At 32.8% G+C, this 63,854-nt stretch overlaps 8 protein-coding genes across 8 annotated transcripts; 4 read left to right on the top strand and 4 right to left on the bottom strand.

Moving 5' to 3' along the window:
• Positions 1 to 15,389: 15,389 nt before the first annotated feature.
• LOC122596225 (pyrophosphate-energized vacuolar membrane proton pump-like) lies at positions 15,390 to 21,787 on the top strand. Its single transcript, XM_043768767.1, has 8 exons — positions 15,390 to 15,755; positions 17,575 to 18,149; positions 18,524 to 18,903; positions 18,982 to 19,068; positions 19,298 to 19,628; positions 20,335 to 20,745; positions 20,822 to 20,881; positions 21,314 to 21,787. The coding sequence occupies exons 1-8, from the start codon at positions 15,509 to 15,511 to the stop codon at positions 21,518 to 21,520; spliced, it is 2,298 nt and encodes a 765-aa protein (XP_043624702.1). The 5' UTR covers positions 15,390 to 15,508; the 3' UTR covers positions 21,521 to 21,787.
• A 533-nt stretch (positions 21,788 to 22,320) lies between these two features.
• Positions 22,321 to 23,006, bottom strand: LOC122597584 (jasmonate-induced oxygenase 4-like). Its single transcript, XM_043770161.1, has 2 exons — positions 22,632 to 23,006; positions 22,321 to 22,521 (listed from the first exon to the last, which is right to left on the bottom strand). Exons 1-2 carry the CDS (start codon positions 23,004 to 23,006, stop codon positions 22,321 to 22,323), a joined length of 576 nt encoding a protein of 191 aa, XP_043626096.1.
• Positions 23,007 to 23,748: 742 nt separating this feature from the next.
• On the top strand, positions 23,749 to 29,160 carry LOC122597585 (UPF0481 protein At3g47200-like). Its single transcript, XM_043770162.1, has 2 exons — positions 23,749 to 24,651; positions 28,774 to 29,160. The coding sequence occupies exons 1-2, from the start codon at positions 23,749 to 23,751 to the stop codon at positions 29,158 to 29,160; spliced, it is 1,290 nt and encodes a 429-aa protein (XP_043626097.1).
• Positions 29,161 to 33,439: 4,279 nt separating this feature from the next.
• On the top strand, positions 33,440 to 38,878 carry LOC122595831 (probable anion transporter 6, chloroplastic). Its single transcript, XM_043768282.1, has 15 exons — positions 33,440 to 33,885; positions 34,122 to 34,267; positions 34,484 to 34,583; positions 35,155 to 35,207; positions 35,463 to 35,537; positions 35,646 to 35,726; positions 35,853 to 35,914; positions 36,275 to 36,342; positions 36,430 to 36,542; positions 36,626 to 36,662; positions 36,836 to 36,931; positions 37,378 to 37,519; positions 37,602 to 37,654; positions 38,391 to 38,477; positions 38,555 to 38,878. Exons 1-15 carry the CDS (start codon positions 33,523 to 33,525, stop codon positions 38,654 to 38,656), a joined length of 1,578 nt encoding a protein of 525 aa, XP_043624217.1. The 5' UTR covers positions 33,440 to 33,522; the 3' UTR covers positions 38,657 to 38,878.
• A 475-nt stretch (positions 38,879 to 39,353) lies between these two features.
• On the bottom strand, positions 39,354 to 43,031 carry LOC122596194 (heparanase-like protein 3). The gene is made up of 9 exons (XM_043768727.1): positions 42,727 to 43,031; positions 42,185 to 42,221; positions 41,570 to 41,753; positions 41,327 to 41,475; positions 40,852 to 41,082; positions 40,574 to 40,763; positions 40,367 to 40,492; positions 40,176 to 40,275; positions 39,354 to 39,829 (listed from the first exon to the last, which is right to left on the bottom strand). The coding sequence occupies exons 1-9, from the start codon at positions 42,970 to 42,972 to the stop codon at positions 39,458 to 39,460; spliced, it is 1,635 nt and encodes a 544-aa protein (XP_043624662.1). The 5' UTR covers positions 42,973 to 43,031; the 3' UTR covers positions 39,354 to 39,457.
• Positions 43,032 to 50,017: 6,986 nt separating this feature from the next.
• Positions 50,018 to 51,470, top strand: LOC122597586 (F-box/kelch-repeat protein At3g23880-like). Its single transcript, XM_043770163.1, has 3 exons — positions 50,018 to 50,057; positions 50,245 to 50,376; positions 50,473 to 51,470. The coding sequence occupies exons 1-3, from the start codon at positions 50,018 to 50,020 to the stop codon at positions 51,468 to 51,470; spliced, it is 1,170 nt and encodes a 389-aa protein (XP_043626098.1).
• Positions 51,471 to 55,440: 3,970 nt separating this feature from the next.
• Positions 55,441 to 57,292, bottom strand: LOC122596130 (glutamic acid-rich protein-like). Its single transcript, XM_043768651.1, has 3 exons — positions 56,968 to 57,292; positions 56,050 to 56,108; positions 55,441 to 55,965 (listed from the first exon to the last, which is right to left on the bottom strand). Exons 1-3 carry the CDS (start codon positions 57,094 to 57,096, stop codon positions 55,608 to 55,610), a joined length of 546 nt encoding a protein of 181 aa, XP_043624586.1. The 5' UTR covers positions 57,097 to 57,292; the 3' UTR covers positions 55,441 to 55,607.
• A 714-nt stretch (positions 57,293 to 58,006) lies between these two features.
• LOC122598209 (NEDD8 ultimate buster 1) lies at positions 58,007 to 62,678 on the bottom strand. The gene is made up of 11 exons (XM_043770810.1): positions 62,335 to 62,678; positions 60,871 to 60,993; positions 60,676 to 60,772; positions 60,541 to 60,576; positions 59,979 to 60,166; positions 59,772 to 59,874; positions 59,480 to 59,661; positions 59,323 to 59,400; positions 59,082 to 59,184; positions 58,904 to 58,997; positions 58,007 to 58,600 (listed from the first exon to the last, which is right to left on the bottom strand). The coding sequence occupies exons 1-11, from the start codon at positions 62,622 to 62,624 to the stop codon at positions 58,254 to 58,256; spliced, it is 1,641 nt and encodes a 546-aa protein (XP_043626745.1). The 5' UTR covers positions 62,625 to 62,678; the 3' UTR covers positions 58,007 to 58,253.
• Positions 62,679 to 63,854: the final 1,176 nt, after the last annotated feature.

Here is a 63,854-nt window from a genome sequence, read left to right on the forward strand (position 1 = left end):
GACAAAAGATATATTTCTCAATGACTCTGATATGTGTCCAAAGTTGATTGAGGCAGACAAATTGAGTTGATTCATGGGAACATAAAGGTCACGTCTATTTGTCTGATCTTTTTGACTTGTTGTGTACAAATGATTAATACTATTTCAAAAAGTACACTTGTTTCTTTGCTATTATTAATCATATCATCTCAGATTAAATACCTACACTTTGTGTTGGTCAATTTCATGTTGTTGCTTGGAACCAACCTTTTCTTTTAATAATAATTATAATAATCATATATATAGTATCCATCAACTCTTTAATGTTCATGATGAATCTATGTACTGTATATTTATGGTTCATTCATGCACCATATAATCATTATATGATTTTATAAATTATTTTTAAGCCAGTTTAAAAATAAATTAGAAATTTATCTTTTTCATTGTCTATATATGGATGATTGATCAGTATATATGCAATTGTCATTAGTTTTAGAGTTATCTATAATAAACTTGCCTTATATGGCCTAGAGAAAGACAAAAATGGCCCTGTATGAGTCATGTTTGTAAGCTCAAATTATGTATTCCCAATTATTGTAAAGGAGAAATGAGTTTATAATCAAACAAGGTGCATGTTAGTTAGGGGGCTGCCACGTTCTGGCCCCGTTTTGGCCCGACGTAGAGAAGGTTGTTGGCACGACCCTCGCACTGGCCATGTTTTGGAGTGCTCGACGTACAGAGAACGAAGAGAATGGGGCGAGTGTGGGACCGGAGGAGCCTGTCAATGGCTATTAACTTAAACACAACTTGTAAGGCTAGACACTTAAATTATGTATTTCCTTATTAATTTCGGTTGGTTACGACATATGAGGGGTTGTTTGAGGTAGCTTATTAGTTTATTTCAGGGATAAGTGCTTGAAAATGTAACTAAGTATGGTCAAATGTCTATTGTAGGAACCAACTATCAATTTTGGATATTGTATGGAAGTAATTTGGTAAAAGAGTCTAAAACATTAAAAAGTGACATGTTCCATCATTAGCCGGTAAATAGTTAAGTGCATGGAAATGTAACTAAGTATGGCCAAATGTCTATTGTAAAACCAACTATCAGTTTTGGATATTGTATGGAAGTAACTTGGTAAAAGAGTCTAAAACATTAAAAAGTGACTTGTTCCATCATTAGCCGGTAAATACTCTATTTTCTTTTTAATTATTTCCGACGAGGAATATGTAAGCTGGTGGCGACTGAACCTGTAATCTCGTACTCCTGTATCTGATAACTGTAAGAATCGGGTCTACTTGCTTTCCTTTACACAACTCAACAACTTTGAATTGCCTTCTATTCCGCCTCTCTCATAACAAATATACACAAGCAGCAATACAACAATACTTATCCTATGTATAATACCCCTTTATTCATCTTGCATTCCTGTACAATGAACCAAGCTATCACATTTTATTAACTGTTAGGAGTATTCAAGAGATGACACTTACTTTTAACAGTCTTCCCAAAGATACTTAGTATTTGCGGTCAAAGAATATATGAGGAATTGAATCTTGTATATTCTGATATAGAAAGTAATTGCAATAAAATTAAAATAATTGAAAAAATGAAAAATTAGGGTTTTTGGTTTTCCCCCTTTCTATATCTGCTACAAAACATGAATTACTTGTAGATAAATGAAGGACATACCTTGATATAGCAGTGGAAGAGTTAAATAGACAATTAGACATCGATCGAGGACGAATTTTGGATTTTGTATATATGTTGTATGTGTGGATTTGGTTTGGAATTGTCGTGTGTGTGTAAAAGTGTGTGTGTGTGTGTGTGTGTGTGTGTGTGTAAAAGTGTGTGAAATGAGAAACTGATCCAACGTTTGTTTTTATATGTAAGTTAGTTTTTGTTGTTATTTGTCAGCTCACATATTCCACGTCAGAAATAATTAAAAGAAAATAGAGTATTTACCGGCTAATGATGGAACAAGTCACTTTTTAATGTTTTAAACTCTTTTACCAAGTTACTTTTATACAATATCCAAAAATGATAGTTGGTTCCTACAATAAATATTTGATCATACTTAATTACATTTTGGGCACTTATCCCTTTATTTCATTATCAAAACAAACTAAACCCAAGCAAACACTTTTACAAAAAGTGCCTATTAGCTTTTTGAATAGTACAAATTAGCTTTTTTGCAAAAGCATCTTGCAAATAGCCGTTTTGCAAAACGCAATTTAAGCTACTTTTTAATAAGCCGTCCCAAACACCCCTAGTAATCTTGCTGCTCGTAATTAAACTATTAAGAATTGTCCACTGCATTTATAGCACGTATCACATAAGATGTTCAAATCGACGAAATTGAGTTTAAAATAAAAAGGATAAAATAAAATAAGATTTGTAGTGGCATTGATAATTTGATATAAATAAAAGATTTTAGGGTTTTCATCCTAAAGGCTTTTGTTAAGGTGTATTAAATAGTTGTACATTTATCATAAAATTCAGGGGCTGATATCTAATATAAAAATGTACAACCTTTTTATGAACGTTAAGTAAAGCCCTAAAGGCTTCCTTTTAACATTTTCCAAATTTTTAAACCAAAGGTATATACTTACTGAACTTGGGCCTATGGCCCATAATCAGTTTTATTTTTCCATTTTTTTTTTTAACAACAAAATGGGATTTCATTTCAAACTCTAGCAAGATGCTAGTATAATCGAGTACAAATTTAGAATACAATTACAATATTTTACATCAAAAATGAAAAATTACACCATTTATGTCAATCTGTCACCACCCTTGTCGCCCTTTTGGATATCCATAAAAATGAAATATATCTAACTTCTTTAAAAATGGCAACAGCAGAAAAAGTCTTGTGCTCATGCACTACCTAATTTCGTTTCCTCCATATGCACCAAATAGTGATTTGGAAGATGGCATTAATAATTTTCTTTCACGATTTATTACCGGTTAAATAAGTATGAAAGCAATGTAAGTCACTAACCTGAAACGCAAAAATTGGGCTTAACTTACACCACGCACCCACTATTTCTATTTTGAATGCTGTTGTCTATAGTCTATTCACTATTATATCAACTATTTATTTTTGTACTTGATGTCTTGATCTAAACTAACATGCTGAATTTTGCAGATCATAATTCCATACTTTTAATAAGTTAGTTAAGAAGTAGGATATGGTAGTTACTCGTATTTGTTAAAATGAAATGTTTTCACAGTCTGGAAACTGGAAGCCACATCTAACCTTTTATTTTTAATTTCTTGTATCAGTATGTAGCGATATTCATGATCGATAAAGTAATTAACAATTTTTGTTACATTATAATTTTAAAAATTTATCATGCATAAACATGCTAAATGATATAATAGACAATAAATTATCATGAAATAAACATGGCGTAATTTAACTATATATGATAAAGTGATTTGAAATTTAAACAATGTGACATACAAAATACTTTTCCAATATTTGCTATTTGTCCATCATATGACTCAAACCTAGAATTGATGAATCACGTCACTACATCATACAAGCATATCATTAAGCCTAGACGCTTTTTTAGTTTTACCCATATGGTATATGTACTGTCGCCCAGTAGGTTAGACATGATAAAGCGTTTTGGACTTTCGGTATATTATGCAACTATGTATTTATATCCCCTACTAGCTAATAAACTCAGGCTTTTAACACCAACATTTTAATTAAAAATTTAAAAGCAAAAAAAAATAAAATATAAAGATAAATATATGTATTTTTTGTTATTGATCTATACTTATCTATATTAACAAACTACCCCCTAAAATTTAACACTCTACCTTTAAAATCTCTAATTTACCCTTTTAATTAATCTATACTAGCATCAAACACTTTATTCCATAAATTCCAAAAATACCCTTAAAAAAACCTTACGCGTGTCCCTTCCCTTTACTGAAGTTGCTCACATAGTATACAAAAAAAAACCACATGCGTTACCGAATTTAATAATCAATCAACATAAAAAATGCTCACTCTAAAACAAAAACGGCGGCTTGCACTTTCAGCCGGACTTACAAACACTATACATTCATGTAATAACACGGTACAACTTCTTAACCAGCATTTTTTTTCTATGTCCCGCCACATCGCGCGGGTACAAGGCTAGTATATTGTAATTTGGTTTGAAGATACTAAATTAACTAACATAAATTTTATATATATAAGTACCTATTGCATTAATAAAATATATAAAGATACTTTCAATTTAAAATAGAAATTTGAAATAAGCATTTAATGAACTATTTATCTTTAAAAATATTTAATAGCAAATATGGCATTATAAATAAATTAAAATCTTTCTTAAAAAAATTATAGGCGACATATTATTCTTTTCTAAAAATAATTTTAAAAGACAATTCTTCTACATTATATATATATATAGATTAATATATTTAGCTAGAAGCCTACAAAGATGGATAACTTGACATTGGTATGCTTTGGAAACTCGTAACGTTGTTTTTTAAAAAATTAAATAGAACTTATAATGATTATGCATTAAAATGCGTCTAGCATTTCGTGCACGAAGGATACTTCTTGAATGTGGATTGAAAATGGTTTAGGGTTTATTGGCGATTCTCCGAAAGTAGTTTGACGCCAAAAGAGATATTAATTTAGGGTTTTTGGTCGATTGTGATCGTGCCTATGAAGAGAGAATTTCCTCTCCTTATATAGGAGAAGGTTATTTGAAGAAGAATGTTAGGGTTTTCCTTCCTTATTCTATTCGGTATACACTTGTCATGTTTATCCAATTTAGTTTATTTAGGTGATAATCCTGATTGGAGTCGGATATATATGTTTAATGAATGTCATTTATCTTTAGAAATGATTTATAATCTCTTACCCATTTATTTATTTAACACATTCGGAAATTAACCCTTCGTATAGATGTTTCGTAAAGCATGTCCTTCATATGGTGGTTCGAAGGGGTACATCATCATATGTAATCCTTAAATATTTTATCTTAAACAAAATCCATACAAACTACATATAAAACAATTTAAAAAACCCACGCTCACCTCATTCTCGCCGTTCTCCACACGTCGAGCCTTCCAGAACGTGGCCAAGATTTGGTTCGTGGTAACAACCTTCTCAACGCCGCACCAGAACGGAGCCAAAATGAGTTCCATTGGTAACCTTCTGGGATCTTTTAGCTCTTTTATAAGCTCGGCCTCTTGTTGCTATGATAACAAACATGTCAAGAAAACTAATCGCTAATCAACACTAGGGTGAAATGAAAATGACAACAATATCAGTAATAGTTATGGGTAAAAACTTGAAATATTTCTATACAATAAAAAACATTACTCGTATTAGGGTATGTTTGGTAAAAGTAGTTGTAGCTGTAGCTTGTAGCAGTAGCTTTTCGTTGAAGCTGTAAGTTGTAACTTTTATTTTTTTAAAAGTATTTGGTATGGTAGCTGTAGCTGCAACTTTAAGAGGCATTTGTATAAAATAAAAAACTAAAGCTCCTGAAACGCTACAACCAGCGTTTCATTTTGGAGCTTTTTCTTTCAAATAAAAGCTAAAGTTAATTGCATCCAAACAAATCTTTTATTATTTGATGAGCTTTTAGTATAAAATAAAAAACTAAAGCTTGTAAAAAGCTTGGTCAAACATAGCTTTAGTTTAATTTCTTATTATTGAGTTTTAGATAAATATAAAAATGATAACTCTAACTAATTTTTATCTGAAACAAACAAAAGGTCCCATCATGATGTTCAATCATCATCACCATGGTATGGACCATCTACAGTGTAAATTTGTTACAATAAACTGTTAAAGCATAACATACAATATAATAAATGACAAAAATGAATATATGATTATCTCTCATATAAACTTAGATAAACTTAATATCTTTTTTAGAACATCAAAATTTTATTAAATTTAACAATGATACTAGTCACCAAAAAGTACAAAACGAATAAAAAAACATTTTAGACATAACAAATGCAACTAATTAATATAGCTTCATCCATACGACAAAGAACCAACACGCACTTGATTCACTTGAATCGATCCCTCCGCCATTCAAACTCCAACAAATCAAAAATCGTCCTCACCAAACAATCAGCATGCAAACCCACAGGCATCAGACATGAGGTTCTCTAGCCATTTGTTCCAGGTAGCATGCTGCTTCGAGCTCCTATTAGTAATCCATAGGAAGGATGTTGTCATAATAGAATTAAAACAATCACTACTTTTTTCTCGAATGTTGTTATGAACAAAGTTTATCTTGAATCTCATTCGTAACAAAGATAAACTTAATATTTGTCAATGTTTTAAATACCGGTCGGTATTACCGGTACCGGAGACCACGCCGGTATTTTCACTATTCAATACCGGCCGGTACTTCCGGTATTACCATACCGGTATTTTCGGTATTTTCAAAAAATAAATTTTGATTTTTTAAAAAATTATTTTTTTATGATACTTTAATGTTATTTTTTGTTATTTGTGAACTTTAAAACCTATATTTTATTATTTTTGAGTAAATTATAATTGCATTTTAACTATTTTTGTTAAATTGTAACAAGTTTTGTAGGATTTTTACACAAAAAATATAATAAATTAAAAATAGTCGTACCAGCCGGTATTTCCGGTATTACTGATAATACCGGTAATACCGGAAAATTTTTCCACGCCGGTATAACTAAAATACCGGTTTTTAAAACATTGATATTTATTTTGATGGATTTTAAATAAGACTATAATAAAGTAGTGAATGATTGACATAAATGGTGTAGCTTTACATCTTTGTTTTGATGTGTTGTTTTATATTTTCTTTATTCTGTAAGTTTTCTTTCTAGTTTCTTTCTAGTTTTTAATATACTCCACTGTTTGCCGTCCAAAAAAAAAAAAGATAAACTTAATATTTAATATTTATTACAAAATAAATAATATTTAAGGCCCCATGATTTTTATTAATTAAAAATCAAAATGAGAAAGTTTCATATTTAAGTTTAGATAAAGGATAACTTTATATTTACTTCCTCATAATATATTCGTAATTGTTAATTTGTTACCGTGAAAGCTAAACATTAAGTTGAAACAAATAATATCAGAGTGTGTATTTTCTTACGAAGTTGAGAACTTTTGTTGTTCTTTCCGCAATAACCATCACAATTTAATACTTTTTTGTGGTAATTAATTGTAAAATAAAATGCGTAATAGATATGCTTGTAAGTTGTAACTTATGAAGATGGAGGTAGATTTACGGGAACACGGTAGATCCCAATCTAGTTCTAGGAATAAACATAGGGATCCCATAAACATATTACTTATTTATTTGTATCTTAAAGTGGTAGGGTCCATATATTAACTGCATATAGGTTGGGTCAGGGCCCACTACAAACAGCTATGAAAATAGAAGCTCGACCGGACTCACCCAATCGGGCCACCGGTCCTCTTCAACACGAATGCGACTCCAAAACCGCTCTCTTCTTTTTATTCACGTTATCGTATAACATTTGCTATATATATATATATATATATATACATCAAGGGAAATTATACTTACACAACACATTTTTATTGTACACAACAATACATGCATTAATTAGTTGTATAGCATAACTGTTTGATACGGTATTGTTGTATATGACAAAAATGTGTTGTGTAAAGATCATCTTTCATACATTAAATACGATTATTTAATATTTGTTAAACGTTTTAAATGCAAGGAAAGGATTAAAAATTGCTTTTGGTGATTAATTTTGAGTATTTGTTAGTTTTTGGTTATTCGATGAATCAGAATTATTAATTTACTTATGTGATTTTTAATTGAAGTGTTTTATTAATTTAAAATTCTTTGGTCATTTTCTTAATATTTACTTATAATAAAGATTCAACCATGATATATATTAGACAATATGAAATCTAATGCAACTTATAAAAATTCGTATGGTATAGTGGTATACTAGTGAAGATGTCAGAATATATGACCACTCAATTACTTTAATTGGAGTTACCTCACGTATTTATCAGTTATCAAATAAACAATATGTTTTGTGTCTTTTAAAGAGTGATAAAAAGTACACAAGATGAGACAATAATTGATGCATAGATGAATTACTCTAAAACCCGAATGATGTTTCAAAAATGTGATATAACTCGTAAGAGTTCTATAATGGGATGTTTAGTTTGCACATCTTTAGTGATTAAGAATTAAACCATTATTTCAAATATCCATAGATCATTTGACAACATCTTACATGCTAAAGTATACTAAAAATTATTTAAAAAACGATACTTAGTTGTATAAATGAATGAGATATTTTTTAGTTATCAATGAAATGCAAATATTTCATTTAGTTGTATAAGGTTCAATGAAGTACTCGTATATTCCAGTATTGTTTTAGAAACATTTATTTTAATTTAAAAGATTTAAACTTGAAAACCGTTATAAAAATATAGTGACGTTTGATCATTATGTCACATTGATGTGTCTATATAAACATTTATAGTTACATTCTAAAACACTATTCACAAAAATATATCTATTTTTATTAGACATTTTACCTTTTTTATGAGTTACTTAATGACTTTCGTATGGGATGATGCTGGAAAAGAAAATCATCTCATTTATAAGTTCTCTATGCACAATATATGGCTTTAAAACTTATCTACTTTAATAAAACAATTTTCATTTTTAAATTCCAATACGATATCATATTTAGCAAAGTTGGAACTACGTATTTAATAAAAATAGTATTATCCATGATCGAGTGTTGTACGCCTAACAAATAAAAGAAACGCTGAGTAGCCTCTCATTGCATTTATCAAAATATCCCATATCCATAAATAAAAGGTGGAGAAATTATAGTTAATGATATATTATTTTGCTCATTATTATTTTTTTGAAAATAGAATTGGATGAGTAAGATATATTGGTAGATTTAGATTATGTATTATATTGTATTATTTATTATCTATGGTCAAGAATGTAGATTCTTTGTTTTATTCCTTAGCCATGATTTGATCCCAACGAATCTTCATGCCGCATTGTTTGAGAGAAAATGGCATAATTTTACGTATTTATCTTGAAATTTATTTTTTTTTTCTCTTTTGTTAAGTGTTTGTATAATTTAGTATTATACTTTTATCATAAAATTAAGAAGGTAAATTTTTAATATAAAAGATATATGTTTTAATTCATTTATTCGAAATTTATTCATCTATTTATTTAAGGAAAATGTTAAAAGAAGTTCTTAGGACTTCACTTAACGTGCATAAAAAGGTTGTACACTTTCATATTAAATGTCGGCCCCTGGTAAATGTACAATTAATTAATGCACTTTAACAAAAGCCCTTAGGCTTTGTTTAGCAAAACCTATTTATTTATTACCAATGAAAATTTTTGAAATTTAATCATTTTTAAGTACGGGTAGCTTGAATATCGAAATGGACAGTAAAATCTTGTTAAATAATCTATAAACATGCCATAATTTAAGTTACGTGCATATTCTTTGGATTCGACCGACATTATACAAATAGAACTTTAGCGTATGGTTTATTTATATTGTTGATCTTTATATATAATAAAAGATAATTAAATAGTTTATTGACCAATTATAGCTTTTTAATCTTTAAAATTAAATATAGATGATATCAGGATCTTTTTTTGAATAACAAATTTTAAACTAATACTACCTTATTTAAATACACTAAAAAACATCGTTGCTAAGGTTTAAATCTTGATATTTTTCCAAACATGACCAAGCCTCTACCAGACTACCACCCCCAAAGTGGTGATGGATGATATCATGATCTAACTATAAGTTACAAATTTCTAATTAATATTATTATTGAGTCTAGCTAATTTAAGTCCAAAAAAAGTCCATGTAACTTACATATGTGTAAGTTAACTCCGATCACCACCATCATCATATCCGGCGAGACTTACACATGTGTAAGTTAACATTCCGGCGATGATGGTGGCTGGTGGTGGTTATCAAAAATTATGATTCGGAACGGGCTTCGCCCTTAAGGATATTCATAAACCAAAGCTGGTGGGGGTGATAGGTCATACAGAGTGATAGGTCATAAGGGGTGACCGGTTATGGGTGATCTACCTAACGAGCTCCGCCCTTAGTCGATATGGCTCCGCCATGGACTGACGGGTTCCGTCTTGGCCACTGCCATAGTGTCATGGATTGACGAGCTCCGTCTTTAACTTTCATTGTTGTGTACATAAGTTGTACTTACACATGTGTAAGTCTCGCCGGAGATAGTAGTCGTCACCGGATAATCATGGTGGTGGCCGGAGATGATGGTGGTGGTGGTAGGAGGTGGTTGGAATTGGAGGAGATGAAAGAAAATCAATGAACTTTTTTTGGACTCAAAATAAGCTGGACTCATTTTATCTTTCCTTAATTGGGTCCATAGTATTTTACTAGTATTTATATACTATTTATAAGCATAAGCATCTTTAGTAATCAAAACAATAACTTCTTTCACGTTTACAACTTTAACTTAAATTCCTTTTTTTTCTTTTCATTTTGATAAATAACATTACAGCTTTTATGGGTAGGAATTTGTTAATTGGCATCTTTTCTAATTGGGTATAAGTCGTAGATCGGATATAGTTACCATGCATCTTTCACAAATTTATTGTGAAAATTGTAAATTATAGTGACACGAATGGTGAAGTAATAATGTAAAATATTTTATTAAAATAAACAAAGCGAAAACGGAAATTAAGTTGGAGTAGTAGAAGACTAGAAGTAAAAGAAGTTAACTTGTTGCTTTGATAACTAAAGATGTTTATAAAATAAAATACTAGTAAAATACTAGGGTCTGCCTTTAAGTTGTCTCTATAAGATTTGTACTCCATTAAAAACATATGGGTAGTGATGAGAAAGAATCAGCACCCATAACATATACCGTTTTAATTAAAATTACGTGTCTTTTATAAATACAAGGGGTAGTGTCTGCATTACAACGGTGAAATGGTGGGGTGATAAGTCAAGTCATAGAGTATGATAGCCAAATGTTTTAACCGTACGGACTCTGTCATTGGATTTAAAAATTCGTCAAAAGTATATCGAATGACATCTCTAATGAAAGAGCATGAAATTTAAGAACACTCATACAATTTTTATAATTTTTCGATATACGGTTTTTGAGATAAAAGATTTTAAATGAATTAGATTAATAAAATGATTTATGGATGAGAAATAAAAAAATGAGTGGTTGAGATTTGAGGAGTGAAAAAAATAAATAGTTGATATTTAAGGGTATTATAGTTATATTAGGTAGAGATGTTTAAATTAGTGAATAAAAAGGAATGATAATTTAGGTAGTTCAATTACTTAATAAAATTTTAAAAAATAAACAAAATGTTTTATAAGATAATATTATATACACGTGTAAGTTTAAGCTAACAATATTAATTAGCATCCACACATATTACTTATGCAAAACTCATTTAGGAGTTTTGTTGACGTGACTCATAACACTATATTAGTATGTTATCATATTCTTTATTTTATCACACATTCACACATTTATTTTTATTGTCATTGTTATAAGACCTAGCTCAGTCACGTACATCTCTTAGGCGTTAGGGCCTATGGAGTGGAAGCGAGATTCACCACGGGTTTGCCCAACCTGTTGGAAAAGCGGGCTCCAAGCGGGCTAAGGTTAAGCAGGATTAAAGCCTGGCGAGGGTTGGACAAGGGGCTGAAAAAGTTAACCGCTCAATGGTCATAATTCGTGAGGCCACACCCAAAACACCCTTTTATATATATATATATATATATATATATATATATATATATATATATATATATAGTGCAGGAAGCAAGAGAAAAGAAGAATATATTTAGAGATATAAAAAATACTTTCAAGTACCTTCAAGTAATATAATAATTATTGTTATTTATATCTTTTATCATGGTTACTTCTTTATTATTATGATTATCATATAAATTTATAAATAAATGAAAATAATATTTATTTTAATGGAATGTTAAGTTTTTATTATAGATGTTTGATTAAATTAAATGAAAAATAAAATAAAATTTGGGAGGGTTGAGAAAGTGATGAAGGCCTAAACATAAGTTGGGAGGGTTGAAAATGTAAAATGAGTTGGAGAGATGTGATTGTTGGGATTTGAAATGGTTAAAATTTTTGGCTACATGATTCTTTGTACCTTTATTTGAATGATTTAGTGTGTACAAGGAGAATAGATAAACAAGGGGGAAAAAGCTATCGATGTAACACAACACAAGTTGTACGACAGGGTATATATAGTTGGCGACGATGCATACAATATATAAAAATACGAAGAAAACGTTGAAAAAGGAGAGTAAAGTAGACCTTAATATCTATCAATTTATATATTGTATCTGATTTAGAAATTTACTATATGATTTGATAAATATGTCTAAACAGCAAGGTTGGATCAAGTGGTTAACACCCTTGCATCTGAAGACAGAGGTCATGGGTTCTATCCTCATCCCTTGTAATACTGAAGGTCTTTTATCTTTAGATAGAACCTGGAAGCAGTCTCTCTACACCGTCGTGGTAAGGGTAAGACTGTCTACATCTTAACCTCCTTCATACACCGTTACCCGTGTAAAATTACATTTGGTGTTACTTACTTATTTACTATTTGATAAAAATGTCTAAACACGTGAAAACAACCATGGGGATATACACCACATGATATATTAAGCTAATTTAAGTATAACGTTAAATCGTTAATGATGTGCACATGAAGTGTAAGCATATATTAAAATAAGTAGTAATAGTTATCTTCTTAACTTACTCTTTCAACGAAATTATGACTCGTCACATAATTATCACCACAACAAGAGATAAACTCTCCAATAGAGATAGTACGTGTCAGCATATCCTAATTCAAAAGATAAACTTATAAATCCCTTTCTTAAAACATTTTTATTTAAAGACAATAATATCTTCTATTTTGAAAGAGACTAATCAGTTAAATCATTTTTATCTCTTTTATTATTGGAATAATGATCAATTCTCACATTCTTTTCTTAGTTTATCACATGATTAAATAAATAATCACCCCCACCCCATGAATTTAAGCCTTACAGTTTTGAAAATTAGAACTGCCGTATTAATACTATTCCCTTTATTATTTCTCCTTTTCAAGGTGTTTCAATACTAGAATGTATGCAGCACATAGGTGGTAGTGATACACTAATCGAGTACTCAATAGTAAAAATCATCTTAAGAAAAAACTAAAAGTGGTTTTACAATCCGGTGTTAAGGGGTTCTAATTTTCATTTTAGTATTTTTTTTTTATTTAAAGACAATACATCATACATAACATCATAAATGTTTTTTTAAGGCCACCATAGTAGTGATGGTGGTCCGGAAAAGATATACAATTTATTGATATAAATACAAATAATGTAATTATTTTAAAAGATAAATGTTATAAATTAATTCGTTAAAAGTATTTTTGGTACACCATGTGTTTTAATTATCAAAAATGTTGATATATATCAAGGATATTTTAAATATTTTAAAATTTTAATTTTAAGACATAGTATAAATAAAAGTCTCAAAATATTTTATGATATTATAAAAGATATGCTTACTTACAAAATGACAAAAAAAAACAAACAAAATGCTATAAAATACCCAATAATCAAATAAAAACAATTCTAAATTTATTTAAGGATAACACAACAACTGATAAAAAAATATGATACCGTTTTTATATATAAGAAACAAAACAAAAATCTTGAAAAACAAAAAAGTATAAAAAGATTACAAAGATAAATCTATATATATATATATATATAACACTACAAAAGTTACAAAAAAAATTCAAAGCGTAACAAGAAAAAGGGAAAAATACAATTACATGTAAGTCTATAGGGGTAAGGACTGTTTACATCATACCTTTCCCATTCCCCGGCATAAGCTTCCCATACCCCGGCATAGGCATAGGCTTAGGCTGTTTTGTTGTTGTTGTCATCGTCGTCTGTAGCAAAAACTGATAGCAATCATAATTCATAGCTATTGATACAAATAAAGACACTTTTAATAAGATATAAAATGATATAGAATATAAAACAAAAAATGATATAAAATGTTACAATTATATTAGTATATTTTTATGTAATATGAAATTTGGCTTACCAGCATATTAGAAAAAACTTGACCTAAATGGATATATATTATTATTAAGCTATTTATTACAAGATTTTTGGGTTTAGTGCGCGAGAATGAAACAAACTATGCTCAAAAAGTTATTGTGTGCACGAACTAACATTTTTTTTATTGCATGCATAAACTTAGTAAAAATGTTCAAATCATGCAATGTGTATACGTGGCAGTTGCCACCTGGAAATTATTTTATGCCACGTGTAAGGTTTTGATTGGCCGGTCACAAAAAGTTACAGGATTTAAACTTTTTTATTAATTTTGTGCATACAATAAAAAAAAACGTTATTTCGTGCACACTATAACTTTTTTTGACATAGTTAATTACATTGTGATGCACTAAACCCATTATATATATATATAAAAGATATCTCTCCATATAAGAAAGAGAATATAGGTTTTTTCCACATGGGACTTTTAGTAAGGTATCATTTTCCATTTAAATTGTTATATTTATGTTGTCGTGTATGATATTAATCATCAATTATAATCTTATTCATTAATATTATTTCTTTACTTTCTATATGTATAAAAATATTTATATACATATAGTATATTTTTTTTATTAATTCAATGATAAATATCTTTTTTCAAATAGGTTGTTTATTATATTATGTTTATGTTTATTTTTTTTGAAAAGTATATATTATTATTATATTTTAAAAAAATATGTCATAACAGGGATTTTTATAATTTATAAATATTTATGTTTCATTAGTTATGTTTTAACATATTTGACATATATCAAATATTTATAAAGTATAATTTTATTGTTTGTATCCGTCGTTATTTAACAGTTTTCTATATCATAAATTATGAATCAGCTATTAGATTTTTATTTATGTTTTCAACCAATCTCACATAATATTTGAGTTTAATCTAGTATAAAAACCCATATCGTAAGTTAAATTTAAGTAGATCAGAATTATTGTTTATCTAAATAACAAAAAAGATAATATTGAAATTTATGGTGCACCATACTATTACTTACGTCAGCGTCAACTTTCCAGATCCAAAACTAACCAATCACAAACAACGTACATCTGTTACTCCACCAATTACATCTCATGATTCCACAACAAGTCTGGAATGAACAAGTATAAATCTGGAGAAAGGAATCAACACCCGCCCAGTTGTCACACATCATTCAAATCCCCAAACTCTCACTCTCTATTTATCGTTTCGAGGCTCACTCCATCTTTCTCTCCCTCATTCATATATCTCCTCCCTCTCGAGATAGATAGATATATATAAAATTTATATCTATATCTATCTCTATATTCTCTCTCGCACACTGTTTTTGGATCTGATTTGTTGATTGGGGGATGGGGACCACACTGCTATCAGATCTAGGCACTGAAATCGTCATTCCAGTATGTGCGGTTATCGGAATTTTGTTCTCGCTTTTCCAGTGGTATCTCGTTTCTCAAATTAAAGTCTCGTCGGAAAAACCTGCCGCCGGTAGTGACGGTAAAAACGGTTTTACTGAATCCTTGATTGAAGAAGAAGAAGGAGTTAATGACCATAATGTTGTTCAAAAGTGCGCCGAAATCCAAAACGCCATTTCTGAAGGTATATATTTATACTCTGTATATATATATACACGTCTAAATAATAATAATAATTAATTTACAGGAAAAACTGATCACTGCTTTCACATCTTATCCAGTGAAATTAGTGGTCAGGAATTGTTTTTATAATTCTTATCTGATCTGATAACCACACACACACACATGTATATAGTGTATTATAAATATAATTATAATTGCAGATTTATACACATATAGTAGTTTTTAATTTAGTGTTTTTTTTTTAATTAAGTTTTATAATTTCATAGTAAAGTCACTGGCCTTATGTATTTAATTATTAGATTTTAGTTTATTTTTGATTTTTATTGTTAATCTGATGAATTTAGTTTTCATTTTCTTCACTCTAAATGTCTAACTAAAATACATTATATTATATATTTAATATACATAAGAATTATCAGTTAAAGTTACTTTTTTTGAAGGAATTTAGTGCATAAAGTTAGCTGATTTTAGTTAGACAGCATCTGGAAATCTGAAATCTGGAGATGATTTATTTATTGTATAACTAGAATATTCTATTTTTATCCTGTTTTTCTTTTTCTATTACTTTTTTTTTTCTTTTAATATCTGATTTGCAGTTTATATTAGTTTATTGTGTGATGTGTTTAGTATCTTAATAAATTGTAAACTATGTTTGAATTTTCTTCTTAATTGGTGTGACATTTTGTGTGTGAATTGAGATCTGGTTTTCCAATTTCCATCTACTTATTAAAACTAAAATGATATTTGATAATAATATTTATTACTAGATTTTTAATGGAGGTGGTTGTTGAATAGACGGAAAATATATGATTTTTTTTATGAACACGTGTAAGTAGCGTTTGATTCAAGTTTCCATACTTAAAAAATAGTATTTTAATTCAAATAAAAAATGGTTGTATGATTTGATATTAATATGGTTGTCTTGATATTATGCAACCTATGACATTGTTTAAATCATGAGTCATGTGGTCTGATTTGTCGGTGGCATATTTTCTATACTTTTTTAATGGTTATTGGTTGATATGAGGTAAAAAGTTTATTCATTTATGGCATTTTTATGATTCAAATGCTAATGCATCTCTGCATCTGATGTGGTTCATAGATCTAGTTAATTTACTGGTATAAAAAATGTAATTCTTAATTTGTGTTTAAGAGAATAATACAAGATATGCCCAAAATTTGGGTGAAGTTGTACAGAAAATCAAAATAGCTGTTTGTTAGTATGTGCAGGGGACCAGTTAATATTCCATACCATCTTTCTAATTCAATTGGCTCAAGATGAATTAAAAGATAAGGATAATCTTGAAACTTGTAATAACTAGATTGGCTAAATATATCACTTGCTTGCACACATATTTACTGATCCATGCAACATAGTATAACAATTTTTGTACTATCTACTGTGACATATTTGTTATCCATTTCTCCCCTTTGACTTGAACTGTAATATATTGTATATATATTTTTTTGCATTACACTTATGTAGTTATGTTAAAGCTTTTTCAACTTAACTACAATACTAATCTGTATTTCAATAATCATACATATTAAACCATGAAGCTATTGTATTGACCATTTGCAGTAGTAGTTGTTTGCTCTAGAGTATTTTTTAAAAGGGGGGAGTATTCTTTTCAAGATGAGTCGTTGAGTCCAAATTCCAAACATTTATATTTTAACTAGGAAGCACTTCATTGTTTTTTGTAATTACTTAAACATTCACTTTATTTTTTTGTTAAATGAAACTGTCATCATTTTTAACTTAAACTTATATATATAGGCTGGAAATATGAATAGTTAATTGATTTCTCTTTATATTGCAGGAGCAACGTCTTTTCTGTTTACTGAATACCAGTATGTTGGTGTTTTTATGGTCATTTTTGCTGTTCTCATCTTTGTTTTTCTCGGCTCTGTTGAGGGATTCAGCACAAGCAGCCAAGTATGCACATACGACACCACCAAGATGTGCAAGCCAGCTCTAATGACAGCTCTCTTCAGCACTGTGGCTTTTGTGCTCGGTGCCATAACTTCAGTCATCTCTGGATTTCTTGGTATGAAAATTGCCACATACGCAAATGCCAGAACTACCCTTGAGGCTAGAAAGGGTGTCAGTAAGGCATTTATTGTTGCCTTCCGATCTGGTGCGGTCATGGGGTTCCTCCTTGCTGCAAATGGCCTTCTTGTATTGTATATTATCATCAATGTCTTCAAGCTTTATTATGGTGATGACTGGGAAGGCCTTTTTGAGTCTATTACTGGTTACGGTCTTGGGGGTTCATCCATGGCTCTTTTTGGTAGAGTTGGTGGAGGTATCTATACGAAGGCTGCTGATGTTGGAGCCGATCTTGTTGGCAAGGTTGAAAGGAACATTCCCGAAGACGACCCCAGAAACCCAGCGGTAAAGCTCTTACATTTTTAAAATCTTTATGTATGTTATCCCTCACAGATGCACTCGCGCCCGTACTCTTTTGGGTGACCAACAAGACATCGTTACACATGATAATCTGAATCTTTGAATAAAGTGATTTACAAGGTTTAATCAATAATTGATATTAGAAGACTTTCCACTTTTTCCCTCTTTAGCTAATATGTTTCAGTTGTCTTGTTTGAGCTAAACACGACCTAAAAATCGATAGTAAACATTGCCATCTCTATCCACACACACCCAAGATTTAAAAGGAAAGCTTTCCTATTGAGATACTACTGCATCAGTATATATATATATATATATTATATCGGTTGAACTTATTGATGAAAGAGTAATTGCTGCAGGTTATTGCTGACAATGTGGGTGACAATGTCGGGGATATTGCTGGTATGGGATCTGATCTCTTTGGCTCATATGCAGAGGCCTCTTGTGCTGCTCTTGTCGTTGCTTCCATTTCATCATTCGGGATCAACCATGATTTCACTGCAATGATGTTCCCACTTGTCGTGAGCTCTGTGGGCATCCTTGTGTGTTTGCTTACCACCTTGTTTGCCACTGATTTCTTTGAAGTCAAAACTGTAAAGCAAATTGAGCCTGCTTTGAAGAATCAACTTATTATATCAACTGTGCTGATGACTATTGGTATTGCACTTGTTAGTTGGATTGCTCTTCCTTCTAGCTTTACCATTTTCAATTTTGGAGCCCAGAAAGTAGTTAAGAACTGGTATGATTGGCTTGCTTATTTCGTCAATATTTACAATGTAGACTTGTTGCCAAGTCTAAACTTTGTAATATGGTGCAGGCAACTATTCTTGTGCGTCAGTGTGGGTTTATGGGCTGGTCTTATTATTGGATTCGTAACCGAGTACTACACTAGCAATGCTTACAGGTACAAGTTTATGCTGACTGCGTAAATTGTCATATTTGGCTTTTCCAATGTAAACTGAACGTCTTTTGTGATACATATTAAGGTGATATTAACGCATGTTGTCCAAAATCACTTATTCATGCAATCATCGCCAGAAGCTTTGTTTTGTTTAATACAATAAGTCAAGTATAATTATTCAAAAAGTTGATATATGTGGACTAATTTTGAATAACTTGACCATTACTTTTAGGCCTGTTCAAGATGTTGCTGATTCTTGCCGTACTGGAGCTGCCACAAATGTTATTTTTGGTCTTGCTTTGGGATATCAATCAGTTATCGTCCCCATTTTTGCAATTGCAATCAGTATTTTTGTTAGTTTTAGCTTCGCTGCTATGTATGGTGTTGCTATGGCTGCTCTTGGGATGTTGAGCACCATAGCCACTGGTCTAGCCATTGATGCATATGGTCCAATCAGTGACAATGCTGGAGGTATCGCTGAAATGGCAGGGATGAGTCACAGAATTCGTGAAAGAACTGACGCACTTGATGCTGCCGGAAATACAACTGCAGCTATTGGCAAGGTACATTGTTCACTGCTAGTTATAGAGTTTGCAAAATGGGTTGGTGGGGTTGGCTGTGTAGCAGGTTGATTTTGGTACGGATTGGAATGTGTTTGTTAAATATGATTGGAACAACTGCCATTACATCAAAAAGGCGAATGCATGGTATATCTAAGTACCAACTATTAGGTTGTAGCTAATATGTGTGATTATCAACCTTTTCTTTTGTTACGTAGGTCACTGAAGTATCATTTTGTTTTCATCCTGGCCACATGTTAACTAGTGATATGGGTTCCTGGATGACGGCAAAATGATAGTTTAGTGATATACATGGCAAACGATGGTTTATGGTTTACCCGAATTAGAAATCACTGAAGTATCATTTTGTTTTCATCATGGCCACATGTTAACTAGTGATATGGGTTCCTGGATGACGGCAAAATGATAGCTTAGTGATAAACATGGCAAAAGATGGTTTATGGTTACCCGAATTAGAAACACCACTAGCTCATTCTACCAATACCAGTAAAAGAAAGAATAGGGTGGAATACTCTAAATGCAATCAGATACATGCTTCGAGACTTGAAGTTGTCACCTTAACGTTTAGCATCTATAAAACATGAGAAGACAACTTCCTCTTTCGCTGTTGTTTTCACTTTACTCTTTTTCTTTTTGGTTTCTGTTTTCTTTCTAACCTGATTTTGATGAAATCATTTGCCTGTTCCAGGGTTTCGCTATCGGTTCTGCAGCTCTTGTATCCTTGGCACTTTTCGGTGCATTTGTGAGCAGGGCTGAGATTACAACTGTAAATGTTTTGACCCCTAAAGTTTTCATTGGTTTGCTTGTCGGTGCTATGCTTCCATACTGGTTCTCAGCCATGACAATGAAGAGTGTGGGGACAGCAGCTCTTGCCATGGTTGAAGAAGTTCGTAGGCAATTCAACACAATTCCAGGTCTCATGGACGGCACTGGTAAACCAGACTACGCCACCTGTGTGAAAATCTCCACCGATGCATCCATTAAGGAGATGATTCCACCTGGTTGTCTTGTCATGCTAACTCCCCTTATTGTCGGAACTCTATTCGGTGTTGAAACACTTTCTGGTGTTCTTGCTGGATCTCTCATCTCTGGTGTACAGGTACTTGCAAAAGCACTTCATTTTCTTTTGGTTGGTTTTGATTTAAACAAATGTTTAAGTTGTTTGTATGATACAGATTGCAATCTCTGCATCTAACACCGGTGGTGCTTGGGACAACGCCAAGAAATACATCGAGGTACATAGTTGTTACGTTAATGGGTGAGAACGGGTACGCCGGGTTGGGATGACTAGCAACACCTATAGTCCAAGAAAGCTAAATTCTTATATCCAAGTAGCCTGTCAAATGATTTTAAAAATTTTGTTATTTCCGCATGCCAAGAAATACATCGAGTTATGTACTTGTTACATTAATGGGTCGGAAAGGGTATGCAGGGTTGGGATGATTAGCAACACCTATTGTCCAAGAAATCCAAATTCTTATATCCAACTAGTCTGTCAAATGAATGAATGAATGATTTTAAAAATTATGTTATTTCCGCACCATTGTTGTTTTTGAATAAAGTGCGTTAGGACGTGTCGTGCATTCGAAGTTTGACCTGTTTGACCCTCTTTTTAGCCAACTTTTTACTTGTTTAATGTCGTTAATTATTTTCTTTACTAATTTTAGGCTGGAGTTTCTGAGCATGCAAAGTCACTTGGACCGAAAGGGTCTGACGCACACAAGGCGGCAGTGATCGGAGACACTGTTGGGGATCCTTTAAAGGACACTTCTGGGCCATCTCTAAACATTCTGATCAAGCTCATGGCTGTTGAATCTTTGGTGTTTGCTCCGTTCTTTGCCACCCATGGAGGCCTTCTGTTCAAGCTTTTCTAGATTCATGATAAAGAAGGTGATGTTGGCAATTTGTTCTCTAATTAGCCTTCGGGTGGTAGGCCTATCATGTCGTCTCGTTTGTTTAGCTGTATCATTAAAATGTCTTTTTGATTTTTCAAGTCATTTAGCATATGCTGGTCTGCTTTAAATTTGTGGGTCTTATTTTTGATGTTTTGTTGGGCACTTAGAAAATTTTCCATTGGGGATTTTGATTATGTATGACATGATAATGATGATAAGTAGTTGGTCTTATGAAGAGGTTGAACATGTCGGTTGTAGTTATTCTTTTTTTCCCATCTATATCTGTACGAATCAAAATTTATAATTGGTCGTTTAAATCATAGTTCAAAAATTGCATGTCCATTTGGGAAATGTTATAGATCCTGGAATGATGCATGATATCATTGCTTCCATGAGATATGTGCTCATTAACGAGGGCAATCTCTTTCCCATAATGACATGTGCTCATAACCATTAGTCTTGTGCATTGGCAACGTTTTAGTAGAAAAGATGTCTACACGCACCTGCTGCATAACTTCTCTGGTATTTAAACTTTCATATTCCAACGAAGATCTGATGGCTGATACCATGGTTTGATACAATGATTCTTTAAATTCGTTTTGGTCTCATAATTCTCAGATACATACAATGGTCAATGGTAAACAATTTATTGCAGTTTGTTAAAATGTGCAAATAACATTTAAAAGCCAGAATCTGTTATCTTACATAACGAGCCACCTGAGGTATTACGCGTCGATGACCCATTTTGACAGCGAAATGGAAGCTATTGATACTGAAAGCTATTGATCAATCACCCTAGGCTTTAAAGCTTTTTTGAAGGTCTTGTAAAGTCTAGGTCTGTCCTCATTGATCAGGGCTTTCATTGGCCCAATCTCTTTGCTTGGATCGGGCTCGTTGAACATAGCAATCGATATCTTCCCCCTGTCCATGTTTGTCACAACTCTATGCATCGGGCTCTTGTAGATCCCATTGCTCATTATCTGCATTTAGTAGTTAAACAATAATAGAGACAACATTAGATTTTAAGAACCAAAGAACATGTGATAATGTTTGTTTGGATGTAGTAAAAAAGATAACAGTAGTACTTAACCTGCAACTGGTCACCAAGATTGGCGAAAAATGCGTCACGAATAAGAGGCCAGAGATTGGGATTCCTTTGGTTTTCAGGAAAGATTCTAAGCGAAAAGCGATCACTCCAATCCAAAACTTGGTTCTCAGACACAACAATATCTGTTCCATAACCCTCAGAGGAACCCGGTTTTCTGGAGAATTTTCTTTTCTCTTTAATAGGAAGTTGAAAGAAGTCTGCAATAACTTTACGTACATTTTCAATACACAAGCTAGAAATCCCATGGTCGAACATTACTATGGGTATTGAAGCTAACGGTGGTGAAGTATCGAGTGGCCCAAATTTGTTGTCTTTAACAGCGTATGATGGTGGTGGCTGGTTACCATCGATGGACATTTGTTGGACGCTTTTTGACAGTGCTGCCTTGTCTAAAGCGATCACATTGGACTTTGGGATATGGAAAGTATACAAAAGAAAATATTAAATGGACTTATTAAGAATGTGATTCGATAACATAACGACTTTGTTGGGTGGATTTAAGATAACATTATATGATTTTGGGCTTTAGCCTTTTTCCGGTACTCGACCCACCCCCACCCAACCATCAGTCTCCTCTCGAACCCTTTCGACTCACTTTTATCTTTTCACCACACACACGCACAACCTAGAGGTCCAGACCATCTCAGATCGCTCTTCTTATTCTATATCGTTATTTCTCTATATCTATTTATCTCGAGTGAGCATTTTTTTTTTTTATATCTCCGTACATATTTATCAGTTTTCGTTTTTTTTTTTTTATTATTAAAATTTTGTATCACTGTTTATTAGTTATTACTCTAGATTAATAAATAGTCGTGTTAAAAGTTAGAGTTTGGAAAACAATATGCAGGTTTGATATATAATGTTTATACAGGGAGTTCTTTTTTATTCTTCTGCTTTTATTTATTTATCATTATATTCTACTGTATATACTCTTGTGAGCATATGATATGATTTATATTATATACGTACACCAACTGTATATATTGACAACTTTGTTATGATACGTATATATATTGATAATTATGTTATGATAACGGGTCAAGAATTTTCTCCTCCCTTTTTAATATTATTATTACATGTATGTCAGCAGAGTCCAATGGCGAACATTTTTGATATGGATCTTGACAACCAACCTCAACCGTCTATTTTTATGGTTCCTAGAATATATCGGGATCAAAATCTCAGCTGTTTTGACCCTCTTGAGGTCTCTATTGGACCTTTTCACAAAGGCAATAGTAATGTTCAAGCAAATGAAGCGTTGAAAAGGAAATACATGGGTGACTTATTGGTTCGTTTAAAATCTCCACCACAACAAACCTTGGAAAGATGTTTTTCGAAGGTAAATTCTTTAATAAATGAAATCAAGTTATGCTATGGTGGGATGCTAAACTCTCATGACTCCGATGTCGCAAATATGATGGTAATAGATTCTTGTTTTATCCTGGAATTCATTCAAAAGGTGTTTGAAGTTAATTGTCCGGGGTTCATGTTATTCGAGATACTGCTTGACTTGTTGCGGATAGAAAACCAGATTCCTTTTTTTGTTCTTCAAAATATCTTCGACTTGACACTCCTGGGAATTCAACGAAAAAACTCTCTTATTACTCTGCTCATTGACCATGTTTTTTTTGGATTCCACCCGTGTCAAGCTAAACTAAAAATTGATAACGATGGTAATGATGAGTGCAATTATAAACAAATCCTTGATATTCTGCACAAAGCTTGCCGGTCTGATTTGTCGGCAGAATATGGTTTACCGAAAGCAATTTCTCATTCGGTTGTAGAATTGGATAGGGCAAGATTGATGTTTGAGCCAAATGAAGGTGGAAGCATGGCAATGGCAATGGCCATTGAATATGAATTATTTGGGGTTTTCGGGAAGCCAACTCTTAGAATGCCAGTATTGACCATTGATGACGCCACTGAGCTAGTTTTGTGGAACCTAATCGCATACGAACAATTTGATCCTAATGTGGATGGTCATTACTGTTGGAACCACGTTAATATGACCGTCACTGATCATGTATCATTCCTGATATGATAATTGACGATAACTGAAATCCCTATGTCTAATAAATATATAATGCACTTATTTACTCTTAATGTAACATTCGTGATTTTTACGTGTAATTAACATGAATAACCTTGATTTAATTCCATGATTTTTGGGGCTTAACTATTCGCAACCCGTTGACTCGCACATGCTAAACGATTAATTGTTCTAGTTAATTCAAATAATTCAATTACTCATTTTATTGACTAGACACGTGTAATTATTCTAGTTGAAGCTACGTGAACGTATTGATCGGGTTAAGACGCAATGTGATGTTTAATTGGATTAGAAACGTAAACGGGTGATCCATGGGTTGACCCTTGACCCATGAATCACCACCCTTGACCTAACCTTACCACATTCACCCAACCCCCACCATCCACCTCTCATTCACCTATTCATCCATATCTCTCTCTTTCTCTCTCACCACATTCATTGCAAGAACATCATCTCTCACACTAAATTCTTATTCATTAAATGTGTTTCAAGTATAATTAATACTAACTTAATCACCATTATCATCATCTAATCACCATATCGAAGTTTTGGTTCTCCAAGTACAAGGAATCTTCATAAATAGCTAAAATTCGGGTTTTGGCCTTAGGAGGTGATTTAGCAAGGTAAATCTAACTCAAAAACATCATTTCATGATTATAATTATGTATGTAGTCATACTCAAACATATTTGAGCCAAAAACCTAGTCAAAAACAAATTTAAATCAAAACTAGGGTTTTATGGGCAATATGGGTCAAAAACGGGTCATTTCTCTTGTAGCAAGTTATGGGTCGATTTATTGAGTGGGTCATGCTTGAAAACATGTATATAGTTCAACACAAGTAGCTCATGGTGAAATTTGGACTAAAATTTCAAGTAATCCGAAATTAGGGTTTGCTTATTATAAATAAAGTCAAATAAAATTTAATCATAAAACTTGATGATTTCGATCGATCTGGGCAGAGGGTTGAATTGGTTTACATCTATGTCGTTCATCAATACTCAAACGAGTTTCACTTAGCCCCAGAACGGATTTTGAGGTCGAATTTAGGGTTTTGGTCGAAGTCAATGTTTGACTTCAGAAAGTCAACTGTTCTTGTTCATCTTTGTTCCTGCAGCGTCTGAGATGCTGGTTGGCGTCCCACACGGTCACCCACCGTCCTAGACGGTCCCCTGCAACTCTCAGTTAAACCACACGCTAGCCAGACGCCCATACCCCCTGCCTTACGGTCCCTAAACGCTGAAGTCAATCTTTCCAAGCCACCGTCCCAGACGGTGGCGTACACCGTCCCAGACGGTCTGTTTTTCCAGAACCACCGTGTGACACGCCCCACCTGTGCCGTCCTTTACGGTGCCTTCTTTTCTTCTTTTTCTTGAACACCATCATTCCTGTTTCGTGGTCCCTTTGGTTGTGTCGGGTTGTTCAAGGACTTCATGGCAACCCTTTGAGGGTTGATTTGACCTGAGTTGTCCTCTGATGTTGTTGAGGAGCGGCAGGGAACCCATTAGGGTTGTCTTGCAAAAAAAAAAGAAGAATACATATATATATTTATTCATATGTAATACTACATGACCCGTTCCACACTTTGTTTAAGACTCGTGGGCCCCTCTTCCTTTGGGCCGAAATGGGCTGTTCCTTGGGCCTTTTCTCAACTCTTGTGATCGTATTTAGGTGCCATAGCAGTCGTGCAAGGTTCGGGCTTACACAACCGAATTTAATTAAAGTCGAATGAAAGAGAACTAAGTTATAAACGAGTATGTATATGTATACATATGAACCCATCCAATAAGAACAAGTAAAAAATAAGAACATGTAAGAATTAATAGGAAACTTTCACATCATTAAATATTAAAAAGGGTAATTTAGACAATTGAAAATACAAATTAATATTTTTCTTTTATCTCCATAAATAAGTAACCGTGATCTAATCCGATCTAGTTAACAACTTCCATATCACGATTTTATTTCTATATCAATTTTCATATTAAAGTATTTAGTTTCTATTTCATCAAACCAAGCCCTGTATTTGTTTATTTATTATTTAATTTCCAACTTTTCTCAACAATATGGATCCAAGTCAAAATAGTTTTATGCATCCAAGTCAAGTAAGATTAATTTTCATGCATCCAAGTTATATTAGTTTTTATGGATCCAAGTCATTTTAATGCATCCAATTTAGATCGAAGTTATGTTAATTTTTTATACATCCAAGTCATTTTCAATGCATCCAAATCATTTTTATGCATCCAAATTATTTTTAATGCATCCAAGTTATGTTTATTTTTTTATGTATCCAAACATCCAAATGTTTATTTTTGATGCATCCAAATCTTCCTTTCCTTTTCTTCTTGTGTTTTTCGTCTGAAATGCTTTTCAAAACTTATCTAAAGAATCGTTACGTTAATAAAATATAGGATTAATTATTTTACAAATTAAAATACAAGTTGGTACGAAAGTTTGAAAAAATTCTTCAAAATTCTTGCTACGTAAGTTTGAAAAAAACAACTTGGTAACCGTCTTTTTCTTTAACTCCCAAAACGTGTTATTATAGCCATTTCTTTTTTCTTTTTTCCTTCTCATTTACTATCATGTCCTTAAAATTCTTGGTAAAAAGACATATTTACCATGAAATCTATTTAATATTTTAAAAATACCCTTATTCATCCTGGCCATTCAATTTTTCCATCCAACGGTTATAAACTGTTCTCACTATTCTTATTTTTAACCTGTTCTCACCGGAAAGCTACCCTGAACCTATATATATATATATATATGCATAATGTATACAAGTACTAACAATGATTAAGTTATAAATCATATGACTAAATACGTATACGATACATATGTGTATTAATATGCATGTCATATAAACAAAAATGATAGGTCACGATCATTGAGGATTTCGGGACGTTCTTAGCTCGACAAATACTCATAATTCAATTATAACTAGACGATACAAGACAAAGGTGAGTTTCGTAGCCCCTACGTTTACTTTATTTGGGGTGGAAAGTGTACTCGTTTATTAAATGCTTGTCGGTTGATACGATTGATTATGATATTGAACAAGATGATAACTACTTAATTGTTTGTTTGCGATACTTGTTATTGAAACGTTTATTACATATATATGCTCACATTATGGATTGTTAAATCCACGTTATGGGTATCTTTATACTCACGTTATGGGTTGTTAAACTCACGTTATAGATTGTTAAATCCACGTTATGGGTATCTTTATACTCACGTTATGGGTATCTTTATACTCCCGTTATGGATTGTTGAATCCACGTTATGGATATCTCTATATCCACGTTATGGGTTGTTGAGCCCACGTTATAAAACATTATTAACCCTCGTATATCATTAACGGTTGTTATCCCGACACACTTGATCTTTATTACTTAAACCTACGAACTCACCAACTTTATGTTGACACGTTTTAGTACACTTTTCAGGTGAACAGGTTAATCAAAGACATAATGGATGATTACTTGCTTAATTAAGCTAGGATTGGAATTGAACTTGGACTTCATGGATCCGTGATTCATAGCTCCCGATTATGGGTTATGCTTAGGATCATTTACCATCTTTTGAACTATTATTTTACAAACGTTTGATGGGCGTGCTCCTTATGCATTTTTGTATGATCCGATATTCGAAATTGAATGATTGTATGGATTTCCAATCCTATTAAATGCATCTAGACTTGTCTCTACTTAATTTCCATGTCGTGCTATGCTTAGTATGTAACCCTCATGATTCCGTCTTGTTGGGGTGTTACACTTAAAGACGTAGTATAGGGTTTCCCATTAGGTGATTGTAACTAAGAGGACTAAAGGTGCACACATTAAACACCGAAGGGGTTTAAAGTATAAATACTCTCCTTATATATAGAGAGTCATTAACCCTAAGTTAAGGTTAATTCCTACGCACATAATACCCTAATTTTCGTGTGTCTCTCCTCTCTAAATTCGTGCATCATGTTCCAGCCGAATTACTCATCCCATTATTACTCAATCACCTTGTTATGGGAACCCGAAATCAATAGCAATCATGCTTTATGCTCTTACAGGTTCCACAGGACGATCTGGGATGTTTATCACTCGAATCGAATCATGTTTATTACAGCAATTACTTCACATCATTTGTTGTTGCCTTGGATATGTTAGTCGATAGTACATTGGATGTTGTCAAGTTGGTTGAGTCAAAAGTCATTGTCAACAGGTTTTCAAAGGAAAAAGCTGCAAAAATGATCAAAGGCATGTTCCGTGGAGTTGTCTGCAGAACGTTCATGTATCAACAGGAGTTTCAACAATTAGATAATTACTACAAGTGGGCAAATAATCAGGGTTGGCTTAACCTCTTTGATGATCCTAGGTGGGACCAATTTTTGGGGCCTAACAAACTCCCTTCTTTATTCGGGCTTGGGACAGGCAAAGATAAACTAAAAAGTTGTTGAATCCATTTGCATTGGGTATTTCATTAGTCCATGGAATGGGACTGCTCTAGTTGCTGGACTTCTCCTTTCTGCACTTGCTACTGTTCAAACCAAACCATCTTTACTGTTATGTCTGCTTAATCTACTGTTGGTTTAATATAGTCAAATCCATTTTTATGGACAATAAACAATTGAAGTTTTATTTAGATTTTTAAAATGAAGCAAAGGTATAATATAGTTGAATACACGTTTGTTGTTTTCTGTTCCTATGCATTTGAACTTATAATTAAGCTATTGTATTCTGTATTTCTGTTCCTATGTATATGAACTTATAAGTTATACTAGACTATTACTGTTTTGGTATATGAACTGGAACTATGATTGGTAAGGATATCTCCCATGTTACTTCTTGGTAAGGATATACCCTTTGTTGCTTATTGTTTTAGTTGTTAATGGTGCCATGAACTTAAGTGGTGAAACTGGGCAAAGAGCTTGGAAGAATGTTCTTAAGAGGGAGCGTGTATAATCTTGTGGGTTGCATATTATTCATGCCCAGCTCCTCGGACCGTAGCAAAGGTTAGTCCCTCATACACTTCAGTCCATCCTCTTACCTATTAGTCAAGACACAAATAAGCCACTTATGACTGCCTTTTTAGTTAAGAATGAACGTAACATTTTGATCAAGATTTGACCGGCCGAATTTAGTACCCGGCCCTTCAAATACCACGGATACCATGGAGTCTTAACCGTGAGAACGAGATGGCTCAGTGAAGTCCGAGTGGCAGTCACTGGTACAACTGAATCTGTGTCACCATTGTGTTATATGTTATAACATACAATTCCTTTTAGTTCTCTATGATGCATATGCTACAAATAGAGTTGTCAAGATGCGCGGGTCAGGTGGGTTGTGTAAAATGGTGAATTTTGACCCCAACCACTTTATATTTGTTTTTTTAAATCAATGGATGTAGAAGGAGCTCTGGTCTATTTGAGGCGCTTCCCTTTTAGTTAATTTTGTATAACCCATTAAAGACAAAACATTACTCGAATCGTCCCATTCATAAGCAAATGGGTCGAAATTGATACCTTTAGTTACAATTACATACAGTGAAGCAATTTACCTTTTTAACATGTCTGACCCATCAAAGACAACACATCACTCGAATCATCCTATTCATAAGCAACGTGTTCTCGAATTAGCCTTTGGGTGGTAGGCCTATCATGTCGTCTCGTTTGTTTAGCTGTATCATTTAAATGTCTTTTTTGATTTTTCTAGTCATTTAGCATATGCTGGTCTGCTTTAAATTTGTGGGTCTTATTTTTTTCCCCCCAGCTATATCTGTATGAATCAAAATTTACAATTGGTCGTTTACATCATAGGTCAAAAATTGCATGTCCATCTGGGAAATGTTATAGACTTTGGAATGATGCATGATATCATTGCTTCCAGGAGATATGTGCTCATTAACGAGGGCAATCTCTTTGCCATAATGACATATGTGCTCATAACCATTAGTCTTGTGCGTTGGCAACGTTTTAGTAAAAAAGATGTCTTTATGCACCTCTTGCAACAACTTCTCCGGTATTTAAACTTTTATATTCCAACGAAGACCCGATACCATGGTTCAATACCATGGTTGGTGCATCTCTGTGATCCCCTTGACTTGTTGAGCTCCGAGTTATATTAGCTTGCACCCGGCCTGTTTTTCAGCTCTTTAAATTCGTTTTGGTCACATAATTCGCAGATACATAAAATGGTTAATCGTGAACAATATATAGTACTTTGTTAAAATGTGCAAATAACATTTAAAAGCCAGAATCTGTTATCTTACATAACGAGCCACCTGAGGTATTACACGTCCATGACCCATTTTAACAGGGAAATAGAAGCTATTGATACTGAAAGCTATTGAGCAATCACCCTAGGCTTTAAAGCTTTTTTTTGAACATCATGCAAATGTGTTTATAAGTTGCCAAAATCTTGCTTCTAATTGAACTTAAAGATTTTGGAAGCTAACCATCGATGCAAAAAAACTCAGCATGAAAATTTCGCAGGTACCAATGTGGTACATGAGATCAAGAGCTTCCCATCGATCTACCTTTTTTTTTTCAAACACAACTTGGACCCTGTTAATTTAATATGACACATCAAATTGATATAGAGCTTAATTATATGCATGAAAATACAATTTGGGCGATAGATGACTGATTTAAACCATTTGACTTACTTTCTTTTGTTGTATATGTAGTTTTACCTGTTTGACTCCTTTTAATTCGATATTTCATTTTTCAAGTTACAGAAATAGAGAAACTACATACACACAACCACCACATCAGCAAATACTATTGTAATATTTATTACAACACATGTCTATCATGGAATGTATATGGAATGCTAAGGAAAATATGAATTCATCATGGAGTTGGAGAGGTATCTTGAAACAAAGGGACAAAATGAGAAATCATTGTATAAGTAAAATTGGCAGTGGTAAACAAACCTCCTTTTTATATGACGAGAGTAAGTACCCGCGTGTTGCGGCGGTGAGATGGTGGGATGATAGGTCATAAAGTGTGATAGTCAAAGGCCTTAACCGTACGGGTTCCGCCCTCGGATTTAAAAATTCGTCGAAAGTATATCGAATGACATCTCTAATGAAAGAGCATGAAATTTTAAGAACACCCATATAATTTTTATAATTTATCGATGTACGGTTTGTGAGATAAAAGATTTTGAGTGAATTGGAGGAGTAAATGATTTATGGAGGAGAGAAAAAAGATGATTGATTGAGATTTGAGGAGAGAGAAAAGGTGTTTGGTAATATAGAATTGATAGAAGGGGCATTTTGGAGAAGTAAATGTTGAAACTTAAAATTTTAGATAGGGGGAATCTGATTTATAATATAGTATAGAACTATAGATATAGATAATTGGTGTCACTTAAGTCCATTGAGTGATCACATTAGTTCTGGTATGCTAAGAGATGCTGGACTAGATGATAAAGTGACTGTGAGTGATATGGTCCAAAATGGAAGTTGGAATTGGCCTACAGATTGGGTGCTAAGGGTACCTGCATTGGGTTCTGGTAATGAAGTAGACTTCTCTGTAAATAATGCTTGGCATGATACAAGGGAAGGATGTAATAAGATTCAATGGGGTAAAACTGTATGGTTTAGCCAATGCATACCAAGTCATGCATTTATCTTGTGGATAGCTATGAAGGATAGATTGCAGACTCACAAAAGAATGCTGAAATGGAATCCTGCTGCCAATTACAAGTGTGCTCTGTGAGTCTGTGTGGTAAAGAACACGACTCTCAAGATCATTTGTTCTCTGAATGTGAATTTTCAGATTATATTTGGAAGAAAATGAAGGAAATTATGGGAGAGCAACAAATTCCTAACAATTGGCAGGAGATTAAGGACTGGTTCACTAAGCAAAAATGCAACAATTCTGTACAAAGTGTAGTTCAAAGGCTGTGTTTTGCTGCAAGTGTTTATATGATTTGGAAAGAAAGGAAATCGAGATTCTTTAGTAACAAGCAGATACCTAAAGAGAAGATTAAAGACAACATTGTAGAAGTGGTAAGGAACAGACTAATGAGGTTAAAATTCAAAGATGGAAGAGCCTACAGGGATTTGAAGGTGAAATGGAATATACAGATATGTGTAGATTGTAATTACTGCTTAAAATGTGATTATTAAGGCTAGAATTAGTTTTGGGCATAAGATATGTGTATGTTTGTAAAAAAAAAATTAAAAAAAAATTTCAAGGTAACATGCAAATAGATTCAAAAAAAAAAAACATATGTCTATCATTCATGGAAATACAGTAGCTAGTAATGCAGCATCAAGTGCAACAACCCTTTTTGAAAACATTCATTTTTGAAGAATTTATAATTCTTGACGGTTTTAGAAAGTATAGGTCGGTCCTTATTGATCAGGGCTTCGTTTGGCCCAATTTCTTTGTTTGGATCGGGCTCGTTGAACATAGCTATCGATATCTTCCCCCTTTTCATGTTTGTCACAACTCTATGCATTCCCATTGCTCATTATCTGCATTAAGTAGTTAAAAAGTAATAGAGACTGTTTTAAGACGTGTGATAATGTTTTTTGGATGTAGTAGAAAAGATTACTACAGTATATGGTTGCAAAGGGGTTAGTTTGGTAATTTCCCTTGAAATTATATGGTTACACTCCAAGCAAATGGGGGCCGCAAACCAATTCCACCGTGGCGCCATTTAGTCCTCCAATTGAACAAACCATTTTCTTTTTCATTTTCTCTTCTTTCCCTCAAAGGCTCAAAATCAAATACTTCACCACCTCAAATAACAGACAACAAAAAACCTCACATTGACAATCTCAAACAAGTTTTGTACTTCAAAAAATGGCCAAATTATTATACACATTTAGACCAGACACAACAAGTTTATCTTGTCTGTCATCACACCGTAAATTTCAAAATACCAAATTCTTAAAACCAACATCGCCACCATCTTTACTAAATTCCTTTAATGGGTTTTCCAAGATTTGTTGTAACATTAAAGAAAAATCAAATCTTGCTGAAAATGAGAGGATTTTTCCTGTAGTTAGAGTTGATGATGATGAATTATTGGAAGAAAATGTAAATGGAATTGGGAAATTAGGGTTTCGAAATATGAATAATTGGCCACCTTGGAGAAATGTTCCCCAAAGATATAAACTTATTGGTACTACTTCACTTGCTTTTGTTATCTGTAACATGGATAAGGTAATTTTCTTCATTTTGTAAATTTTTCAGTTTTTTAAGTAAATTTTAGCTTAACTTATGTTTGTAGTTGAATTTTAAGTATTGTTTATAAAAATGTCTTACTGGAATTGATTTTTTTATATTATTTTTGAAATTCTTGTTGATAATTTTTAATTTTGAATGTTGATGACTTGATGTTGGGCTGTTGAAATTTTGTGAATTGGATAAAAAATGTTGATTTTTTTTTTCGTTTGTAGGTAAATTTGAGTATTGCAATTATACCAATGTCACATCAGTTTGGATGGAGTTCATCAGTAGCAGGATTAGTACAGTCATCGTTCTTTTGGGGGTATGCCATGAGCCAGTTGCCAGGCGGATGGCTTTCGAAAATATTTGGTGGGAGGTTAGTACTCTAAATGAAGTAGTTATATATTTATCTAATTGATCATTGTTTTTTTAATGAGGACGGGTACCTAAGAATTTTTTTAATAATACTTATCTAACTGATCATTGTTGTGATGTGTAAAGATACCTAAATCATGGACTTTTTTATGTTGATCAATTTTGTACCACTATTATCGGTGTTAAGTGTTTGTTTTGTGTGTGTGGCCTAATGCAGGGTAATTCTTCAGTTTGGCGTTCTTGCTTGGTCGCTTGCCACAGCACTTGTTCCTCTTGTTGCTGGTTTTATGCCTGGACTTGTGTTTACACGGATTCTAGTATGTTCCGTTTCTTCAATTCCCTAAAAAAACTGTGCATTATATAATAGTCAAACTGTTTTGTATTCCTAGTGGATTCTACTTGTTTTATGTACTATTCCCATCGATCTTTTACATTCCACCTCCACCTAGACTTTGAAGGTAGGCGACACTACACAAATTGCCCTTTGCATACAATTTCTGGCTACCATTTTCATAGTGGTAGTTAGGTGTCCCCACGATGGTAGCCTGGTGGTGGAGGACATGCAACATAAAAGCGGAGGTTAGGGGTTGAAATCCCACCCCGTGTCCCTTTAATCACAGTTTTATGTGATATAGCTTCCCACATATTGGCCGTGGGACCGGGCTGTGGCAGACTGATAATGGGTTGGTTATCCATTTAATAGATTGGATTTCTTCTATGGTTCCACATGAGAAACCAATTATAAGCTTCTGGACAATGAATCTATGGGTCTCATGCCTTGTTAGACGACCCGTTAGGCATCTTATCACAGGAAAACGGGAAGATTTTCCTAGAATTTTGTTTTGAACACGTGTAGAGGATGATGAGTTATTTCTATCCCACATGCAGGTTGGAATTGGAGAAGGAGTATCGCCTTCGGCTGCCACGGATCTGATTGCCAGGTATGTGATTACATAGTCTAGTAACTTGCCTTAAACAGTTTGCATGGACCAATAATTAGATATTTTTCATACATGCCACATTTTTTTACCCCTTTGGATGGTGCAACAAGAGATGCAAATGTGATTATGGTCCCCAATTCTTCTAATTAGCCGTTTAGTTCAGTTTCTCATGCTTTGTAGCTATGCTAAACAACTTTTATGATTCATCAATCAAGTTTATGGATTATTTTATGGTGCTTTTAACCTTATAAGCAGGCTAATTCCCTTGGAAGAACGCTCACGCGCAGTGTCATTTGTATTTGGTGGTTTAAGTGTTGGAAGCGTCTTGGGGTATGTTACTTCACTTTTAAAGCAAACATAGATGTATGCTATTGTGTTCTACAACAAATCTGTAATAAACATTTTTCTTAATCCTTATTATCTATTACAAACCTCCAGGCTTCTTTTGGCTCCTCCATTGATTGAAAGTTTTGGCTGGGAATCCGTATTCTACATGTTTGGATTGTTCGGAATTGTGTGGTAAGTTACTGTAAAGAAATCGCTACTTCCTCTACCTGTTACTAATTGCAACACAGCATTTGAACTTAATTGTGGAGATTTACTAAAAACGTTTGTTTCTAAAAATAATCTATTCTACAATGGAAGGTTCCTGGGGTTCCAATTTGTCGCAGAAGACCAACCTTCATCCAACTCTACACAGTCATCAAGTAAGGGCATCCATTTGTTTGGTTTTCCGTACTCTTATAAATAGTCATGACTCTTTGTAGCTGTAATAAGAAGATGATTAAAAACTAGAATATTAAAAATTTTAAGGGGCAACCATACTTCCTATCCCCTGGCTCTATTAATGTAGATCTCAGTCTAAATTGCAGTGTTTCATTATCTGGAACGTTTCTTAGTTGAAATTACCTATATGCACTGATGAAGGGTGTTTTTGGTATTCAACGAATGGTCTTGTACCTGCTTAAATATGTGCCAAGTCTTTAGATATTGTCTTTGGACGCAGGTCCGTCATTCCTGTACGATCATTTTCTCTGTCAGCTTATGTGAACTCCCGTAAATTACAGGGTCTCAGTCAATTACTAAGACAAAATCATGGGAAACTTCTATGGAGGAATTTGGTGGCTCACTAAATGTATGAAGCAGTCATACTATCTCTTTTTCGTCCTTTCAACTTTTAAGGGAAAATCTGAAACCTTTTTGGTGTAATATTGATGTATAGGTACCATGGAAGTCTTTTTTTCAAAGTAAAGCTGTATGGGCGATGATATATGCTCATTTTTGTGGCAGTTGGGGTCATTATTGCTGTTTGTCCTGGCTTCCTACTTATTTCAGGTGAGAGTTATAGATAATCAGATTTTCTGCTATAAGCATTTCATATACAAGTAATTCAATTTTTTCACTTTTATGGCATGCAGTGAGGAACTTGACCTGAATTTAACAGAAGCTGCTTGGGTATGTTTGTAAATCAGTGAAATTTTTTTTGTCTACAGTAGATTACTCATATTATCTAAAATTCTAAATTGGATCATTATCATTACACAGTTACATTTGGTGTGCAATCAGTTTTGCTGTCGCTTTTGTGCATTCTTTTGATGGTTAATAGTTATACATATTCTTTGATCCAGGTTTCCGTCCTTCCACCCCTAGCTTCAGTTATTGTCACCAGTCTTGCATCACAGTTTGCAGACAGCTTAATCTCCAGTGGAGTCGAAACAACTGTGGTATGTTGAGAGGAAATGTACTCATAGATGTTTAATTTTGACTATTCACTTCTGAATAGGTCAATTTTTGTTTTGTTTTATCTCTAAGTCTCTAATGGGTTAAACTGGTAAGTAAAAGAGGTTAGGTAAAAAACAAACATGTTGAGTGGGCCGAAAATTGCCAACTTTGTATTTTGAATGCATAAACCTCCTAAATCATCTTATTTAACTAATAAGATTATTATTGAAACATTATAATCTTTGTTATCATATTTGACACTAATTAGAATAAAAGAATATGGACAAAATGGTTCACGTCATGTTTGGATCCGCAGAAAAAAGTTAATGCTCATTTGATTGCCTCTACTAGCATATGTGACCCGAGATCCGCATGAATGATGAAAAAATGTAGATCATTGTCAGCAACCTTCGACTCTCAACATTTATACTTGATTATCTTTGAGTAGGTGCGCAAGATATGCCAAACAATTGCATTTTTGTCTCCTGCTGCATGTATGATTCTATCATCTGTTGACTTGGGTTTGCCCCCATGGGAAGTTGTCACTATCCTTACCGGTGGTTTAGCTCTTTCCAGCTTTGCCTTATCAGGTGCGGAACTAAATAAATCTGGCATATTTCCATTTTGTTTGTATATAGACACTTGATATCATCATCATTTATATGGTTGCAGGACTTTATTGTACGCATCAAGATATTTCACCTGAATATGCAAGCATACTTTTGGTATGTCCAATGAATTCCATTTTTTGCTCGTGATGTTTTTTTTTTTCATTTTATGGTTGCTCAGTAGAATGGCAGTTTCCATTCATTTACAAACATTGGCTGCTTTGGGTTCTATTCTCTGCGGTTGCAATAGTATTTGAAACCTTGTCTAAGAATGATATAGATCAAATGGGTCAAAAGCGTTTAAGTGTATTTAAATGGACCCAAAATATTTTCCGCATAAAACGTTAGGTTGTACTCTGTGGAGGTGATCTATAGTTGTTTTGCACTCCAACAAATTACTTTGTACACCACAATACTTATGGTGTGTTTCAACAAATATCGTTGAGTTTACAATTGTCGCGTGACAATTGAATTTTCTGGTGCACAAGTAACATGCCTTAATTTGATGTATCGTTTTGTAATTATATATTGGAACACGATTATATCTCCAAAAAGGAAAAGAATTGTCAGCCAACCTGGACTTGTAAAATTTGACTTGTTACCCAATTTGTCAAACCCACTCTTTGCTACTTATTCTTGCAAATCTGTGTTTGTTTGCATCTACGCAAGAACGATATATATTTTTGCAATGAGAAGCCATGTAGGTTGATTCAAAAAGTCAGTAATATACAAATGAAACAAGTCTTTAAGTTCGAGATTAAACACTAATCATTTATGTACTTCGTGTGTTATTCTTGACTTTGAAATGTCAAATCACAGATTTGACCTGAAAATTTTCGAATTGTGCATTCAGGGCATTACGAATACGGTAGGGGCTGTTCCTGGAATTGTAGGTGTTGCTCTCACCGGATATCTTCTAGATTCAACACATTCATGGAGTGTAAGTTTCACCAAACATCCCTTAGTTTTCACTTTTTCATTGAAAATAATTATAATAACATAACTAATTTCATGCAGCTGTCACTCTTTGCACCTTCAATATTCTTCTACCTCACTGGTACTGTCATATGGTTAGCATTTGCAAGCAGTAAGCCTCAAACTTTCAAGAAGATAGATTAAAGAAAAAGATTTCTATTGACTACCACTAACTTGGACCCCTTCAGCAATTTTGAATGGAAGGTGACCAACTTTCTCTAACCAAAACTGTTGTATGTATATGAATTCATAGCTTAAAAAGAGAACATTTATATCCCTACAGTATGTATGGATCCTTGTATATGTTACATTTTTGAAGAGCTTTAGTTAATAGTTATAAAAGTTCAAATATGTAATTATTGGTGACATGAACATACACAATAGAACAAGTACACTTATGGGAATGTGGCTAGAGGTGATAAAAGGACAGGGTTTGTAGGTCAAAGCCAGTAATTTGTACATAGGTACTTTCCAAAATACATCGAGTCAAGTTAAAACCTGAAAATACTTTTTTATTAAATATGATATAAATACTATGCTGTTGCAAAGATACATAGAAATTACAAGAAAATCTAGATTTATGCATTAAAGATAAAACGTGTGGCCATTTCATACCTTTTGACCCGTTTTACATTAAAATTAGTAATTTTTTGACATTTTTAAGATAATCATAGCCCAAAGCAATTTGTTTATAGTTGATTTGTCAAAATCCTCACCTCTTAATGTGACTAAAAGGGTGAATAGGAAAGGCAACGAAGGCAAATTGTCTATGCCCTTGATAAAACACTTACTGAAACATGGAGCAACAGGTAATGCATCCAATCTTAAGAGGATTTGTGACTTGATAAAAAAAAAAATAGCACTATCGAATATAACTATAAATCAATAACCAAAATGGAACTGATTTTCAGTTCCATTCCACGTATGCATCTATGTTTTAGCATCTCAATTGTTGCAAGCGTACACAGTAAGATGTGGTATATGAGCAAACACAATAGAAAAGGGAGCAACACTAATGGCCTCTGAAGAATTCAGATACACAGGCTCTAATGGTGGTATCTCCCCGTATGAATTTACTGCCAACTCTTTACCATTAAGCATCATTACTTGACTGTGTAAATCTCTGTTTTTGGCTGTCAAATGGTATTCTTCCCGTGTGTTTAATCCACCAATCTTAGAGTTACGTGACTTGTTTGCTTTATGGTGATGATGGTGAGAAGATTTGAGTTTATGCACCCTCCAAGTGCTATTTAAAGATAAGCTTACATCAACTGTCGTTTTGTTATCAAGGTTGATCAGTAGTAATGTTATTCCATTCTGCAGTAGAGATTTCATTGTTAGACTAGGAAATGACTTTATTACCATTCTTTGTGGTTTATCTAGATATGCCTATAAGTGACTTAAGTTCTATGGATATACTAGATAGGGAAGGGTTGTTAATCCATCAAAAGATGCAACATTTAACTAAGTGGCAAGCAGGCAAGTTGGACGGGTTGGGTAATGGATCAAAGATGGGTTCGGGACAAAATGGTTAGTTTCTTTTATTAATACACGTGGCCAAACTGCCAGGTCAACACCGTGGTCCAATTTTTTGAGTTACATAATTATTAAAGTTATAAAAAAGAGTATAAATACCATAAAGTTAACATATAAAAAGACTTACAGATTCTTTGGCACAATGTGCATAAGCTCGAATTTTCTTCGTCCCATTGAAGTTTGTAGAAAGAACCTTTCTACCCATCAACCGATGCCAAAGAAGAGCACTGGTATGAAAGAACAAAATGCCTATCAAGTTATAATTTTAAAAGACGGCCCAATTCACAATTTTGACCTTAAAAGAGTTCAGTTATGAACCTGTAGTAATCTGGATTTGGCTCAAAGGTTGTAGTGTTGAGTAAACCATAGTTTCCTCCAATCAAAGTTTGTCTGCAGTATGTTTTTGTGTCATAAACAGCTGACATTCCTAGCTGATCCAAGTACCTGCACGAATCCCATGTCCCGTTAAGGCTATAGTGCTATACTTTTCATAAAAAGCATTTTGGTATTTTTACACTAGCTTACCAGAAACTGAACACAAATGCATTAGTGACGAGATTGTGTCCACTGTTATAAGCCCCGCCAGCTTCACCAACCCAAGAAGAAGCTGAAGTTATAGAAGTCTTGAGGATATTCTGAAGTTGCTTGAAAGTATCAGCCTCCCCATCTAGATATGATGGGTCGAGTATCTTTTCAACAAGATGTTGATCAACTCCTGTTAGAAATGAATAAATTGTTTTTTGTCACTTTCCAAATTAGACATCTTGAAATTTAAATAAATCTGTTTATTATAAAAAGGATACCTGGGCCAAGATTGTATATGTGGTGAGTGATTATGTCTAGGGTTTCGGGTGTTTTGTCTACAAACTCCTTGAACCAGTTGGCATCAAAGAAACCACCAGGTGCAATTATCCGTGGCTTAGGCTCGACACCTTTATAGATTTCTTGAACTATGTTTCGCAAGGTCAATGTGTCGAAAGCATACTGATTTGCTGTTACTCTTGTTCCAACTCCAGTTCCAGACAGCTCATTCCCTATAGAGAAATTAGAATGATTAAAATTCAGTGACAATTTTGACTCATTTGCTTATGAATAGGCCAGTCTGGGCTTTGTTAAATGGGTATAAATTCACGCACGATGTATCTTTAATGCATAAAACAATTTGTCAAAACAATTATTGTTGAAACAAAGCAATTCTTGTTAATCATAATTGACAAATTAATTTTTAATAAAAGTTCTGGACCCAACTCACAAGCAGTGCTAGGTGAGTAGACTTACCAAGCTCCCAAGCATACATGGTGTAATTCTTCTTAACCGTGTAACGCATCAAAGATTCAGCATTTGCAGAGTCCCAAGGTCCAACTGCTGAATTATCAGCTTGTATTGTTTTGCCAGCAAGTGCGTTTAATCCAAATATAATTTCAGCCCTGAATTATAAACCAGAATTATTAGCAAACGAATTTTGTTATAACGAAAATGCAAAAGTTATGAGGAAAAAAAAACTAGGATTATTCTGGTTACCCTGTTTCTTGGAAGAAATTGCTTAATTGATCCCATCTGTATAGAGGCAAGCATCCCTCAGTGAAACCAAATAACTCTGAGGTGTTTTTCAAGAATGGGATGCAGGGTTTCGGATTATTTTCTGTTTGGTAAACAACTTTGTCTTGCAAAGTCCCTCCTAATCTAATCTTTAATCTTGAAAAAGCTGTGTAAATTGGTTAAATAAATCAGGTCAACAAGCTACTACCAACATAAGAATTCTTTAACTTTAAGTGTCAATCTCGTAGTTGCAAAGTTCATAACTTTTCAGAGTCTCATATTTTCAACAACCACCACCATGGCAGCCAGGGAAAGAGTTTTGTTTATTTACTAAATACCTCGGTTAGGCCGCATACACCTAAGTCAAAGACTTGCCCTCACTGAGTAACGCTGAACAGGAAAACCTTATCCATTTTACCGGTTTTTCTCAATTTCAACAGTGGTTCTCTTTTAAAATATGGTAATTATTGTACTAATCGTTGATATAATCCTTGATGTATGCATAATGAATTTGAAAGTAATTTTTTTGCATGTGAGGCCAAAACTATAGCAAGTAGAAATAAAAAACCAAACGGCAGTACCATTTTTTGTTCTTACCTTTGATGGCATTCTGAAAAATTTTGTTGTTTAGATCCTACATAGACAAAATATAAAACAACATTACTTCAGAACCTGTAATTTCTCACTTCCACACACACAACACTACAAATATGAATGATTCATCCAAGAACAACAATTAATTGTCAAATTAAGTGCACATATGAATATAAAGCAATAAAAAGAATTATATAAAAATGTAAAGTAAATACAGTAACTTTTCAATAATTATGTTTGTCTTTTTTATCTTTTCAAATCAACCACTGTACAAAAAGATTTGACTGAATGAGTGATTTTTGTACAGGTTGTACTGAAAAAATTTCAAATTTTGACTAAAACCTTTCATTATGCCAAAATTTGTTGTTACAAATTTGAAAGTATCAAGAAATCACTTAACAAAAGTAGTAATGAGTATTAATGGCCAACAATAACAACAATTTTAAAATCACCAACTCACTCTTGCAAGATTTAGTTCTAAAATCACCAATAACACACACACACACACACATTAGTTGGAAAAAAAAAAAATGCAAAAAACATACCACATTGAGAAGGGAAGCATGGCCCCAACTACAAGTACCATAATCACACTTCTCTGGTGGCCACCAATCCATAGTAGCACAAATAAAGTCACTATCAATCTTTGCAATGGCACTTTTTCCATCAATAAAAATCCTTCCTTGAATTACAGTTTTTCTACTTTCAATTTGTGAATCCACAAGAGTGCAGCTCAAAGTAAGTAAAAGAACAAAAAAACAAATACCCATTTGCAAATTCAAAAAGCCCATCAAGAAAAATGTAAGCTTTTTTTTGAAAATTGGAAGCTCAAGAATATGTTGTGTGTATATATATATAGTTTGTATCTATATGTTAATGGAAAAGGGTATGGAAGATTGAAAGGAAGAAATAAAAAGATGTAATGTTTGAGTGTCTCTTTGCCATAAAAGGGGGAAAGATTTGAGCTTTTTTAAAAAAAATTATCACAAATGGGAACTCAGTCAAGATTTGGATTTTAGATTGTGGGTTTTGAGGTAAATAAATAAATAGTAAATATATTGTGAGATTTTAATTGGAGGTGGGGCTTGTGACTGTGAGCTGTGTTTGTGCTTTGCTTTGGGAAAGTGGAAAAGGATAGATGAACCTATGAAGAAAAGGATTGTGGTGACTGGTGTGGGTGGGTTGTGTTCAACCAAGTACAACCTTGTTTGTGTTTTAAGACTTTGGGTTGGGTTGGGTTGGGTGGGGGCTGGTTTTGGGTTGGCTAGCATTGGGTGGGTAGGGTTGGGGTTGGTTAAACTAGAAAAGGATGGGTTGAGCCAAAGTTTCAAACTTTATTAAGTCTTGCAAGTGGCGCCACTATTTTTTGGATTTTATTTTATTTTGTTTTAAATGTATGTATGTTGAATTGTTAATACTTGTTACTTTTGTTTTGAGCCTTTTTAGTTAAATAAAATTAAAGAAAAACTTTTGGGTTGGAAAATATTCGAGATGGCTTTACCAAAAAGAACAATACACAGAATTGGAACCATGTTTGAGTTGGACATACATGTAATCATTTTGTGTAATTTCTTTCTTATATGTTTACTTGACGTTTAACTACCGACTTACCCTTATGTTTAAACATCGTATTACAGAAAACGTTAGAACTTGAGATGTGTACTTATAAAAACCCGGTATGGGGATCGAGTAAACTTTGAAGAAGTTCACATAAAATTGTGTGACATGCCAAACGCAAGTTGCATGTGTCGTTATAACAAAAGGCGGGTAATATCAATGCGACATATTAGATTTATGCTATAAATTGGGGAATTAATAATTAATGGAGAAGGAAAAACGGTTATGATGCAAACAAGTGAGAGGGTCATGACAAAATTGCTTTTACTCTGTTAGGACCTAATTAGTAAGCAATGGTTTGTTTTGGTAACAAAATGTATAATGTCACGCCAGAACTTTAACTTTGACACAAGAAAGTTGGAGGATACACATCATGTATTGTTTCATATGAAATTTTGGGAATTAAGTACTCAAGTAGAAACATTGTATATTCACGTGAAAATTGAATATATATTTTCTGATATAAATACCTATGAAATATATATCTAGGATGAATTGCAAGAACAAAAAGTTGAAGCACATTTAAAGCACAAGTCCAATGTTTATGTGTTTATGCTGTGCTGCTTTTATGATACCTAACCGATTTGGAGCAATGGGTATAATCCGTAGCACGAGAAGGAGTTGGACCTAATCACACACAAAAGGTTGAAACCGAAATGCCACTTGCTAGCTGCATCTTAAAATATGTTATCAAATTTTTAACGTATAGAATATACCCAATATAGTTAGTAAATTGACTTTGTAACTAAAGTGTTTACCTAATTCTATATGACAACATCACTTAATATATAAAGTTTATCCTTAGTAGTTTTTTAATATTTTACTTGCACTGCATCTCTTTTAGGCTGAGTAGTTAAATACTAAACTAATATTTGAAAATTTTATGAAATGTATATCATATATACTAATACACTTGTCAAACTATATATGATAGAATCATAGAACAAAGTGAAACAATATGTGACACCAATAAGTACACTCACGATCTTTTACCATTTGTAGCTTCATGAACGTCAAATATATGAATCCCATTAATTCATGTTTATATGAGAGAAGAGAATATTAAAAGACAAATCGCATATTACAAAAGAAGTTAATTAGTTATGCATTATTACATTACTAAGATTTTATTTTATCATTTTCTTTTGGAGTATATCTAATAACTTTGAAAACATATTTAATGTGCGATGTATAAATATTTAGTGTAGAATACGATGATATGTTGGACACATGTTAGCAAGGTTGTTATTTTTTTTTATTTTTTTTTCTGTTACGATGTTTATACTTTACATGAAATTGTAACTTACACTTATCTTTACGGTAGATCAATACTATGTAAAATGAAATTATACAAACTTAAAAAAAAAAAAAAAAAGATGATCGAAAGACTACAAAATATTAATTATATATGTTCCCAATTTTAGTTTTACTTTTATTTTGAAAGACAAATATTCACAAATCACACAATATTTACGTAATCGTATTCAACAAGGCTAGTATCCAAAACATCTCGAATACCGTGGCCTAGTTCCTTTTTATATATCGTTCATTTGTTCTTGTTCATAAATCATCAACAACGTTAATTTTTTTCGTAGCATATGTCACATAAAATAACTTGAATTTAGGTGAAAATCAAATGGAGAACCAAACAACATAATAAATCATAATACATGTCGAGACGTCGAGTTTTATTTTTATTTTATTTTTTGCAAATCTATCTAACTACTACTATAATTATTTGGGTCCCATATATGTTAGGTGTCGTATTGTATCTTATCTTCTAGTGTAAATTATTCGTAAAAGTTTCTTAAGGAATAATATTTGCCTGTTATCTTGAAATAAAAGGGATATGATTGATCGATCTGGTTGAAGTTCACCAATAAAGTAACAACTCCATATTTGTTCAAATATATAAAGAGCAACAACTCCTATAAACCTAACGCCTCAATGCCCGCAAGGCCGCGATACTTCACACATTAGATTTATTCTAGGTTTTGTATTGCGTGTATACATTATAAACGTATTACTTGATTTTTGGTTATATTAATCATTGACCAATTTCATTTGCAAACATTTATCACAAACACAAGCATGTACGATTTGTTCTTGGTCGTAGAGCTAAAGAAAATGACTAGGACTATACATAAGTTATGAACAATGAATAATATAATTGTTGTTCAAAAAAATGAACAATGAATAATTATAAACGGGAGTAAGTATCCGTACGTTGCGACGGTGAGATGGTGAATGTGATAGGTGATAAAGTGTGTTAGGTCATAGAGTGTGATAGTCAAATGCCTTAACCGTACGGGTTTCACCCTCGGATTTAAAAATTCGTCGAAAGTATATCGAATGACATCTCTAGTAAAAGAGCATGAAATTTTAAGAACACCCATATAATTTTTATATATTGTCGATGTACAGTTTTTGAGATAAATTTTTTTGAATAATTGGAGAAATAAATGATTTATGAAGGAGAGAGAAAAAACATGATTGATTGAAATTTAAGGAGAGAGTAATAGTATTATAGTTATTTTTTATATATATATATAATATAGAGAGACATTTTGAGAAGTTAAATGTTAAAACTTAAAATTTAGATAAGAAGAATTTGCTTTATGATACAGTATAGATATATAGATCTAGATAAATGGATTGGTTCCCTAATTAAGAAGGTAAAGCTCTTAAAGTTTGTTAAGTTGCTTGTATAAATAAAACATCGTACCGTTAGTTTTCCACGAGTTAATTAAAACCAAAATCGTCAAACAAATAGTCGAAGTGTATAATGAATAAATTTTCGTGCGATAATTAATGTAATGAGATACGGGATTAGTTTGTTCACAATTTTACATATATTTTAAACGAGCATAATATCCGCGCGTTGCGATAGAAATTTATAACCACCTTTTTAGATGATTACATTGGTTACAGAGTGTGATTTAATGACACCAAAGTTGTCAGGAGAGAAAGAAGTGGTTGCGTGTTAGATTTTGATATGTTATTTATCTGATTGTGTTTAAAGATATAGTGTTTGATCTAATGTGTGAATTAAGGTAATAAGCGATATTGAAAAGATTGTTTAAATTTTTTATACTTAATAGATTTTATAGTTTGTATTATAAGAGGTATAGATTTGTAAATTTAACAAAAAGAATATGTACGAACATATGTATTGTTTTAACATATTAAGGGATAATTTATATCTTTTCAATATTGATCTACATAAAACCAAACAAATTTCAACAACTTCAACACGTTATTCGAGCGATTATTATTATTATTATTTTTATTATTATACATTGAATTAATAACACATCACATGAAAGGTTGATTGAAAGCTATCATGTGTATTTCCTTAGCCTATTCGAGAAATACATCATTATTATTATTTTAGTAAGTAACACTCAACTCACTCATTGCATCCCTTTGATTAGCATATATTATCAAGTAACTTTTCATCAAATTATATTATATGAATGTCAATAAAAGTATTTAAGATAAAAAAGAACATTTTTGTAAAGGTAGAACTATTATATAATTGATTCTTAATATATAGCTTAAGCATCTCATCTTATATACGAGTACGAACTAATTTGTAGAGCCTAATACCATTCATATGTATACGAGCTGACTAATTAATTTTTGGAAAATAATTACACGATTCACAACAGCATTATCAGGACCTATCAAATTATCAATAAGATTCTTTATATTTTCACCCAATTTTCCACCGACTTAATTGTGAGCACGAGTAAGCATTTATAGTTACGTTAGAAGACAAATTTATTCTCCGTAGAATTAAACTGTTATTAACATATATATTTGTAACATTTTAAAAAATGTATATATTCAACATTTTTGTCCAACTTTTTCCGTATTATAAGTCAGTTGGCATGTTCCAAAAAAAAAGTCAGTTGGTCACTTAGTTGAGTTCAATTACCTTTATGCGATAATGGTTTATGGCTTAAACGAAGGTACCAAATAATTGCTACGGAGTATTTATTACAGTATTATTTATGGTTTTAATTAATGTGTGACTAATTGGAATTGGATCATTGAAATGGTCCATTTGTTTTGTGGAATAATCGATCATTTTGTAATAATCGAGCAAAACTCTTTTTTTTTTTTTCATCTTGAATGTATATACATCAAAATAGATGCATTCAATAAAAAATGTGACTTTTTTTTATTTTAACGGATCAATGTATTGTTAAACACTTAAATAATGATAATTAGTTATACACTATGTTAGTTTTATAGTCTTTTAATGCATTAAAATGATGTTTTTAAATAATGATAATTAATTATAAACTATGTTAGATCTCTTATATATTAATAAAACAAGATTGTGATGATGTCATTTTACTTTAAAAAAGATTTCCATAACATGTTAACATATAATCTTGATATTTTTATGACATCACCCAAAACAATTAAAAGTGAGCAAAATAAAAAAATGGAAACTTATTTCTAAATAATTATAACTTTAAAATAACTTTAGTATATAATCATGGAAGGTTTCTATTAAAATAGAAAACAAATTTGTAGATCAAAATTAAATATTGTAATACATTACTTTTTTGGAGTTACGGGAATGATATTTGATTTATCATTACATTTTTAACATATCTAATGTGATATTATGCTATGATTCTTCAACAAATTATAATATTAACATCATTTACTCAATATATGCAATATATAAGTGTTCATCATAATAAAAAGTTAAATACATTCATTGTGTTGTATTTTAAAAAATCAAAAAAAAATTAAGATACCTGCATAATATGCGGGTTGATTAGCTATAAATAAATATATCTAATTATCCCCTCTTTTATTAGATAATTTAAATATTTTCACCTAATATACTTATAATAACCTTAATGAAATTAATTACTTTTACACTACCCACATTAAATCATTTACATTTAAATTAATAAACACATCGCTAGGTCACCAACACTGACACTACTCGTCGCCGTCGCCGCATCGCGCGGGTAACCTCCTCAATCCTCATCAATATAAAAGAAGAGAAGTCAAAGACGTGACATGAGTTGAGGTCTGCACCAAACGATAACTGTACGTTAACAAGGCAACTAATTGTCGCTTTCGACGTTGAAAACGTTATGAGAGACATAATGATTTTTATATCACAATCATAATTGTTCCTCCACCGCTTAAACCTTTGTCTTGCTTATTCTTCAACTTAAAAATAATAAAATATATAGATAGTTGTGCTATCATGCTGTGAAAACTATATACAAGATTGATGAAGCTGGTAGTAAATGGATGATCCGATCCGGTGTTATCATAAGCTGGATCGAAGCTTGACACAACTCATTGTAAAATTAATGTAAATTGATGTAAAAAATAATTAATCAAAGGGGTCTTTTATAGTTTTATACAATACAACGATATATATGGTTGGAGAATGAGTAACAAGCCTGTAGCATATCGGAAAGAATGGATGTGAAAAATCATAACATTGAAAATATCAATCTTTTTTTTTTTTTTTAATATGTTTTGGATCATATCAAATATTATACAACTGTTAAATAGTTATTAAACTTACATTTGGAAGACAAAAAAAAAAAGAAACAAAAGAAATTCAAAAAGTGAATATTCATTTCGTCACGGTGGCTCTAGGGCTATCTCCATTAATTGTTAGGAATGCCTTTATGCTTCTTTTAGTCGTTCATATATTTACAAATTTTAAAGTTGTTACAAAATTTTAAAATTCTTTAATTTTATCTATAACCATATAAACTTCATATCCTTAATTACACATTTGTATATTTTTCATATTACTACACATCCTTACATATTTTATATGGAAAAAATACTTTAATGTTATGGGAAAAAATGGGCAAACAAATATATGGATGGAATGTGTAAAAACATTATGATATTACGAGTAAATGTTTTATACGGTCATGGTCAAGTCAAATGTGAACTGTTACTAAACATGATAATTTAAAATTTTATACTATAAAAAGTATTGGAACCGTTTTGGGCTAGTTTTTGGTCATTGGCTCAGGGTACAGACTACAGAATCAAATCAAATGGGATTCAATGGTTATTTTACTAGTACTTAGCAATTTATGTTGAATCGGGCTCATTGGGTTCCATACAACGGACTGGGTCGAGTTTCATTGGTATTCTTAATCCACTACAAATCTACAAGAATGGGCCATGATGATCATTCTTATCCTTGCAAATATGTCATGCATATTCCGGCTTTCTTTGTCGCTATCTAAAGGTAAAATTCTTACTGTATCAAATATTTGCACAAAACACATATGAGAATTTTAATTCTCTGACTTATTCTGAAATGTGGTGACATATTAGGGGAAGGGAATATGACACTAAAGTTGAGGCCCAAATATTTATTTAAAAAGAAAAAACTAGTATGTAATGAATTTTTCACTAAGTTGGATACATAACAGTCCATTGCAAGAAAACGAAGAAATCGTCATCATCTGATCATGAAGTACGTAGAAGGAGGTGGTATACTGGTATTCCAAGTGAGATCATTGTGGAAATCCTGAGCAGGCTTCCGGTTGAATCGGTATTAAGGTGTAAGTCTGTTTGCAAATCATGGCACTCTTTAATATCTCATCATCCGTGTTTCGTTTATTTAAATCATCGACTATATTTCGCCAAGACTTTGTCAGGGTGCATAAGGATCTGTCATGTTTGGGATGCATTGTATGAAAAGTGTGTTGTCAGTAAGGTGTTGGAGCTTGATAAACCACTGTTCTCTTTCAAGAGAAGTAGTAGTCCACCTCATACTGCTGATGTCGCCGCTTCTTGCAATGGATTGGTATGCTTTCTTGATTATGATCTGGAACGGTTATCTGATGAATGCTACAAGCCCACTCAGATTCTGTTTATATGGAACCCAAGTACTACAAAATGCCGTAGGTGGTTGTCTCCCTGTTTTTGGATCGACTATTATGGTTTTGGGTACGACAAGTCTAATGATGATTTCAAACTTTTTTCAATATCATCCGAACAAAGAACGTCGCAGATATATTCATTGGAAACTGGAAAATGGAAGAGAATTGGTGATTTTCCCAATGGTAATAATCGCTTGCTTGGTGTTGACGGTAAGTATTCGAATGGAGCTCTTCATTGGGCAGTTGAGGATGATGGGTCTAATACATCGGATGATGAGGATTTTTCTTCTTCATGGATGATAATTTCTCTTGATTTAGCAACGGAGACATATGGTCAAGTTTCACATCCTGATCAGCATGGCCATGATGGTTCGATTTTAGGGGTTCTGCGAAAACAGTTGTGTGTGCTTTGTTACTTTGATGACCAAAGACGCTCGGATATATGGGTGATGGAGGTTAAAGATTCTTGGACTAAACTGGTTTCTATCCCGGCGTATATGCCTGACAACCGCGGTTGGATGATGATGCCTTTGTTTATTTCAAATGATGGGACCATGTTGTTTCAACATAATGAGTGCGGATTGATTTCGTATGATTCCAAAACTGGTTCATACTCGGAGATTCAGACAGACTTATTTGATGTAGAAAAACGTGTATCTCATGAGAGTAGCGTGGTTTCACCCCTTCCACGCCATCGGGCCTTGCTAACAACAGCGTCGATCCGAATTAAGCAATCTATCAGAGCTATTTGCAAATACTTTGTATCAAATTAAGTTTTCCTCGGCAGGAGGACAACTAATTAATTACTCATACATTCTCTTAATTGATCCATGCTGTGGTATCAAACTAAGATATCTGCTTTTGAGTTTATTTTCTAGCTGTTGATGTTGCGTTAATATGCCTTCAAGTTTGTTCTTGTAATATCCAACTCTTGCAGCAATTCATATTTTATTTGAATCACGGATATATTTGGTAATTTTGTTTATGTTTTATCAAACTGCAGATGATTCAAAAGTCAATATTCTTCAAAGCTGAATAATGTATATGTATTTTTTTTTATATCAAAGTCAAACCATGAGTCCAAACCTCCGTAGGTAAACATATTGGGATGACCAACAAAATATCGGGAGTAAATCAGTGAGTTGAGCCAAAACAGTTTCAATTCGGGTTGGTGGACCCACAAATACTTCCTGTCCAGTTGCTTCAAAAAGTTACATATAAACATCATATAACCATCAGGCTATCTCTAATGCTAAGGATATCCTTAGGTGTTCTTGAGTTGTCATATCATACCCTTATACATCCTTATAAATCCTTTAAATCCTATAATTTTATCTCCAACCATACAAATATCCTTATATATCCTTAAATATCCTTTTACCACCAATTAAAAACAAAAATATATTAAGTAAGGACAAGTAAGAACATTATACAAGGGCACCCTTTAAAAAATCCTTAGTTTTGGACAAGTTTCAACCGCAAAGGATATCCAATGACACCTAAGACGCCTAAAGACACCCCATTAAAGATAGTCTTAAAGAAAGGGACTTAATACAACTTTCAAGTTTCAATAAACATAGATGCATTGAAAAAAATTAACATTTTATTTCTTTCTTTTTTTCCCACAAAATTTTTTCTTTTATATAATATACTAAAGGCAGTTATTCTAAAAATTTATTGACTAATCACAACTCTCAATTTCTTAAAGTTGACTTTTGTTTTCAATTTTAAGTTTAATTTACACTTTTTTTACTATCACAAAATTACATTTTCTAACCGTTAATTTTAATATAAAAAATAAAGAATAATACGAGTAGTTAATATATATCCAATAGAATAATATTAGCTATTGAATATATGTTAATTATACAATACAATAACGTAAACGGAATCCAGATTCTAAAAATACAATTGATATGGATAATAATCAAATCCAGGCTAGACAATATGTCAATATGTTAAGGTCAAGGATGCGACGCAATAATAAAGATTTGTCATCTTTCTGATGTATTGTATGATAAGTCTGTTGTCGATAAGGTGTTGTTTATTAATAAGAAAACGGAACTGGCCGCTTCTTGCAATGGGTTGGTACGCTTTGTTACTATTATAACGAAAAACGCTCGGGTGATGAAAGTTAAAGATTCTTGGACTAAACTGGTTTCTATCCCGGCGTGGCCTGTTGGCCGCGTTGGGTTGATCATGCCTCTGTTTATTTCAAATGATGGGAAAGTATTGTTTGAACATTGGTGCAAATTAATTGATTTTGTATGATTCCAAAACTGCTTCATATTCTCCGAGATTCAGACAGGCTTGGAAGTAGATGGAAAAATATGTATCTTTGTTGAGAGTAGCAAGATTTCACCACATCCTCAAGCCTTGATAACAAGCTAGCTAGAGCGTCGATCCAAATCAAAGAATCTATCAGAGCTATTTGCAAAGACTACTTTGGTATCAAAGCGCGCTTACTTATAATCCATTCGTTCCTTGCAGTATTATTTTTTTTGTTCTTTCTTTCTTTGACTTGATTGAGTTTTTCTTTTTCAATATTCGACCTTAACTATTTTTGTTTATGTTATTAAATACTACTTGATGCATATTATAACAACGAATATGCTACAATGTTTATGTTGTGTAATGAACTACTCACATGTCTATTGAATGTTATGAACTCGTCATTCTATCCAAGTAATGTAGCAGGTGACCAGCCAATCGCATGATATGGTATCGTTATTAAATAGAAGTGGAAAAATGGGCAGTTTGGGAGAGTTTGATAATGGGACAGAATGGGTACTGGTCAAATAAACATGAGGAAACCTTCAACCCATTTTACAAATTTGACATGTTTCTACTGATTATATGTGTTTCTTTTAGTCTTTTGATGCTAAACAAAAACAAAATGATGGGTGGAACACCTATGATTTTCCAACTTCTGCTTCTTACAATGGTTGTCAACTTGTGATGCACAAAATGTTATAATAATCTCAAATTACTATATACTAATTTTAAGAATATAAGTAGCTTCATTTGCAACACATAAGATGGGTGGAACACCTATGATTTTCCTTTATTATAATAAAGAAAAAAGTACAACATTACATAATATCCAATTAGACTTATTGAACCATATGGGGAAGAAACAGAATATATTTGTAACAACAAAGTTTCAAGAATAAGATGCTCACTTTTCATAAGTTAAATATCTTTCTACGTTAAAGGAAATGATCAGTGGTGGCGCCTCCTCGATAGATCGATCGATCAATCACTTGGTGTTTCAAAAAACAAATCCCCCGGTGAAGGTGCAATGCTTGGTTGACCATCTTGCGGATCATTTGGTGTTGGTGCATTTGCGTTCATCGGTCTAGGGGATGTGAAGATGGATGGTCCTAGTGAATCTGGTGTCATATCATCAAATGGTGGTGGAGGAAGAGGTAACAAATGGTAACGAGAACAATAGACTCGAAGGAATTGAGGAAAGAAAGGATTTATAGGAAAGATCATAGGCCAACATCCAGAATTCATGTTTTCAGCTGCTTTGCAACAATCGGGGCCGATATTTAGATCAACCTTTAAATCTCGTCCTGCCCTTATAATTTCACCAGAGCACGTACTCAAATCATAAAGCGCGGCGTAACACTCAAAGATCAACTTTGAAGGTCTAGGAGACATAGATGGTGATGTTCGGGCTAGCCCTTGTGAGATTAAAGATACCAAGAAAAAATAAAGAAAAACAAGTCTAGATTTCAAAGCCATATTGACTTACTTGTTGAGTGTAGGATGTTACTTTTTGAGTCTAGTGGTCGATTTATATATAGAGACTAGAACTTTGAACAGATTGACTTTTTTTTCATTTTTACTATTGAGTTTGACTTTCTAACGTTGCATTAAAAACTATCAGAATTAAGTAAATACATTAATTTCAAAAGAATCCATTAATGTCAAATACTATGAAAAGATACAACTATTATGGGTATCTCTATATTTCTAACAATTTATTCATTGTCGTTCCATTTTTATAAAATCTTACTGGAATAACTACTTAACGAGCATTTATGGAAAAATGATGGTAAAATGAGTTAATTTGGGGTTAACTTATTGCCAGAGGATTATGTATTTTAAGATAAAGTCCAAAATTCAATCTATGACATAAATATATTTTTACTGACTACAGCAAGGTACTGAGGTAGGTGTTGTTTGGACACCGTAGTAAACACCATGTTGGTTACAAAGCGCCGAAGCGGCCCACTACACATGAAAAACAGAATTTGGTGTAATGCGGACATAACATAGTTCTCGCATATTAGTATAGTCTCCACGCGTATAAAAATACCTACGTATATACGTGTGGTTCATTTACAAACATTTTTGCTTTTTAAACCAAATGAAACATAAACTTTTTTTCTACTGGTTATGCATACATGCTAATTTGCCAGACCAAGGTATATTATGCTTTGTTTCACACAATCAAATCATTGGTGATTTGGGAAGATCAAAATTCAAAACCGAGCTCGAAATGACCATAAAATCTGTCGTGAGAGCTCTGCCACAAGCGAGATACAATTAAATAAGCAAGTGTTCTCTACACAATGTACAAACCATAACTATCTCCCAACCATAAAAAGGTACAAGAACACAATCTCATTGTTTGATGTATGCTATCCATATTTCCAAGTCAACCAACTCAAGAAACATTGAACAATAAGCTACAAGACTACAAGCTGTTCACATTACAGGATAAATATTATAAAAAAAAAAAAAGACAATACCATTGCAAATAAAGATTTAGTTTATTAGAATGCTACAATCGGAAAGGCATAAAACAAAACTAAAATGTAATCTCTCCCTAATACATATTCTGGGCATACCCGATAATTAAACATTCAAGGATGATCTCCCTGTTTAACCAATTAGTTTTATTTTCTCTTCTTAGCTGGTGGTGGTTTTGCTTCATCATCGTCATCGTCTTCATCCTCCTCTTTTTCTTCCTCGTCCTCATCGTCATTGTCCTCCTCCTCCTCGTCATCGTCATCATCCTCGTCATCGTTATCTTCCTCGTCATCACTTCCTTCGTTGCCATTTGCCGCAGGATCCTCCGCGTCTTCATCATCATCGTCATCATCTTCCTTTTCGTCACCTGAGAAATCTTCATCTCCGGCATCATCTTCTGGCTCCTCAACCCCCTCCTCATCCTCGTCATCATCCTCTGTGTCACTTCCATCTTTGGCTTCAGCTCCAGCTGTGCCCTTCTTGTGGAGCTCCGCAAAAGGAAACCTGGAAAAATTTTGTGTCAAGATATATCAAACTTACTGATTCAAAATTTGCAACAATGTAGACTGTTTGGCAAGCGAGCATAACCTTTGATCATTTCCAATCAAACTTTGCAGTGCATGTGCATCCTGAAGAAGAAATCCCATCTGCAAGTGCAAAAGTTACTGAATCTTTAATGAAATAACATGTACACAGATGCTTTATTGTGCTCATTTTCTCTGATAGAATAAACTTAGACGATATGTACAGTATACAACAGAAAAGCTGGTAAATAGATCAAAGTAGTAACACAAACAGCAACACGGATTATTTACAACAAAGCAACAGATCATTGCAGAATACAGTTTGTGATGATACAAGCATGTCAAATTCAGAAATTGGTTCAAAAGCCACTAATATTTAACTTTGAGATTTGAAGAAACTCAAACAATAAACCAAGTACTCTAAAAACGAACACTACGAGAACACAAAGTGCAGAGAATAGTATATCAGTTTGCACTCAAGCTTCCAATAGTTTGTCCAAAACAATTCTTTCTTCCAAACTGAGGTCTTTTCACATTTTCACCAAAAATATGGTTAATTTCAATAAAAGTTTAAAAAGTTAATTACCAAAAATTGTAAGAAAACCAAAAAAATAACCATCAAACCTGAACTTTCAAGTCCCATAATTAAAAGTTAAAACACACATAACTTCTAACAAGAAACAGAATATGAAGTTGACACAAATCTTGTCCAAATTACAATAGAACTATAATTCTGCAAAAGAAACCAATGGTTCACACAGCAACTAAAGCCAAAAAAAAAAAATACTTTAATTATAAATAGAACCACCGACAACAAAAATCACATAATTATAGGAAAACATTAACCCTAGGTTAGGATATCAGACACAGGGACCTAAATTTCATCCATTTACAAGTCAACTGAACAAATAACTTAGCAAATTAAACACAAAATTCAAAAAAAAAAAAAGAAAAGAAAAGAAGGGTACAAATTTATTCATACCATCGTGAGGACGCAAGCAAGAGAAACATGAGCAGCAATTAAGGTTTCAAAAGCCACAAATCCAGAAAAAGAAACCATTTTTCTCTGCAAAAACACCAAATCAGAGTTGCAAGATTTTGCTACTTCCATTGCTAAACAAAACCCACAAAAAAGTGTTTTGAAAACCCAATTAAAAATCAAAGCTTTTTTCACTTTTTAGTGAGTGAATTTGAAAGAAAAAGTGGTTTAAGACACTGGCTATGATAATAAAACCATGGGGGGTAAAGATTGTGAATTTAAGGATTTGGGGATTAGGGTTTGAAAAGATGATTCTTGTTTGTGGCCAAAGTAGGGTTTTTGTTTGTTTTGAACAATAGGGTTTTGTTGAGGGTGTAAATTGTAAAGTAGCAATTATTTAGGGACAAATTTTGATGATTCTTTTGTTTGAGTTAAAATATGCTCGTTATAGTCTTATAGAATCAAGATAAGTTTTTGATTTGTTATTTATTCGGGGTTTTTTTGGAATCTAAAGATTTTATGAAAAAAATAAAATCAAAAATCATTACTTAAAAAATCAACGCCAATTAAGAAATTATTTAAATTAATATAAGTTTTGATGTAACAACAAATATTATTTAATGTTTAACGCATTAAATATATATTTTAATTCTCTTAGTCATTACCGTAATATTTTCCTTTTGAAACATTCAAAAATTTTATTAGTAATTAAAGTCCAATAATTCAAACTATTAAACTAGCAAACACCATACAAGAACCCAAAATTCTTTTATAGATTTCACTATTTAGTTTATGTATATATAGGGTTTTGCTAAACGGGCTTTCGTTAAGGTGCATTAAATATTTGTACATTTACCATAAAAATTAAGAGTATACTTTTGATATGAAAACGTACTTTTTATGCACCTTAAGTGAAACTCTAAAGGCTTTATTTAACCTTTTCTATATAAAAATATATCAATTTTGAATCTTTCTTCTTTGTTTTTACCAACATTTATCCATTTAAACCTCCAGAACAAAAGATTTAATCCTGGTAGTTTAATACTTTTAAGCCTTTGTGAACACTTCTTTTGCATTTTCCTTATATATTCAGTACTTTCTTATACGCAAATGTACCAAAAAAACATCTACATGCCTGACTTCCGAACATATTTTCTTCAGCATAACTGGAACTAATCAGATTATACGAGAAAACATCCCTACGCTAATAAGTAGGTATCATCCAGATTTATACAAAAACTACTAAAATCCCATGTACATAAAAACCATATGTGCATCACTGTTAATAGTTAGACCACGACCAATGCCAAGTACTCTTCTATAGCTTCACCTTCTCTCGTAAGTTCCATGTCGTAATCTGAAAACGCATCTTCCGTTTGTAAATCCTCAGTAAGCTCGTCTTCCATTTCCACATCCCTCTCCATCTTATCATCAAATCCAGAGATATCTCCATCATTTGAGATCATTTCATTTGCAGCCGCACTTGATGAACCTACACCAACTGAACCACTAGAACTGCCAGCACTATTGTCCACCACTGGACCTGCGACTGGTGCATTCCCACCTTGTGCACTTTGCTCAACCAGATTATTTAAAGCTAGTTCTTCTGTTCCAAAAGCACGAACAGCAGCCATAACTACCAAAAGTAACACACAAATATTATCAAAATATAACCATCAAGACAGTCGACGTTTGAATGTTTTTATATTTGCTTACTGGAACTGGTCATAAACAGATTATGTTATACTAAAATTTATGATGATACAACTCCAAACACAAACAAATATAGACACAATTCTATCAGCTCAGGTTTTTGTACTGATTAATTGGTATCACAAAATTACTCTCAAAATGCACATGCAGACATCTCCTTAGCTGTGACTTTCTGGACACACGAGTAACCTAGAAGTACATAATAAAAGATGGCTGTAACAGTCACCTGTTTCTCTCAGAAACCCCATGGCTGTGAGTCTCTCAATAGCATCATCTGCAGCTTGGCGCAATCGCTTTTTCTTGCGTGATTCGATAAAAAGCTAAAAATATTTCAAGTTTATAAGAATTTGTATTGTTCATTCACTAAGTTAAAGTGTGGCCATAGTTATACACTTATACATTACCTGAATGTCAGAATTTGTTTCTGGGTTCGTCAAGTCATCAAGAGCTTTTTGGAAATCATTTTCGTTTCTTCGGAGGGACTCCGCAGCAAGTTCTTTGTCAAAACTGTCGACGTCAAGAACCATATCAACTTATATCAATATGCAACAAAGAATCGTTAACTCTCCCATTTGTTGCCATAAACTTTCAAGCAAAAATGGAAACCTTTACAAAAAGTGCAAATTACAAGTTCTAACAACTTACCCAACCGATACCAATTCCTTTAACTTCTGAAGATCCACTGCTTTCCTGAGTGGTGTAACTCCAAATTTCTTCTGCTCCCTGAATATGTTTTCCCAAGAACACAATTATTCAATTTTCATTCTTAATTTTGCTACTGTTTAGTTCAGATAATACTTACATGATTTCATCTCTTCTACGAAGGTCATCCTCTCTTTTCTGTTGTTTCTTAGCTCTTTCCTCGACAAGAAAATTAACGGCCCGCTCAACATCTTGACCGTTCATGCGTAGTGCCCTTTTTGCAGCATTTTCTTGATACCCCATTCCCATTAGTAGCGATAGTGCCTCATCCGGTACCTGGAGCTGCAATTACACAATATATATAGATAGACTAACACACATGAATCTTAAGTTACAACATTAATAATAAACAATAAAAAAGTTATAAAAAAGAGCAAAACAAAAAAAAACACCTGCAAGTATCTATCCCTGGCACTATTCAGTGATTTCTTTGCCTTTTCAAGATCCCCACTATGATATGCCACTATACCTTCCAGCAATTCCAATCTCAAGTGACTACATCACAAAAATAGCAGTCATATATATATATATATATATACCCACACACACACATCATTCACTAGGGCACGCATACATACAAAGATAGTTAAGTTACTCACAGTGCAAGCTCGGGGTGAGAATTTCCTTGAAGAAGTCTAAGACGGGTAGATTCCTTCCCATGAGATTGTTCAATTCCAACTCGAGCTTCTTCAAGGCGTTTACCAGCGACTGATAGCTTACTGATATCTTTGAGCATGAAATAACACCAAACCATGTCTATTTTAAGGATTGGGACGTTGTCAATTAGCTAGGAACAAAAGAAGAGATGCAAAATAAATGTAAGGTTAGAAAATCAAACATTCACTATAGGTGAAACTTTGGGGCTTTAAGAGTTGCCAAAAAAGAGGTCATTGATGTAACTTTTTCTCGACATCCGGAAACATAAATGTTGTAAACTTGTAGTTTTCAAGATAATATAATCTAAACTGGTTGTTGAAATAAATGAAATAAGGGTAAAAGGTAAACTCAACTACAACGTTTTTCTTTTTATATTGTTTCGGTATTCCTCTTTTTCTTCATTCACCCCAAAAAACAGATTAGTTTATAAAACTTAAACATCTTGAGTAATAAAAAAAATTGAACGACAGAGGAGAATCGATAAGAGATTAGTGTGTGGTTTACCTGAACAACCTTGGGATCGCATAGCGAGAAAGACTCCTACAAAAGAGTAACTTGGATTATCACAACACAATTTATAATGTCACCAGATAGATAAACATGATTTTAAAGCAAACATGGCATAGTCACAAAACAAACCTCCCCCATAATTAGAACTTCCAAGGCATAGTCATATTGTTTGGTTTTGACCAAGCGCTTTGCTTTTCCATGAAACATAAGCCCCGTCATTAGTGCACTGCCAAATTAACATTAATCACAAAAGTTATTGAATAAACTATAACTCCTTGATTCAAATATACTATGATAAAAGTCCACTTGTTCAACTAATCCTACCGTTGATCATTCTCAGTACCCAGCTGCACTTTCTCTCCACTTTGATTCTCCAATTCAATATTGAAATCTTCGAGCGGCAATGAACCATCAGCATGTCTTGTAGCCAGTGAAGTAGCAGCAGCCCTTAAGATTCAAAATGTCACCATTAGTTTATTGCCATTTATCTTTATATATATCCATAATAAACTCGTGATTGTATGCATAGTTGCTCTAAATGTACTAAAAGACCCTTTGAATATGTAATTAGCTTTGTTAATAAAGTTAGTCTTTATCATTACATGGTGATAATGACATTAAAAGAAAATTTTAGCACAAATCAATAATCTGCTTCAGAGGAGGTGTTTGGGATTACTTATTAAAACAACTAAGCAGAAGCAGATATTCAGCCTATTGAAAACAACTTCAAGACAAGGGTAAACTAGTTGTTTGAGATCCTCAGGAATAATGATTAATAAGAAGATACATACACCACTAAATTATGTTTTATGATATGGTACAGACGGTGGTGTAACGCATAGATTGGTGGTGTATTTTAAATTATGGATGTTTCCATGAATTTTTAACATGTAATCTCAAACTGCATATTAAAAACAACTAATTTCACCCTGAAATATGCACACAAGCATAAGCACTTTTCTTTATCCAAACACTCAAAAAGTGTGTATTTACTTTCAAAAATCGCAAAGATCAAATACTCCATACACCTCAATCTTAAAACACCACCTAAATTTAATCAAAACCACAACTAAATTTAATCAAAAGCACAACTAATGACCTTGAAACAGCAACAAAATAGATCAATGTAGATAGACTTCTCTTAAACCTAAGTATACAATGATATACTTACAAAATAACCCCCAAAATCAAAACTTTAATCAATTTATAAACACGCACAAAACAAAATCAATCTTTCAAACATCCCACCCAAAAAGACCCATCACATAAACCCTATAAACAAAGACAAGTAAAAAAATATGATCCAAAAACAGAGAAAGTTTTTTACCAAATTGTACACACCCACATAACAAGATCAAAACTTTACAAGGGTATTCGTCTGGAACTACCACCTACTTTTAAATCAGTCCTTTCCAAGCCATCATACCACGCCCTTTCGAGTCATTTAAGGCCGTTTTACATATAGCGCCTTTATGAGACCTAACATTACAGTAGCTTTCTTACGAAAACTATGTTGTAGGAATACATCAAAAGGTACGATGGTCAGCGAAAAAAAAAACGTTTGATTTTCTAGAAGGAACGCTGAACAATTCAGAAAGTATCTAATATTCTAATTAGTTCTAGGCAATAATGCAACTTCAAAACAACCCATGATCAAATATCTAAAAATCAAGAAAAAAAATCACATCAAATTATGCACAAAAAGATGATCAAGACATATACAAAAAGATATGTATAAACAATTTTTTTTATTATAAAAGCAAAGGAAAAAAGGAAAAAGAAACAAACTTGAGTCTTTGAAGCCGAATAGATTTCTCTTCTTCAGCAACCAATTCTTTGCCTTGATCAGGTGACACTTTTGTGACCAAAATCTTGGAATTATTTTTAATGCCAAATTCAATCAATTTTTTAGTATCATCTTTCAACACTTTTCCTGCACAAATAAGGTTAATAGAATCTACTGAGCAGTTTAACTTGTTTGAAATTTGTTGTTTTAAAAAGGGTACAGTCCATTCTTCTAAATCTACTGTCTCTAATACACCACTCCATGCTCCTGCTATTTTTATTTTTGCAGCCATGGTTTTGATGTACGATATGATGTTTTGTGTTCAAAGGGTTTTATTTTAGGTTTGTAGATGATTTATGATATGGAATTTTGGAAGAGACTTTTGCTTTTTATATATATGATGTTTGTTATATGAGTTCCTTCAAGTTTATATTGTGTTCTTTTATGACCCCTATTGTGTTTCAAGATTTTCATCAAAATTAAGAATGTGGTCGCCTTTAAAACATTTCCTCGTAATAGATGGCTATGACGGATTGACGGATTGATCATGGGTCGTTTATCCATTTAAAAGGTACGGAAGAGAGTGGTAATTCACTAACCTTCTTCTTCCTTTCATAATTTTTCACAAACAAAAAATATATTTCAGCTTAATTTTTCACAATTAAAAAAGATTTCAGCTTAAATTACACGTACGCTTGAAAATCAAGACTCTCGAAAAACCCTATTAATCCACCCTTACAAATGTGAAAGGTGAGACTCGAACCAAGGTATATCATCCTAAGGTCAAAGATCTTACCAATGAACATAAACTACTCTAAAAAACAAGATATGGTATCATTACCAACTTATTTATTCAATTAAAATAAATAGGTCTATTTTTAAGAATTTGAGATGTCAAATGGGCCCACAACCCACTCTCACAATGAATTGTGAGAATCGGCTTCACTACTTTTACCCCATCAGTTTTAGGTGATGGTGGTATTGACAACGTGAGATTAAACTATTTGGTAGAGACTTATTTCTTTAAGTAGAAACCAAAGTTCAATCATTTACAATGGTTTACAATGGTGTTTATATATATTATTTGATGTAATTCATTACTTGTATTTCATAGCTGTTAAAGAAAATGGCATTAGTATTGAACTAGAGATTCATTAGATTAATTCAATGTAAGTAGGGGTGTGAACGAGCCGAGTCGAGCTGATACAGTGTCAAGCTCGATCTCGACTCGACTATAAAATTCGAAGCTTGAAACTTGATTCGAGCTCGACCAAGCTTTAATTTTCAAGCTCGAGCTCGACTTATGTATCGACACTTTCGAGCTCAGCTCGACTCAATTAAGTAATAAATTAAGTTTTAAGCCAAATTAGTCCTATAAACTCGACAATTTCAAGCTTGACTCGATTAAGCTCGGCTCGATAGGATAGTAATTATGTAAAAATGTATAATATTAAAGGGTAAAATTGTAAAGAATCACAAGCTCGATTAAGCTCGCGAGCTTTTCGAGTAGGTTGTTTTGAGG

The sequence above is a fragment of the Erigeron canadensis genome, chromosome 4 (assembly GCF_010389155.1).
Source record: "Erigeron canadensis isolate Cc75 chromosome 4, C_canadensis_v1, whole genome shotgun sequence".
Taxonomy (NCBI): Eukaryota; Viridiplantae; Streptophyta; class Magnoliopsida; order Asterales; family Asteraceae; genus Erigeron; species Erigeron canadensis.

Bases quoted from the DNA above. Each gene is read 5' to 3' on its own strand.
- LOC122596130 (XM_043768651.1), bottom strand. From the start codon at position 57,096: ATGGAAGTAGCAAAATCTTGCAACTCTGATTTGGTGTTTTTGCAGAGA. The intron at 56,109-56,967 runs GTATGAATAAAT...TTGCACTTGCAG, and splicing joins TTGCTTGCGTCCTCACGATG to ATGGGATTTCTTCTTCAGGA. The intron at 55,966-56,049 runs GTTATGCTCGCT...AAATTTTTCCAG, and splicing joins TTGATTGGAAATGATCAAAG to GTTTCCTTTTGCGGAGCTCC.
- LOC122595831 (XM_043768282.1), top strand. From the start codon at position 33,523: ATGGCCAAATTATTATACACATTTAGACCAGACACAACAAGTTTATCT. The intron at 33,886-34,121 runs GTAATTTTCTTC...TTTCGTTTGTAG, and splicing joins TTATCTGTAACATGGATAAG to GTAAATTTGAGTATTGCAAT. The intron at 35,727-35,852 runs GTAAGTTACTGT...CTACAATGGAAG, and splicing joins GGATTGTTCGGAATTGTGTG to GTTCCTGGGGTTCCAATTTG.
- LOC122596194 (XM_043768727.1), bottom strand. From the start codon at position 42,972: ATGGGCTTTTTGAATTTGCAAATGGGTATTTGTTTTTTTGTTCTTTTA. The intron at 42,222-42,726 runs GTATGTTTTTTG...TTGTCTATGTAG, and splicing joins ATGCTTCCCTTCTCAATGTG to GATCTAAACAACAAAATTTT. The intron at 40,764-40,851 runs GTATCCTTTTTA...CATTTCTAACAG, and splicing joins CATATACAATCTTGGCCCAG to GAGTTGATCAACATCTTGTT.
- LOC122597584 (XM_043770161.1), bottom strand. From the start codon at position 23,006: ATGTCCATCGATGGTAACCAGCCACCACCATCATACGCTGTTAAAGAC. The intron at 22,522-22,631 runs GTTAAGTACTAC...TACTAAATGCAG, and splicing joins ATCTTGGTGACCAGTTGCAG to ATAATGAGCAATGGGATCTA.
- LOC122597586 (XM_043770163.1), top strand. From the start codon at position 50,018: ATGTCATGCATATTCCGGCTTTCTTTGTCGCTATCTAAAG. The intron at 50,058-50,244 runs GTAAAATTCTTA...GATACATAACAG, and splicing joins TTCTTTGTCGCTATCTAAAG to TCCATTGCAAGAAAACGAAG. The intron at 50,377-50,472 runs GTAAGTCTGTTT...AGACTTTGTCAG, and splicing joins GGTTGAATCGGTATTAAGGT to GGTGCATAAGGATCTGTCAT.
- LOC122597585 (XM_043770162.1), top strand. From the start codon at position 23,749: ATGGCGAACATTTTTGATATGGATCTTGACAACCAACCTCAACCGTCT. The intron at 24,652-28,773 runs GTTAATATGACC...ATGCTCTTACAG, and splicing joins GTCATTACTGTTGGAACCAC to GTTCCACAGGACGATCTGGG.
- LOC122596225 (XM_043768767.1), top strand. From the start codon at position 15,509: ATGGGGACCACACTGCTATCAGATCTAGGCACTGAAATCGTCATTCCA. The intron at 19,069-19,297 runs GTACAAGTTTAT...CATTACTTTTAG, and splicing joins TACACTAGCAATGCTTACAG to GCCTGTTCAAGATGTTGCTG. The intron at 19,629-20,334 runs GTACATTGTTCA...TGCCTGTTCCAG, and splicing joins CAACTGCAGCTATTGGCAAG to GGTTTCGCTATCGGTTCTGC.
- LOC122598209 (XM_043770810.1), bottom strand. From the start codon at position 62,624: ATGGCTGCAAAAATAAAAATAGCAGGAGCATGGAGTGGTGTATTAGAG. The intron at 60,577-60,675 runs GTTTGTTTTGTG...ACTCTTTTGTAG, and splicing joins AAGTTCTAATTATGGGGGAG to GAGTCTTTCTCGCTATGCGA. The intron at 59,875-59,978 runs GTGAGTAACTTA...TTTGTGATGTAG, and splicing joins TCTCACCCCGAGCTTGCACT to TCACTTGAGATTGGAATTGC.